General features: G+C 49.5%; 1 protein-coding gene across 2 annotated transcripts; it reads right to left on the reverse strand.

The window, feature by feature from the left end:
* Positions 1-586: 586 nt before the first annotated feature.
* EMP2 (epithelial membrane protein 2) lies at positions 587-40243 on the reverse strand. 2 transcript variants are annotated; one of them, XM_060031735.1, is made up of 5 exons: positions 40122-40243; positions 11972-12106; positions 9686-9776; positions 5343-5489; positions 587-4128 (listed from the first exon to the last, which is right to left on the reverse strand). In XM_060031735.1, the coding sequence occupies exons 2-5, from the start codon at positions 12047-12049 to the stop codon at positions 3941-3943; spliced, it is 504 nt and encodes a 167-aa protein (XP_059887718.1). In that variant the 5' UTR covers positions 12050-12106; positions 40122-40243; the 3' UTR covers positions 587-3940. The 2 variants fall into 2 exon arrangements, with proteins under 2 accessions (XP_059887718.1, XP_059887717.1); XM_060031734.1 differs by lacking the exon at positions 40122-40243 and adding an exon at positions 38218-38326.
* Between the last annotated feature and the right edge of the window lie 22361 nt (positions 40244-62604).

The following is a 62604-nucleotide window of genomic DNA, read 5'->3' on the forward strand; positions in this document are numbered from 1 at the left end:
CCCCTGTGTGGAGACAAGGAAATGTGTGAGTTCCCGAGACAGAGAGCTGTTACTACTTTGGGCATTCCTTAGGTTAAAATGAAAGCTCTCTCTCTCTCTGGTTGAATTTTCCTTCCTTCCTTCCTTCCTCTCTTTTTTTTTTCTGGAGAGTGCGCTATTACAATAGTCTCATTTTCATCATCACCAAACTCTTTAAAGCCAAAGTCTTATTAGATACAAACTGGAGAACAGAACCGGCTACACAACTTGCAGAGACCATCACAAAATGCAAATGTGGGGCTGTTTGTCCAAATATCATGAAGAGTTTTAAGACAGCGCTAGCAGATCATTAACCAAGCATGGGGCCCTTCAAGGTGTTGGCTCCTGTGCCACTGCCAGTCATCGGTCCAGGAAGCTGGCCCGGGAAAGCAGCAGAGGGAGTGGGAAATCGTCCTATGGCCAATTGTCAGATATCCCTGGCTCACTGTAAAAGCCACATGTTATGATCTTGATGAGAAATCAAATGACCCCTTGCCACTCCAGACAGCAGCTTCTTCCTCTAGATACTGGCACCGCTGGGAACATTAGAGTCTGTTGCTCCGGGCAATTGGTTTTAAACTTTATTTTTCAATGTACAGTTTCAGATTATACAAAACATAGAAAATGGACTACTTTAAAGGCACATTAAGTAGAAAGTATCTAACTACCCTAAAATCACATTTGTCCCCCGACCAAGATTCAAACTTAACCTCTACGCCTTTCCCTAGCATCTCCCCATCACCACTGCCCCCCAATAGACAAAACTATCCAACTTGCTGTATTGTGAGTAACCTTTCAACTATTAGCAAGTTTAGTAATTCCCACCCAGGCAGATTTTAAATGATGCTACAGCTTCTATTCAAGCTACCGTGTTTAGTGTGCTTACGTACGGGCTTGGGGGTCTCGGTTTCTTCATCACCAGTGAATATAGAGCATCTTATGAATCCAGCCTGATTAGGGATGCGCACAGGCACACAACCCATGGCAGAGAGTGTGTGGCAGGGTGGGGGGATGTCTCCAATTTCCCTGTATTCGGGTATGAACAACATTCACGCAGAGCAACATATCAAGCATTCTCCAAACTCATTTGAACAGAGACCCAAAGTAATTTTAATGCAAGTAACAAAAATGAGTTAGTCTGTCTCCATCCATAGCCCCTCAAATGAACGAATTACAGTACTTTATAAAAATGTCCTAAAATATGCAAACTACAGTTCCCTCCAATGCAGTTGTTACCAGTAATATATTTGGTCCTGATACTTGCTTCTTGGATGTCTTAGCTAATCGTCTTTGTTGTTGTCTGTGAATAACTGATCATAAGCACCAAGTGAGGGCTGAACCTACTGACGGGTAAGAAGGCTGGGTATTCTCTCGCTCGTGCCATCCCCTTTCCCACCTCCCCAGGGCACGTCACACCACAGGGGGAAAGGCAGCACTCCTGTTTCGCAAAAAGCCCCGGCATCACAGATGGATGTGGGCACTGAATGCTAAACAGTAGTGGAGACCAGCCAGGAAAATCCATGGGTCATTTCAGATACCCACTCCTGAAGTTTTTGGGGGATGGAAATTCATGCATTGCTTGGGGATAAGGCTTTCCAGATTTCTGGTTCTAAGGGGTTTTGTTTGTTTCCATTGTGACTACCAGGGAATTATAGAAAAGCCGCCTGAGCAGAAAGCTTGGGGCACTTAGAACCACCTTCCTCCACGAGGTATACATAGCATCCTGCCAACTCCAGGGGTGTGACCCGCACTCCTACCCAAAACAGGAGTAATGACAGTTTTCCACTGAGGCAAGAAGTGACCATTTGTCCTGCCTCTGGCCCCACGTCCCCCTGTACTGTGCTGGTGGCCTCTCTGTGGGAGGGGCCCTGTCTCAGGCAAGATGTCTGGATTCGCTTGCCCCTGTGTTTTCAGAGCCTTGCACAGTGCTTGGAACACAGTAAGCATTTAATATTCTGTTGAAGCCGAATGAATGAATGAGTGAATGGGTAGATGGAGAGAAAACCCAATCCTGCACTAAAGAGGTATCCACGGTGGCCCTAAACGACTCAAACCAGGCATTTCCCCAGCTCCACTGGAATTGCACTGAGGGCAAACCATTGCCCCACGTAGCAGAAGGTCATTTACATGGTGCCAGTGCTGACATGCGCAGACGGGTCCCAGGCGCACCTCCCGGCAGCAGGCTCACGACACACAAGGGAAAAGACAGTGAGGTGCCAAGAGCTTCTCCCGTAGGCACTTCCCGAGGTCCCCGCGTTGCCACAAACCTCACAGCACTGAGGACCAGCTCCCCAGAGCCCTACCCCTCAGTACAGTCTCTGAATCCCTGGCGGCACTTACCCAGACCCTAGCAGGCAGCATCCCCCGAGAGATGCTGTACCCACTGAAGTTTGAGAACCACGGCAATCTGGGACCCTCCCAGGGCTTCGTTTGCTGTCAGGACCCTGGGCCCCTCCAGGCAAGGAAGTGTTTTCCGGGTGTAACGCACACAGCACCGCCCCATCAGTGCCACCTTGTTCGGGCTGAGTGGAGTGAGATATTTAGGCTGATCTAAATCCTAAATGCTTTTAACAGGCAGGCATAGGGTAGGTTCCCTCCTGCCCACCCACGGGCCTCTCTTCTGAATCCTTGGTTGTGTTCTCTGCAGCCTTCACTGCTCTTTGTAATTCATTTTTCTAATTGGTTTTTAATCTGTCTCCTCTGCTAGACAATGAGCCCCACAAGGAGAGAGACTGTCTCGACATGGTTTCCCCTGTGCCTGGCATAAGCATCCCATCATTTATGTTGACGGATGAACGAAGGAATGGTGAACGGTCCTCTGAGGCTCCAGAAATGGGGGTTAGTAGAGGCCAGGCAGTCTTGAAGGCAGGCCAGGAAGAGAAGGAAAAGGCCTTCTGAATTCGGGTAGGGAGGAGGCTGCACCCCCATCCCAGGGTGTCTGGCTATCGGGATCAAGGCCTGGGACTGGAGTTTGGATGGTCCAGATGTGAGCAGCTGTGCAAGAGACAGTGAAGAATGAATAGCTGATGGAGGCCAAGGTTTGGGCCTCCAGTGGCGTCTAGACCCACCTCCCCATCTCGACATGATGAGATCGTTAACATTTGTGAGGCAGCTCTGCTCACCTGGCCCTGGGACCGTGGTCCTCAATCTTAAGGCACCTGAGCATCACCAAGGAGCTTGTTAGAAATGCATGTTCCCCGGCCCCATCCCTGAAGACTGATTCTGTAGGTCTAGGGAGGGACCCTGATAGCCTGCATTTTACTAGGGGTCACATGCTGAGATTAGGGTGAGCCGAAATCTGAAACCCAGGTTAAAGCTCACCTTCCCTAAGGCAAGCAGGTGACTTTGTCAGCAAATCTGGGTGGCACTTTCTGGACCCAGCCCATTACAGGAGGGTCGGGGCTCTGGTCTGGATGTAGACAGAACACCAGGGGCTATACCTGTTTCTCATGTGGAACTTGGCTAAACATCTGAGGAGGTTTCCTCCCTTACCTGGACCCCCCTCACTCCACCTTCTACCACTAACACAGAGAGATTCAGGAAGAAGAGCTGAGGTGAGGGAGGCTCAGCGTAGCCCAAACCTAGGGGAAGATGTCCCCCGAGACCTGGCTTTCTTGGCCTCTTGTCACATCACATTACATCCCCATGGTTAAGAAAGATCCTGCTGAACACTTTTGGATTTGAGCATTGCTGGATTTTTGGCTTTGTTGTGTTGAGTCTTTCGGATGGGCAGGAGTTCTGAATTCCAGCCTTCATAGTCTATTCTCTGATCTCAAGAATGCAAAAATTCTTCTCTCCTTTTGGCTTTTAAAGGAAACAATGTGTTTGCTAGAAAAACCACAAAAAAAAAATTGATTATATACAAAACGGTTATCTGAACGTGGATTCTGTACTGCAGCGAAAGCGACCCAGCTCCTGGGCTCTATTTGCGCTTCCTCAGTATCAGGTACATGAGGCCGCTGATGAAGGTGAAAGCAAATGCCACCCAGGCCAGGATGAAGGAGTAGCCGTAGCTGCCGTCCGAGGTCAGGGCGTACAGTGTTGGGTTGTTCTTGTGAATGTCTTCGCGCCGGTCTGTATAAATGGAAGCTGCAATCATGACACACAGGCCTGTCGGAAGAAAGCCAAGGTCCAAATAAATCACAGACCACAGCACGCACCAGGGACCTGAGGGGACTATGGTCAGAGCTGAAGACAAACTTCAGTTTTTGTTATTAGTAGGTATTTACTTTAGTCTCTTGGAAAGATTACAACTAATATTTTGTAGCAGAATATTGCTGACTACCCTGTAGCCATTTTGCTTCCCATTCTTGCTAGCTGAACTCAATGTTGTTTGGGCAGCCAGCTACCCGGCCCAAAGGGTCATAATTGGTCCAAGCCATCGGTCAGCCAGGCAGGAAGTAGTCTGCTTCGCAGGCCACATACGGTCTCTGTTGCAACTACTCGACTCTGCTGTCGCAACATGAAAGCAGCTATGGATGATACACAAATGAGTAGGCGGGGCTGTGTTCCAATAACATTTTATTTGCAAAAACAGGCAGTGGGCCAGATTTGGCCCATGGGCCCTAGTCTGCCAACCCCTCTTGGCAATCCTGTTCCTGTTTACTTGCTATAGTTTATGGTTCCATGTGTCCCAGTTCTGGCCACAGAAAATCCTTCCGTGAAAAATATAATACCCCGAAAAGAGGGAGATGTGGGAGGAGAAAGCATTTTTTTTGTTGCTGTGTTTTCCCTTGCTTACTGTTTTAGAAACTGTTAGGCCAGGATGAATGTCTGGAGCTGCAGCAGCCTTTTGGGGGCCATGAGGTCATCACTGACACTCTGAAGATGACAGCATGGAAGGATGGAAGGAGTGGGGCTTCTTGATGCTGCTGCTGAGCTGCCAAACCAACTCTGACACCTTCCACCTTTAAGCGATTTGTTATAGAAAAAAAGTAAAGGTTTTTGTAGCCCCAGTCATTGCTAATTGGATTTTTCTCTTACTTGCAGCCAAAAGCATCCTCACTGAATCACCAACACTCACAGATATTAGTGGTAGGATGAGGTTAAGTACCCAGATTTTCCTTGGGGGACCTATGCTTCTCTCCTCTGTACCAAGACAGCAACTCCTACTTACCCTAGAGATCCCAGCTCAGGCTTCGTGTCTTCAGGACGCCTTTCTTGACCCCCTAACTAAATCTGAAGTCTGAAGTATAAAACATCCCATCATGGCACAGCTGCCAACCTCTCCTTTCCAAGTCCTCACCTGCCACACTCTTCCCAGCTTCTACTCATGATTGGCTGGGAAGAGAGTGTTTACTCCAGAAGTCCATCCTTTTACTTACATGACATGAGCTGGATGATGGAGGTTAAAACAAATCTCTCTCCCTGCTTGAGGCGGAAGAGCTGGAGCACGAAGATCAGAAAGGCAATGCAGCAGAGAATGGTGGACAGGATCATGGTGGCCTGGACCGCCTGCACCGTGGAGAATTCTGTTGGGAAAGGGCAAGAGCTCATGACTGAGGACCACAGACCACCCGGGCCCCTGGGGTGCACAGTGCCAGCTCCAGAGCAGGGATGATGGGAAGCAAAAGGGCACCAGGCTTTCATCTGCACAGAATGAGCACAAGGGCAGCCAAGGAGTCTTCCTGACACCCCCTCCCTCCAATGTCCATTTGTGCAATTGACCAGATGATCTCCAACATCCTTATCTGGAAAATGGAGCAAGAACCACCCACTCTGCAGTCTTCCTGGTTTGGGTATTGCCCCCAAGTGCCTGGCTCATGGTCATGTTTTTTATTTAAAGTACAAATCCTCAGGTTCCAACCTGGCAGATTCTGGATCAAGAGGCTGGAATGGGATGGGTTGCGTCAGGATTGGGGTCTGCACCGTACAAAGACCTCCAAAGGGATTCTTGGCGATACAGGCCTCACAGGGCTGAGGGACCTTCTGGAAGTGTTCTGTGGACACAAAATACCCTCTAAGAGGGTGAGCCTTGTGACTGTTATTTAGGAAAAGGGAAAGTGAGGGTTTTTGCAGATTAGACTTAGTGAGTGGGGCATGAGAGCTTGGGGCTCAGCACCGGGAATTTTCAGCGAATAAAGGAGCTGGTCTTGGGTGGAGGGCACTGCGTGTGGGAAGGACACAGGTGAGGCTATGAAGGGGTCAAGCGCAGGGACTGGAGCCACCTGTGTGGGTCTCAGTTTCCTCACCTGTAAAATGGGGATAGCAATAGCTCCCACCTCATCAGTGGGGGAACATGGAATGAACTCAACTATGTAAGGATTTCGGGCGGTGCTAGCAAAAAGGGAGTCCTGCGTAAGGGCTGGATGTTATGACCAGGATGCAGCTAAGACAGGTGAGGGAACAGTGCCCAAAGCCGCAGAGGAAAACCTAAGGACAAATCCTCTTTTTTGTTGTTGTTTTTCAATTTTACCTGAAACTGACTGGAGGGAAGCATGATTTGTAAGTACTTAATCCAACATTTACAGCAATGGATCCTGGTCCACTGGATCTCTCAGAGAGCATCTAGCCCCCTCCCCATTCCCTACGGTGAGAACAGAAACCAGAGCCCCACCCCCACACCCCCACACATACACACCATATGATTTCATATGAAGCCCAAGAGTAGGAGAGAGAGAACCATGGTGACAGAAGTCAGAAACCCTGCTCCTTGGGGCAGGGGGTGGTGGGAAGTGAGTGGAAAAGGGCTCAAGGAAACTTTCTGAGGTGATGGGAATGTTCTCTATCTTGCTTTGGATAATAGTTACATGGGTATATATATATATAATTGTCAAAACTTTGAACTGAGCCCTTAAGAAGTGTGCATTTCCTTGTTTGTAAATTATAGCTCCATTAAAAATAAAAATCCTGCAGGCTACCCTGAGGTAAAATAAATCAGAATCTCTGGTGTTGGGATCAGACAAGAAGTGGGGCAGGGCGTGTAAAGTCCCCCAGGGAATTCCAGCGTGGGGCCAAGGTTGTGACCCTCTGGCTTAGAGCAGAGCTTCCCAACTTTGCCCGATCCGGGAATCACCTAGGGGCTTCTTAAAATAGATTCCTGGGCCTCTTCCCCTGAGATTATGGTACAGTCGTTCTGGGATGGGCACCAGGAATCTGTATTTTTAGCAAGTAACCCAGGTGATGGGGCAAATATGGAAAACATGGCTGCTGCTGTAGACTGAATGTTTGTATCCCCCCCAAAATTCATATGTTGAAATCCTAACCCCCAGTGGGATGGTATTAGGAGATGGGGGCCTTTGGGAGGTGATTAGGTCATGAGGGTGGAGCCTTCATTAATGGGATGAGTGCCCTTATAAGAGACACAATAACTTGTCTTGCTCTCTGCTCTCTGCATGGAGAGGACACAACAAGAAGGTGGCTGTGTGCAAACCAGGAAGGGAGGCCTCACCAGACACTGGATCTGCTGGCACCTTGTGAGAAATACGTATCTGCTGTTCAAGCCACCCCATCTATGGTATTGTCTTAGCAGCCCGAATGGACTAAGACAAAGGCTTTAATGAAAAAGATGGATTCATTTTTTTTAGAGCAGAGTTTCTCAAAGCTGGGGGGTGGGTGCAGCATGTACCACTGTCGGCTGATGAGATGAACGTAGGTGGAACCCAACCAGGTCACTGAACAACCAAACCTCACCTAAAGAGAGGAATGTTCCCTCTGCTCGTGTTTAAATTCATCCAAGGACCCCCAAGGAGGAAGAGGAGCTCTGCACCTGGTGCTTTTGCACTTTTGTAACACCTGCCAGTATCTGGGTGCTGGTGGTGGTTTTGGTTTTTAACCAGGAAAGAACCAGAAACAGATTCAAAGCCATCAAAAGGCAAGTGCATCTGTTCAGAATTCAATAACATCATTTGGTTTTCAATGTAGTTTTTTTTTTAATGTTTTCTTTCTTTTATGGTAAGTCATACCAGTGTATCACTTACAATAGGCAGATAAAGTTCCCTTTAAAATAAATTTATGTAGGGAAAAAGTGAACTGTTTTAAAGCAGGTGTTGGCATGGTTTTTCTGTAAAGGCCAGACAGTAAATATTCTAGGCTTTGTGGCCATACAGTTCCTTGTTCGTTGTCTTATTTTTGGGGTTTTTTGCTTGTTTTTTCTTACAATGCTTTAAAAATATAAAAACCATTCTTAGCTCATTGGACTGAATCTGGCTGGTAGTTTGCCAGCTAGTTATTTTAAAGGAAAATAAGGGAATCCCCTGGTGGTCCAGTGGTTAGGACTCCGCGCTTCCACTGCAGGGGGCCCAGGTTCGACCCCTGGTCAGGGAACTAAGATTCTGCAAGCTGCGTGGCACAGCCAAAAAAAATTTTTTTTTCAATTTAAAAAAATAAAGAAAAATAAGCGGTAAGAAATGCACACAGGGGATATTGTATGCAAATGACAGAAGCTTGGAGACATTGCCTCAGAGCACAGCCAGTGCTCCCAGCTGACCAGGCACCCTGGCAACGGTGGGGCTCCAACAGGGAAGAATTGCTGTTTCCAGGGTCAAGGGTTAGCACAGCAGAGAAACAGACCCAGAGGGGAGGTGGCGTGGATTGCATTATGTGTTTTAGAATGCAGGCTTCAGAGTTGGTCATGTCTAGACTGGAATCCTAACTCCGTCATTTACTCCTGACTTTGTGAACTTGGGTTTCTTCTCTGTGTCTCAGTTTCCCCATCTTAAAACAGGGCCAACAGTCCCTGCAGACAGGGACAGGAGATCACTTACGTAAAGGACTTAGCCCAATGCCTCCCAGTAAACCTTCAATAAATGATGCCTTCTATTGGTATTTTTGCTTTTATTATGAATGTTGACATTGTTATTGCTGGAATAGCAAGACTTTAGGACCCAGTGATCAAGGTCCTTTGCTCTCTAAATAGGATTCCAGGAAAAAAACCCATAAAAACAGGATGCTCATTAAATCTGAAGATCAGGTAAACAAAAACAATTTTTTTAGTATAAGTATGTTCCATGTAATATTTGGAACATACTTATACTAAATTATTAGTTGTTTATGTGAGATATAAAATTTAACTGGGCATCCAGTATTTTATCAGGCACTGGGAGCCAAAATGCCTCTTCTATCAGTTCTACAACAGAAAACCAACCCATTCACTCCACAGTGGAGAGGGGTTGGCATGTTTTTAGGTGCGATTCTCTGTTTCTGCAAAGCCCTTTTGTCTACTGTGGCTCCTGTACAGGGGCAGGCACTGCTGTCACCTGCATGTACAGCTGACGCTACTGAGAGTCTGAGCACTCACGTGACCTGCCCAAGGTAAGGTCACACAGCTCTTAAAGGAGCCGGCTCTCAGGTTTCTGCCCATTAGGCTGCTCAGATGCAGGGAAGTAACACAGATGTCTCTGATCCTATTTAGAGGGGTGGGGAGAAGATTCTAGATGAGGGCGGAAGCTGAGAAGGGGTGAGGGAGGGAAGCTCTGCTTGGCCAAGAAAGAGCGAAGAGAAGGGTGGGGCCCAGCATTCCTGGAGTTGGTGCCCTCTGGCCTCTGGCTTCCCCACCCGCTCCCGTCCCCAGCTTATGCTGACCCCTGCTCAGCATGCCCTGAGCAGCAGCCAGGCCCCTCTCTGCACAGGCTGTGATGAAGGAGGGGTGAGGAGTCATACAACAGGGAAGCCTTTCTCCCGAGGGATCTTTTGTCACTCAGTGCTTTCCCAGCAGCTTCACACCCACCTTGAATGGAGTCATCGATTTCTGTACAATTTGTGTTGTTGACGCATACTCTCCAGATATCTGCAAAAAACTCCTCTCCTACCCACCAGGCCTGTAACACGAAACGGAAACACAGGGAAAGGCTGTTCGTTCATTATGAAAACACGGGCCCCTAATCAGGTGAGGCACAGGAGTAGATGAAAATTCGGGACCGGTGCTTCTCAACCTGCGGTGTGCACGCAGGTCACCCGGGGATCTGGTTAGAATGCGGATTCTGGTTCAAGGGGTCTGGGGTGGGGCCTGAGAGTCTGCATTTCTAACAGGCTCCCAGGTGATGCCCACTCCACTAGTCTGCTGAAAGGGAAGGTCCAGGCCCTCCCAGGACGTGGGTGAGGAGGTGAGGCTCTGCTGGTGGTGATAAGAGCAGCCGGTGGTGAATTCCAACAGAACTGCAGGGGCGATGCCGGAGGGGAGGAGGGAAAGGATGAGATCTAGCGGGGAGAGCCTGTTTCGGATGAAATAATCAGACAAAAGGCTCTCCTGCTTTCCATCCAAATGCTTCTGTTTCTCTCTGTGCTCCTGCTGCTCTTTGCCCCCAGATGGGCCTCCTTCTGCCTTCCGTCCACCCGAAGACTGGAATCTCCCCCCCCACCCCCATCCAGGCAACAGTCGGTCACTGAGCTCCCACTACGCGCCTAAGGGTAGTGCCAAGCGCGATTCCTAACTCACTGCATGACTCACTGACTGGCAAAAATGCCCACCTGTGTCTTCTCAGTAAGGGCCATGGTAACAGAAACACCCACAGGATTAGCTGTTGCTGTGGCTGATGGCTTTTCTGCCCTTAATGTTAATCTATCCCTTTCACTATGTCTGGGACCTTTTCAGGATCCCAAGGGACTAGATGAAAGCAATAGAAGAAGATTCTAAAAGAACATTCAAAACCACTTAGTTCACAGAGAGTGGATCCTTTGGATAATGGTAGGTTCCCAGGACTTTAACTCACAGCATCAATGTGGTCCCTGCCCTGGCCACTCATGACAGCTCTTCCAGAACCTCCAGGAACCCAGACCCAATCACTGCACTCCTTACAGGATCCTTACAGGAGTACAGCCAGGAGCCTCTGGAATGCTTCAAATCCCAGCTCTGCCACTTTCCTGCCATGTCAATTCCAGCAGGCTCCCTAAATGCCCTGAGGCCCAGTCTCCTCATCATAAAATAGTGCCAGGAGAGGACCTATCCTGTAGACCTGAGGGGAGGATTAGATGAGATGATGCACATAAAAGGGCCGAGCACAGGTGCTGCCAGAGTTAGTACTCCCTAAGTGACAGGTGTTGTCCTGGTCCGTGTTGCTGTTATTTTGATGATTAATTGACAGGAGTCTATATGCAGCCAGACTGGATGGTTGCTTGTAGGTGCACTTTTTGGATTTCTGAGCAGACTTTCTGACTCTAAATGTCTCCACAGTCTGAAACCATCAGGATTGAAGCCAGGCCTTTGGATCAGGATGTGGGCCATGGGGCATCTCTGGTAAAAAGCTTCATTTCCTGCCAGGAGGGATGTTAATCTATGCCCATAGGTTATTTATCAAATGCTATACGGCTCTGAGCTGGACGCTCAAGGAAAGAACGAAATTTGTCATGGGCTCATGGGCAGAATGGGGAAAGTTCCAAGCATGAGCTCTGCCGGGAAGGGCATGGCCAGGTGGGCTGGCAACAAGGGATCCTGTCAGTAAGGAGATGTCAGAGACAGGAGGGGGCAAAGATCACCTGGGATGGGTCATCTGGGAGATCTAGGGCAATGGTCCTCAACCAAGGGTGATTTTGCCTCCCACGGGACACCTGGCAATATCTGAAGATGTTTTTGGGCATTACAGCTAGGGGCTAGAGTGCTGCTGGCATCACGCGGGTAGAGACCAGGGATGCTGCTAAACATCCTACGATGTGCTAAACGTCCACAGAAAGAGTGATCCAGCCCGAAGTGACAACCGTGCCACGGTTAAGAAAATGACCTGCAGAGAGCTGAAGTTAAGCCACATCCTCAAAGGGCTTCCTACGGCCAAGGCATCTTGCCAGGCTCTGTGGGGGACTCAGGGATGAGAGGACCCAGGTCCCTGCCCGTCCAGACACATGCGATGCTTCGAACCACCACACTTAGGCCGAGAGTCCTCGGGCCCAGGCTGAGGAGACGGGTGTGCTTCGTAGGGAGGATGACTCCAAATTATAATCACCTTGGGGGAGTTCTCAATCCTACTTTTACTGACTCTAGGATCCAGAGGTTCTGGGACGGTCAAAAGGAAAGGGAACTTACATTGTCGATGGTGGCAATGAAGAGCAACGCCGCAGACGTGATGTGGAAGATGATGATGAAAGCCAGAAGCACCAACATTTTCACGGGGCACGGTGGCGCACGGAGTAGTAGTGTTTAAAGCCCAGAGGAGATGCGCTAAAACAAATTTGAAAGAAATTCAAATTTGTTAGTGACAAAGCACTAGGAAAATGAAAAATAAGCAACTTTTCATGGGGTTTTAGAAAATCTTAAACAGCTCTTCCCATCTTTCATTTGCCTAGAGACTTTACTGGACAAAGTCTGGCAGGAGAAGCTCTTCTCTGTTGCATCCGGACGCCAGATATTCTTGTGGAGGAGGAGGGGTGAGGACCAATTAAAATCCCTAATTTAGAAAAGCACTGCAATTCTTCGAAGCAGCACACCGCGGGCACCAGGGCAGGAAAGAGTAGCTCTGTGTGTGCTAAAATGCTGTTCCAGATCCCCCACCCACCAGGCAATGCCATGGGGATTTCACAGCACCAGAGTAAGCTCACTGTCTGAGTATTCGTTATCACAGTCCCTGCTGCCCTGCTGCGTAACAAAGCAAAAGTGATCAAATAGGAAAATATTTCCTAATGATCTGACCATTTATAAAATTAATCCCAATGTAAGTTGGTGCAGCCACTATGGAAAACAGTACGGAGGTTCCTGAAAAAACTAAAAATAGAATGGCCATATGACCCAGCAATCCCAGCCCTGGGCATATATCCACAGAAAAGTATAATTTGAAAAGATACATGCACCCCAATGTTCATAGCAGCACTATTCACAATAGCCAAGACATAGAATCAACCTAAACGTCCACTGACAGATGAACGGATAAAGAAGTTGTGGTATATATGTATACATAATGGAATACTACTCAGCCATAAAAAAGAATGAAATAATGCCATTTGCAGCAACATGGATGGACCCAGAGAGTATCATACTGAGTGAAGTAAGTCAAAGACAAATATCATATGATATCACTTAATGTGGAATCTAAAATATGATACAAATGAATTTATTTACAAAACAGAAAGACTCACAGACACAGAAAACAAACTTATGGTTACCAAAGGGGAAAGAGGGTGGGAGAGGGATAAATTAGGAGTTTGAGATTAGCAGATACAAGCTGCTATATATAAAATAGATAAACAACAAGGTATAGCACAGGGAACTACATTCATTATCCTGTAATAAACCATAGTGGAAAAGAATATGAAAAAGAAAATATATGTATATGTGTGTATATATATATATATATAACTGAATCACTTTGCTGTACACTAGAAACTAGCGCAACACTGTAAATCAACTATACTTCAATTAAAAATTAAAAAATTCATCCCCACTCAAACACCCCTCAATATCTAACCCCATCTGAATAACATCCAACCACAAAAGGCAAACACAACGTGTGGCCGACAGCCGCAGTTTCATTTTCCTCTCTCTGCACATGAAAAGACTGCATTTCTCAGCCTCGCCTGCAGTTAGGTCAGAGCCTTGTGACTAATTCTGGCCAATGGGCTGTAAGCAACATTGGCTTATGTCATTTCCAGGCTGAAGCAGTTCCGGGCTGAAGAGCAGGCGTGAGTTCTCCATGCTCCGTCTCCTTGATGAAGTAGTTGGGATGGTGGAGCCGTGATATGTTGAAGCCTCACACTTTGGACAGATATTGTGATTGGGAAATAAGCCTTTGGATGTTAAACCACTGAGATTCCAGGGTAAAGTTTTTTTACTATGGTTGGACAGTCTTAATCATAGAAAACAGAAAGCGATAACAAAGTGACATTGGAAATCTTGCAAAAGAACTAGGGTTATATCAGGTTGATGAAAGTGACACTGAAGAACCGGTCAAAAGGCACCGAAGGGGTTAACACATGAAGACTTGTCCAAGCTGAACTAGTTAACAATAAAAGAGGAAAAAAATAAACTTGAATGATGTAGAAGAAGAAGAAAAAGGAGAAGGAGGAGTGGAAGAAGAAGGAGGAGGAGAAGAAGAAGAGGAAGAAAGCAAAGAAAGCAAGCATTCAAAAGAATGCTTTGAATATCGAAGGATAAACAGCGACACTTGGGAAAACTGATGAAGTCTTTGAACATTTTTGCAAAAATGACCATCGTCTTGGTCAAACGACACGCAAACGTCAAGCAAAAATGTCACATCAGGGGCTTCATTGGTGGCGCAGTGGTTGAGAGTCCACCTGCCAATGCAGGGGACACGGGTTCGTGCCCCGGTCCGGGAAGATCCCACATGCCGCAGAGCGGCTGGGCCCGTGAGCCATGGCCGCTGAGCCTGCGCGTCCGGAGCCTGTGCTCCGCAACGGGAGAGGCCACAGCAGTGAGAGGCCCGCGTACCAAAAAAAAAAAAAAAAAGTCACATCAACAAATCCTGTTGGACGAGTGAATGCTACTAACTCCCCAAATCAACACTTGATTCATTCTTCTTTCATTCCAATAATTTGTGACCAGTTACTATTACTAAAATTTTGTGTAACATAAAATTAAGTTTTAGTTTCACTTTTAAAAACCAAATCAGACCTTGTTTTCACTATTTATGATAACATTATAGCACCAGTTTTAAGTGGATTGATTTTATTTGTTAACAGTCTCTTTCTCTCCCTCCAAATACTCCACCCCCCCACACACATTTTTTCTGAACCATTTGAGAGTAAGTTGCCTCAGCCATAATTTACGTCTAGATATTTCTGTGTGCGTCTCTGAACAACAAGGACACTCCCGTACATAACCACAGCATGATAATCACAAAAATTTCACATTTTACAATATTTTGTCTCACCTACAGTCCATATTCAAATTTCTCCAATAATCTCAGTAACGGCCTTAGCTATGTTTTTGGTCCAGGACAAATCCAAGATAACGCACTGCATTTTGTTATCACAACATATTAGATTCTAATCTAATCTAATCTAATCTAGAATGGTTCCTTAGCCTTTCTTGGCCTTTCCTGGCATTGATATTATGTAAGAGTACTGACCATTTATTTTGTAGAAAGTCCCTCCATTTGTTTAATGCTTCCTAACGATTAGATTCAGGGTATGATTTCTTGGCAAGAATACTCCATACTCATGTGTCCTTAGTGTGTCCCACCAGGGGGCATAGGATGTCAGGTTGTCCATTATTGGTGATGTTAACTTTGATTAAGGGGTTAAGGTTCACCAGATTTCTCCATTGTGCATTTTTCCTTTGTAATTAAAAAGTAATCTCTGGGGAGGTATTTTTTAGTGTGATAAAATGCACATAATTTTAAAATGTACTACTAATGACAGTTAGTACTTCCACAATGTTGTACGTCCATCCCCACTATCTAGTTCCAGAACACTTCCTCACCTTGAAAGGAAACCTTGTACTCATTAAGCAGACACTCCCCATTCCTCTCTCCACTGGCCCCTGGCAACCACTAATCTGCTTTCCTTCTATGGATTTGCGTATCCTGGACATTTCATAGAAACGGAATGACACAAGATTTGTCCTTTTGTGTCTGCCTTCTTTTATTCAGCAGTGTTTTCAAGGTTCAGCACATGTAGGGAGATATTTTGAGATGATGTAAAGATCTAATCTCTCATCAAAATGTCACCCCAATAGTTTGAGCATCCACTGGTATTTCTGAAATAGAATAATTTAAAATCGACTTTTTGGACAAATACCATATGATACCACTTACATGTGGAATCCAAAATACGACACAAATGAACATATCTACGAAAAAGAAACAGACTCACAGATATAGAGAACAGACTTGTGGTTGCCAAGGGGCGTGGTGGGGAATGGTAGGACTGGGAGTATGGGATTAGCAGATGCAAACTATTATGTATAGACTGGATAAACAACAAGGTCCTGCTGTATAGCACAGGGAAATATATTCAATATCCTGTGATGAACCATAATGGAAAAGAAAATGAAAAAGAATATATATATATGTACATATAACTGAATCACTTTGCTGTAACAGCAGAAATTCACACAGCATTGTAAATCAACTATACTTCAATAATTTTTTTTTAAAAAGAATAAAATAGCCTTTTTCTGATACCAACTCTCCCACTTAGAGAGCTGCACTGCACAAAACCCTCCAAACCCTCCACCCTTTCTCTGACCAGGCTCACTCCCACTCGTGGGACGCATTATTCCCTCGTGAGACTGAACAAGGCTCGTGAGCTCACACAGGGGCCCCTCTTTGAGACCCAGGGCTCATTAACCATGAGCCAGGAGCCATGTGGCTTCAGAGTGACTCAGCCTGGGCGGTCCCAGCCGCAATTCTGCGCATCATTTGGAAGAACCCAGTGAATCAGCTCAGATTCTCCCAATTCTTTTAAAAAGGACAAATTCCCCTTTGTTTAGGTCTGCGTCATTCTTAGCTGCCATGCCATGCTGCCTCCAAATAGATGCGTTTCTGACCCTCACAAAAAAAGGTGCATTACCACACTGAATGCCACGTTACTTTAATATCAGCTGGAATGCCAAAGCGCGAGCATCACAGGCAGTGCCAATAACTACAGGGTGATAATAGCTTCACATATTGTCCAGCTCGGATGACACAGATACGTAAGGACACATAACTAAAACTTTCTAGAAAAGGAAAGAAAGGCTTTAACTCTTTCCTAAAGTGTGGAATTCAAATGTTATAAGGCATGATTTTGGATGGTGCATTGATGGTATTAAATAACAGTGAACCACTGAACAGTGAACCACGTAGTAAGAAAGTCCCCATTCTAATCCTTCCAAGTCCATCAAGGAAAAAGACCCTGGGGTGCTAGACTGTCTCTAACACTTAGCAATTTTCTTTCAAACCAAAAGAAAAAGCAGAACTCTGGATGGGTCACAGTGCGTAGCCAGAATTTAACAAGGCTGTTTAGATTTTATTATATTTCTTTTTGAGGTTCTTTCTTTTTATAAGAAGTAATAACATTTATAGTAGTGATAGAAAGTCGCCTTTTAAAACAACTTTATTGAAGTTTTAAAAGTCATTTAAGACAAATATTATGTAAATAAAAGGGCAGGTGGTCTTCAATGTCAGCAAAAATCCTGACGGTGGTTCTCAAATGCCTAGTGTCTGTGATTCCAGCTGGAATTCTGCTGGAATTCTGCTGGAATGAAACACTGCTTTCACACCTGGGAGTGATTCCAGTTGGAATTCCAGACATTAGAAATAAACCCCTGGAGAGAAAAGAGTAAGTTTTTACGAGAGGTCAAGTAAGGTCTTGAGCTCAGTGTAAGAGAAAAGTCTAGAGGCATACAAGGGTGGCTTGATTTGAACCATTAGGAGTCCAGGAAAATTAGGGAAAACAGACATGTCACCTACTTAGTACTCTCCCATGTTGGTGTCTGGAATTCAGATCCCCAGTGAAAAACAAAATGAGGTAAATCAGCGACGGAACTTTCAGACCTAAGGCATTGCTCGTAACCTCACCAGTGGGTTTGGAGTCAATTATTCACAAGCACAGAAGACCCCATGAACTTTTTTTGTTTTTTTTTGCGGTACGCGGGCCTCTCACTGTTGTGGCCTCTCCCATTGCGGAGCACAGGCTCCAGACGCGCAGGCTCAGCGGCCATGGCTCACGGGCCCAGCCGCTCCGCGGCATGTGGGATCTTCCCGGACCAGGGCACGAACCCGTGTCCCCTGCATCAGCAGGCAGACTCTCAACCACTGCGCCACCAGGGAAGCCCCCCCCCATGAACTTTTAAGAGACTAAAAATGATCCTCTACCCTTGCATCTCTATACCGAAAGAAGTTCCCCTTCATCGCTATCCCTGACTCACTCTTCAAGTTCCTTTCCTTTAGTGACTCACTCTTCCCAGTTTCCTGTGCGTTTTTCCAGAAATATTTCTTAGGTGGGAACACTTACTCCACACTCTCCAGGTTTCCACGTGGAGGGAGCTGCCCCACGGTAACACTCCTGGCCTCAGGTCCCGCCCCTCACTCACTCCTTTGATCCTGACTGGAGGGTGCATCAGTGTCCACTTTCTGGATTGGTGGAGCTCAACCACTGAGAGGCCACCTTGCAGCGCTTTTTCTTTGTCCTTCCCCACACCTCCTCCCTAGACAGCGAGTGGGTGTGTCTGTCCGCCAGAGCCCCAATTTCCCTTGGCTTAGGGGTCCAGGGGCTCCTGGCGGGCAGGGGTGTGGAGCTAAGAGCCGATCCTCCAACCCAGCTTTTCTCACTTGATAATCTCTCTAGAGATCATTCTTTTCCAGCATCTCTAGAGATCATTCTTTTCCAGCATCTGGATCCACCTCATTCTCGCGATGGTTGCCTGGTGTTCGGTTGGGTGGCTATGCCACGATCTACTCCACTAGTTCCCCACTGATGGCCATTTAGGGCGCTTCCAGACTTTTTGCTACTCCAAACTACACTGCAGTGAACATCCTTGCACTTATTTCTTTGCATGCTTGTGTTAGTATTTCTGAGGGGCAGATTCCAAGAAGTAGAGGTGCTGGGTCAAAGGATAAGTACATTTAATTTATTTTACTTTTAATTTTTCAATTCAATTCAAACTTAATTTACTGCAAAGCATAAACTGGACACTTAGTGCTGTGGCAGCCTTGATCTTCAGAGGGTTTGCAAAGGGTATAAAGCACTGGACCAACTGTTATGTATGGACTGGCTAGGTAGACAAGCCTTGATGTCATGTTTTCTGAGTTAATAACATCCCTTAGTTCCCCCAGAAGTATAATTCTGGCCTATACAGACTAGCCTCTGTCATCCCCGTGGCTCTTCCCAGCGGTGCTCTCTCCTTCCCATGTTTTCTCCCGCACTGGGACTCTGTGGACCCTCTCTGGAGATACTGAAGAACAGACAGCTCCCTAGGCTATAGATGTTGGATGAAGGCCAGCCCAAAATACCCAGGGTGGCATCAAATTCCTCTTTGCCATTCACAGAAATTTCTTTTCCCTTCCAAAAATGTCATACTGAATGCTGATCCCTTTCGTCTCCCCTTTTCCTTGTGGGCTTCAGTGCTCTGCCAGCCAGGTCTGGTCTCAGTTCCTTGGAGCTGAGCTTCCGGGAGCACCCTGTCCCTTCCACCCTCAGCTGGCTCTCTCGCGCTGTCCAGGTCTCAACTCAAGCATCCCCTCCTCAGAGAAGCGGCCCTGATCACCCAGTAGCCACGCCCCTCCGGTACTGTGTATCCCATCAGTATCTGTCCCATCCCCCTGGCTTATTTTCTTTGGAAGATTTTCACTGTCAGAAAGCATCTTATTTGTTCACTTGATTGTTATCCATTCCCCCTCTTTCTCTGCTGTGCTGGGTGCACAGAAAGCTATTTGCTGTCATTTCTAGTTCTAGGAATGTAGAACTATAAAGGCTCTGGGAAAACTCAAAGCCCTGATTGTCCAGAGGCAGGAACTGAGGCCAGAAAGGGCCATGACACGCTCAGATCCCACAGCAAAGCAGGAGCAAGAGAAGGACTAGGGGGTCTCCCGGCCCCCACTCCAATTGCCCTTTTGACCTCAGTGGGAGACCCCTCACAGGGTGCACAGCAATCTTTCAATACTCAACAACCATTTCCCAAAAGCCTCTGTCACTTTCCAGCACAACTTTCACCGAGCAGTCCGAATCGCGTTGTTTTTCCTTTGCTGATTTCTTCAGGGGCTGAGCGGGACATTCTGAGAGGCCACCTGGGTTGGGGTGTTGCCCTGTCTGAAGGTGGGGGACTGCACTAGATGAGCTTTAAAGTTCCTGTCTAGAAATCAAAGTCTTATGATTTGCAGAACTTCTCTTTTAAAAATGTGATTTGATCTACATAATACATGCGATGATTAAGAAAAAAGAAGGTTGGGCTTCCCTGGTGGTGCAGTGGTTGAGAGTCCGCCTGCCGATGCAGGGGACAAGGGTTCGTGCCCCGGTCCGGGAAGATCCCACATGCCGCGGAGCGGCTGGGCCCGTGAGCCATGGCCGCTGAGCCTGCGCGTCCGGAGCCTGTGCTCCGCAACGGGAGAGGCCACAACAGTGAGAGGCCCGCGTACCGCAAAAAAAAAAAAAAAAAAAAGGAAAGAAAACCACAGCCTCTGCCCTACAGTCCTGATCCCCGGAAGCGATCTCTTTTAACACTTTCAGTTGTTTATTTTCCCCATAGTTCCATATGTCCAAACAATATTCATATATTTCTCTTTCCTGATTCATCTATTATAAACATTACTGACTTCCTGCCTAAGGAAGAGTTTCTTTCACCATCATCACTGTCCGTCTTCCTACTCCCACCGCCCCAATATAGGCTTATCACACATCGATAATTCTCATTTACGCTATGACCATCCAAATGTTGCACACTGCAGGGCCCAATAGTGTACTATGACTGCACTTTTTTCTTAAAAACTCTTCTCTTCCCTAGCATTACTAATTGTCTTTTCTCTGCTCTCTCTGTGGCTCTGTCTATTTTCCCCATTTCTTCAGTTCTTTCCAAACTTCTTATCACTCCAGGACTTCTACTGCAGAACCCCAGATGCAAAGCAATGCACAGTTGCAGTCGCAAGCCTGTAATTAGACTCCTCCTTTGCAGTGTACTGTCTCAAGCCAGTCCCTCTCTTCTAACTCTGCCCTCCCCTGCTCTCTGCCAGGCGCAGCCTCAGCAACTGCTGCTGTCACAGGACAAGCAAGACAAATATTCTTCAGGCAAGACCAGCAAATCTGCCCCTAACTGTGACCAGGGCACAGGATGCCAGCATAACCTCGAGACAGGGAGGAGACAAAGCAGATCCCTGGGGGGGGGGGGTGCTCAGAGGGGGTCATCCCACAAGAAAGGAGACTCCTCGTGATTAAAGGTCGAGTTGCAGTTTACACAGCGCATCTTGTGTTGGATCTTCACGTCAACCCTGTGAAGCTGGCAGGGCAAGGTATCATTATCCCCATTTTACAGATGAAAAACTGAGGCTCACAGAGACATCACATGATTCGCCAAAGTTCACAGAGTTGGGACTCTAACCTCTGGTTTTCCAACTCCAAATCCAGGACATTTTTATACTACCCACTTTCCTGCTCCCATGCTTAGAGCCTAATGAAAATCAGGCGAGAGGGCACAGGCAGCATCAAGTCATGCTTCACCTTTGGCTGGATTTCCCTCAAGCTTTGCACCAGGCAGGGGGGATTTGGGAAGGCAGCGTCTCTCTGCCCTGGCCATTAGCTAAAGTTGAGATATGACTGGGCTAATTAAGAGAGGACTTCATTAAAATCTATGCTTTAGTCATCATTTGTACTAAAAATAGAATTTCTTGCATTTTTAATCCTATTAGCTCACCGGCCCAGCTGAAGCATATGTTGTCTTTACTGATCTACTCTGAGATTGGTTTGGACTTTGGGTAGAGTTTTTCTTTGATCACTAAAAGGATTTATTCAGACACAATAGAATGCACTCAGTTCTGTTTTCTAAATTTATCACAATGCACCCCCTTTCCACCCAGAAACTCAGGTGGATCTCGCCACCCTAATTTAGGTGCATTGTAGGAATCGTGGTAAAGCATTTTCAGACCGAAGGCCTAAATACTCCCTATTCTATAAAATACCCATAAAAATAATCACGTAAAATAATAGAGAACACAGAATATTAGAACTTAAGATTTCTTTTTAAGGAAGAAGAATCAGTAGCTGGAGTAGAAGGAGCAGCAAATGGGTTTCCTTGAGCAGAAGCAAGAACCCTCTGGGTATCAGACCTGGAGCGAGTAGGGGAGCGGGGAGGAGGGGGCGAGGCACTGGGAGGTGTAGGTGGGGCTATGGAAATTCTGCACACAGAAGGCAGTTTTCGTGGTTCAGTGAACTTCAAGTTCTAAAGGCTGATGGTTAAAAAAAAAACGGCTGATGGTTTGGGATAAGGGATGGTACTCCCAGAAATGTTCACCCAGACCTCCGGTGACAAATAGGATATACCAAGAACTGGCATCTCCTCGCTGCCTCCTAAGTAGCAGTGCTGTCCTAATACACCTTGGTCCAATGTTTGCTTGAAATGTGTGTGTGTGCGCGCGCGCGTGTGTGCGTGTGTGCGTGTGTGTGTGTGTATGTATGCTGCACATCTAGCACTGGGTGTGGAGAAAGTCCTGCTGGCGACTCACTGGCCCTCCCTCCCCCAGAAGCAACTTTTGATCTGTCGTTGATGGTGGGACATCACCAGTAGGGTCTTACACATGAAGAGAAGGCCAAGGGACCTTCCCACGGGTGATGTGAGTGTCCCCTCCTCTCCTTCCCTTCAGAAAAACACAAATCCCCACCACAGGGAGCCCCGGCCCCTGCCTGCTGTTGCTGAAAGGAAGCTGCTTTGGCCACGTTCCATTACGTGCAGGGGAGTGAGAGTGAGCCAGCTGCTTCCCGCGGCTGTTAGGATGACCACCCGACCACCTGATTCTAACCCCACCCTCGGGAGTTCTCTCTGCAATCTAAACCACGGCCCATTCTCAGCTGAGTCGGAGCCTTTTCCCGGAATTGTAAGCAAACGGACAATCCTGAGGTCTAGAACCTTTCAAAACAGAGCTGAGATGTTTGGTGTCTGAGGTTTCCCCAGCCCAGAAGGGCTCCACCCACAGGTCCCCCGCTCAGAAGGCCAGGGAGGCTCTGGGCGCTGAGCCTGGGGAAGGCCAGCTGGTAAGCAGTCTCCCAGGCCCCACGGCTAGAGGGACTCCAAGGCCCGCTCTAGAGCTGGCGGTTCTGCCCCAGGCTGGCTGAGACCCCGCACCTCCACCACATACCACCCACAGCACTCAGAAGGGACAGTGGCTTTGGCCTGTTTTCAGGAAGGCAGAGGTCAGCTCAGCCTCCTTCCTGCCCTGGTATCTGGACACCAATCAGCCCGAATGGCCAGGCGTCCAAGATGCCCTGGGGATGATGGAAGCCCTTCGCCCTGGGTGGCCCAGCTTTGTGCTCACCGCGTCTGGGGCTTCTAGGCACAGAGCCAATGCTTGCCTCTGTCCGGAAATGGACACTGGGATTTGGCAGTGCTCCAGGGCAGAAGCCACTGAGGACGATTCTGTCTGAGTCTTTCAATCCACTGTAATAATAATAACTACTATATCAGCAATAATGATAGCCAACATTTATTGCCTAGTATGTGCCAGGCACATGTACTAACTTATGCATTCCTCACAAAAACACTATGCTGTAGGTGCTATAGTTAGCCTCATTTTATAGGTAAAGAAAATAAGGCTCAGAGAGGTTAAGCAACTCCTCTAAGACCACACAGCTAGTAAAGGCTGGAGCTGGGATTTGAAGTTAGACAATCTGCCATCCGAGAAGCCACCATGTTGCCCACCTTAAATCCGAATTTCTCTTCCCTTTTGGGATCCTGTCATCCTCCGGCCTGATCAGGAGATGGGTCCAAAGTCCTGGGGCCACATGTGGCTTTGGATCTGGCCATCACTACATGTCAGGCAACAAGCACTCACTGAGCGCCCACCGCTTACCAGTCCCTGGTGACACGCGGGTGAGTAAGGCAGCCTCCACGTCCCATGGGAGCTGCCAGGTACATAAAGAACAAGGGCGTATAAATAAATAAACATGATGTGATGACATGCGTGCTGTGAGAACGTAAAGGAAAGTGTGATTAGCCCCATGCTGGGGTCAGGGCAGCATCAGAGGCTCCATGGAGGAAGCAACATCTGGACTAGGTCTCAAACGATGGGCGGGTTGCCAGGCAGAGCCATGGGGACAGGGTGTTGCAGGCAAAGGGAACGGGATGCTCCGAAGCACAGAAGCATTACCAGTTGTGAGCAGGGGGTGAGCTGGGCAGGGCCCGGGGCTGAGCCAGAACTCTAGGCCAGGTGAAAAGCTCGATGGGCCTTGGACGTTTGAGTGTTATCCTGGGGGCAGTGGGGAGAGGGGGAAGGCTTTGAAGCAGGAAAGGAATAAGATCTGCCTGTAGAAGAGAAACAGGCCACAATCAGGAGGATGGATTAGAAGGAGACGAACTGGGGGAAGCTGTCAGAGAAGCCCTGGTGAGAAAAGGAGAGGGTTCAGATGAAGGTGAAAACTGGGAGGTGAGCAGAAGGGCAGGACGGAGACTCTTCAGAAGGAGAATCAGCAGGACCCGGGGATGGGTGGGGCGTCGGGCAAAGGATTCTGGGGGCTCACAGTGGCCGCTGGTTCCATTAACGTGCTTGGAAGAGCACATTTGAAGGGTGAGGGAAACAGTTCACCGGCGTTAGACATGTCTGGTTACCAACGGTGAAGATGCTCCCGGGCAACTGGAAATATGGGCGGCACTGTCACCCAGGAGGAGACAGGAGCTGGGCACAGAAATCCCTGTGTCGTGGGTGTGTGGATGTGAGATACAGCCGCTAGTAACTATGAAACAGCACCAGGGAGAAAGGGCTGGGAGAGAGGGGCGGTCGGGGGAAAACCAAAAGCGGATGGTGGGACCCCAAAGCCGAGAGAGAGAGAGAGAGAGAGAGAGAGAGAGAGAGACAGAGACAGAGACAGAGACAGAGACAGAGAGACAGAGACAGAGAGACAGAGTAGGAAAAAGGAATCGGGATGGAAAATTAGCTCACTGGCCAACTTGGTAATAACAATTTTAGTGAAGTAAACTAAAGCCCTTCTTTATTTTTCTCCTCTTAGCACCTCTCATGGCCCGATGTTACGTTGTAGTTGTCATTTGGGGGTTAACTTTCCCCCCCGGCCACAGTGTCAGGGACCTGGCAGGTTCTGCAGGTCGGTATTCTCAGCACTTACAACAGTGTCTAGTTTATAGGTGGTGCTCAACAAATGTGCTGAATGAATGAAGCAAAGGAGGGAGGGAGGGAGGGAGGGAGGGAGGGAGGAGCCAGATTTCAAGGGGCTAAAGTGCTAAAGAAGTCAAGAAATGTTAACGAACATTGTAAATCAACTACACTTCATTTTTTTTTAATGTTGAAAAATAAATTAAAAAGGAGTCAAGAAATGGAGCCAGACTTTTCCTTCCAGTTTGGCAATACAAGAAGAAAGAAATATTTATCAAAGCTCTGGAGTCCCTTCCCGGAGAGAGAACTCCAGGCCCAGATGGCCTCACTGGTGAAGCCTGCCAAACATTTAAGGAAGAATAATACCAACTCTACACACACTCTTCCAGAAACTCGAAGAGGAGGGAACGGCTCCCAACCCATCCTGTGAGGCCTGCATCACCCTGATCCCCAAACCAGGCACGGCGTTCCAAAGACAGGAAAAACACAGACCAGGATTTCTTATATTCATACCTGCAAAAGGTTTTAACAAAGTGTCATCAGCAAATTGAATCCTCCTATTAAGAAGTGGAATCTATTTCCCCACCCACTGAACCTGGCTGCCCTTGTGATTTCTTTTATCGATAGAAGGCAGCAAAAGTTCCAATTCTGAGCCCAGGCCTCAGGAAGCCTCACACACTTCCTGTCTGCTCAGCTACCACGCCAACGAGCCCAGCCTGGCCTGCTGGATGGTAGGAGATTACATGGAGCACAGATGAGCTTTTCTCCAGCAAGGGCCACCTAAGACCAGCCAGCCCCCAGCTGACCCACCTGCTGGCCACAGAGACATGAGAGAGACCAGCTAAGCCCAGCCCATATTGCCCACCTACAGAATGAACTAAATGTTTTCTCTTTTAAGCCATTACAGCCTCGGAGATACTGCAGGTTCAGTTCCAGACCACCGCAGTAAAGCGAATATCACAATAAGGTGAGTCATGTGACTTTTTTGGTTTCCCAGTGCATATAAAAGTTACGTTTACACTACACTGTAGTCTATGAAGTGTGCAATAGCGTTATGTCTAAATAAACAATGTACATACCTTAATTTTTAAATACTTTACTATAAAAATTGCTAACCATCATCTGAGCCTTCAGCGAATTGTAGTAGTAACATCAAAGACCACAGATCACATAAAAAATAATAATGAAAAAGTTTGAAATGTTGTGAGAATTACCAAAATGTGACAGACATAAAGTGAGCAAATGCTGTCAGAAAAATGGTGCCAGTAGCCCTGCTCAAAGCAGAGTGGCCACAAACCTTTAATTTATAAAAAACGCAGTATCTGCAAAGTGCAGTCAAGAGAAGGGGCAATAAAACGAAATGTGCCTGTGCATTTCAGGATGGTTTGTTACACAGCAAGAGCCAACTGACACAGGGGAAACTCTGCGTTGTTAGATTCAGAGTTCCTCAAAGACAGAAACCATGTCTTACTCATCCCCAGTGCCCAAGGTTACTCAGCAAACACTTGGTGAATGCCTGCTAGTTTGCACGGCTTTAGCGGAAGAGCTAACAACCGCCATTCTGCCAATGACTGCTGTCTGACCCCATCAATTAAAGAGCTCCCTGCTGGCTGCTGTCATCCAAGGAGCTCCCTATAATTATGCCACCCACTAAACCCACACCCCAGGCCCAGAGAAGGCTGGGACCTGCAGGCACTCAACATGTCATTCAGATTAGGTGGCTGAGGTGAGGCAGGTGTCAGACTCGGGGTGTTTGCCGTCCTCACAGCCATTTGGTTAGGAATGCTCTTCCCTTCACAGAGCATCTCGTATTAGTGACTTTCAAGTAACCCTCAGGAGATCAGAGGCACTCACTTTAGCAGCCTTTTCATCTTTCCTAAACTGTCATTTCTGTGGGTGAACTTTGCCAGCAAGTTAGGGACTGGGAATCACTGCCTACAACTCAGCCAGACCCAAGGGGCCCCAGGACCAGGAACCCAGGCCTCCACCTCCAGGTAAGTTAACCCATGAAGGGGACAAAGGCGAGAAGACCAGCAGGAAGTAATACATGCAAAACACAGAAGAGCACAGACAGAGCCAGACTGGACCGCAGTCTAGCAGCCTAACAGCTCAGTGCCTCAGTTTCCTCATCTGTACAATGGGGATGACAATGGTATGCCCACCTCCTAGGACCATTGGGAGATAACAGAGTGACAGTGCTTAGAACAGCATCTGGCACAAAGCAAGTGCTTTGTACATGCACCGATCATGACCAGCATCACGGTCAAGGCGTTTCTTAGAACTGCCACGTCCAGACCTTTCCCCTCCCCACAGAGTTCTCTCCTTGTCCACTGCCACTTTCAGGTGGCAGTCATCAAGCGGAAATAAATCACCCAGCTGTCTCCAGAGGGGAAGAAGTGCAAACAGACAACAGGCAGCTCAAGGCATGTGGACAGTTAGGGGATATTTCAGGCACCGTCCTCACTGTGCTTGCGTCAATGTTCCCCCAGTCAGCCATTCCTGCACCACCTGCAGAATCTCAGGTATATCCACGTACCACCTGTGTTACTAGTAGCCTACTCACTTTTTAAACTTACATTTTTATAAAAAGAAACCTTATATCACAACCGAAATGGAAAGTTAGCAGTTGCCTGCCATAAATAGAGGGTGCTGGGAAGAAAGAAATACAAGGAAAACAGAACAATGTTATTCAATTCGAGCTAGAAACTGCTGCTGCTCAAGACTCTGAGTCCAAGGCCAGCTTCCTTTCCCTTTGCTGAAGCAGGATGTCACGTGTGTTTGGGAAGTTTTATTAAAGACATGTTAGCACAAAACTGAGATTTTCTCCTTGGCGGGTTGGGAGGGAATTTAAAAGAGAATGATTTAAAAGGGATTCTATCTTATTTAATGCTGTGTATCTAGTCCACCTGAAGTATCTGTGGTCATTAATTTTCTGTGTCAACGTGGCTGGGTCACAGAGTTTCTGTGAGGGTGTCTTTGGATGAGATGACGATTTAAATCAGTGGGCTTTGAGTAAAGCAGATTGTCCTCCATAATGTGGGTGGGCCTCATCTGATCAGGTGAAGGTCCAAATAGAACAAAACACTGACATCCCCCTCACCCCCGAGCAGCCTTTGGACTTGAATTGCAACATCAGCTCTTCCCTGGGTCCCCAGCCTACCAGCCTACCCTGCTGATTTTGGACTTGCTAGCCTTCATAACTGCGTGAGCCAATTCCTTAAAATAAACCCCTCTCTCTCTCTCTCTAAACACACACACACACACACACACACACACACACACACACACACACACCCTATTGGTTCTATTTCTGGGAGAACCCTGCTTAAACACAGCGTCTCTCCATTGGGGTACCCAGCCCATACAGACTCACTAACCTGAGAGCTGGCAGGTCATGTCCTTTAACTAGGGGTTTGGGGGCAATAACAGGAAGGGATGCCCTCTATTAAACACCCAAGATCAGGCAGATGCTGAGCCAGCTAGGGAGCCATCCCCATGAACTTGAAATGACACTCTAACATTTCCCCACCAGCATGACCCGGGGGACGGTGAGGTTGCCCTGCTGGAAAGAAAGGCAGGCTCCCAAACCTCTTGCCCTTCCGACTGGGGAACCTCTGATGACGTGTGTCTGCAGCTATGACACAGTCCAGCCATGGAATTGGGAAACAGACCCCACACAATGAGAACTGCAGACTCATGCAGTCTTAGCTGAAAGGCGCTGTGTGATCATGCAGAACCACCCCTGCCCCAGCCTCTGCCTGGATTAATTTTATAGCAACCAGTTTCCATTTGTATGGGCCCCAGGAATGGAGACCTCACCACTTCCTGACACGGCACCTGATAATCGGGCCCTAAACATTAGAAGAAGGTTTTCCAAACTTCAGTCACTGGCTTACCTCCTTCCTGAGTACCACCGTGAGATTTCACTTCATCTCTGTCATTAAATAAACCCACTCTCTAACAGAAATACATGTATTTCAGGAAGAAATATTTTGCTCCTGGGAATGGAGAATCAGCATGACCTGCCACAGAGACTGATCGTGAAAATTAATAGCCACCCCCTGCAAAAAAGTTCACAAGTTCTGGTTCAATGCTGTTGTCCACCAAAGGGCTGAGCGAAGACCTGCTCTGTCTGGTTAAAGAAGGAAAAGTAAGGTCGAAGAGACGTCTTCTTGATGGAATCCCTGGCGGCCAGTGGTTAGGACTCAGTGCTTTCACTGCCATGGACCTGGGTTCGATCCCTGGTCAGGGAACTAAGATCCCACAAGCCATGTGGCGTGCCCCCGCCCCACCCCCCAAAAAAGGAACAAAAACAACAGAGTGTGACAGCCATAAAATGGAATATTACTCAGCAATGAAAAGGAACAAAAGGAACAACACACTACATGTACAACACCATGGATGACTCACAAAACCTTATGCTGAGTGAAAGACGCCAGACTCAAAGAGTGCATACTGCCTGTGACATTGCGACTTATAAAAAATATAGCTTTAAAAAAAAAGAAAAAGGAAAACTAGAGTCGAAGAGGTATCTTCCCCTTGATGGAATCACAAGAGCTGAGAGAACATTGAAAAGGGAACCACTTTGTCATTGAGTGATTTAATGTCGTATCCAGCAGCACCTAAAATCACTCTAGCATCGTGCAGAAAACAGCCTTACGGAGGCTCTGCCTTCCGCGGATTCCAATTCTCTCTCAGGTGGTCCCCATGTGCCCTTCAGTCCTTCCCACCATCCCCCAGCCTACTCAGGTGGGCCCAACCTGTCCCAGACCTAGGAGCCTCGCTTAGCCCCAGGGGCCCTGGCCCCCAGCAACCTGCTCTAGATCTACAGGAATTTCACCAGTGGAAGTTTCTTAGGAGCCAGAAACTAGGACAGGACTGGACAGTGAATTAAAACCTGGGGAAGCAGAGAAACTGGAGGCCTCATCCACTGCTGCTGGGAGTGTAAAACGGCGCATCCACTTTGTGAAACAGTCTGGCCGGTCCTCAAACGATTAAACATAGAGTTATCGTAGGAGTCAGCAATTCCACTCCTGGGTAAATACCCAAGAGAAATGAAAACACTAGCACAGAGAACTATACTCACGATCTTGTAATAACCTACAATGGAAAAGAATCTAAAAAATAATATATATATGTACATATATATATATATATATACACACAATAACTGAATCACTTTGCTATACACCTGAAACTAACACAACATTGTAAATCAACTATATTTCAATAAAAAATTTTTAAAAAGGAAACGAAAACACATGAGCAACAGAAACGTACAGGAATGTTTACAGCAGCGTTATTCACAATAGCCAAAGGGTGGAAACCACCCAAATGTCCATCAACTCATGAATGGATAAACCAAACGGGTTATATCCACACAACAGAGTATTATTAGGCCATAAAAAGAAATGAAGTACTGATAGACTCCACAACACGGATGAACCTTGAAGACATTATGCGAAGTCGAAGAAACCAGACCCAAAAGATCACACAGAGTACGATTCCATTTACACAAAATGTCCAGAATAGCAAATCAAGAGGGACAGAAGGCAGATCTGTGGTTAATTAGGGCTCAGGGGGATGGGAAAATAGGAGGGTGATCTCTAAAGGGTACGGGGGTGTTCTTCTGGCCGTGGTGAAATGTTCCAAAATTGACCGTGGGGATGGTTGCACATATCTGTGGATATACTAATATACACTGAACTGTACTTTTAAAAACTCATTAAGAAAGAGATTTTAAGAAGTACAATGAGAGAGCTCTGAGTCCACTGGAGGCTGGTATTTCAACACCCCCAACCCCCTGGGTCTGACACAAGGACACCTAAGAGCCCTCTGTGGCCCCTGAGGTGGGACGGAGGGTAGAAACCATGGGTCAGGACCCCAGGCCTCGAGTTAGTCTGAGCGAGAAGTCCCACCCCACCCACCATGGCGCCCAAAGGTGACCATCCCACACCTACAACTGACCACCCACCCCCTAGCTGAGACTGATCCAGCCCCTCACTTTCCAGGACACCCCAAGAGTTGGGGAGCATGTGACCCCATTTCCCAGCCGTCCCGAGCATACAGTAGGTGCCACTCGAGGACATGAGCACATGGACCACTCACTCAGTCCTGACCCTCACAGAGCGCCCCAAAGAGCCAGCGGGATGAGTCAGGACTCCAAGCTGTGCCCTTCCTTCCCCAAGGTCGGGGGGAAGAAGACTGAGCTTGCTTTCCCCCCCGCACCCAGGGCACCAGGATGTTTGCACGAGCTGTTCCCTGTCTAGAAAGTTCTTAGATCTGGGGGTGAATGGCTCCTTCCCTTCATCCAGCCTCAACTCCAAAGCCCCCTCCTCAGAGAAGCCTTCCCAGACCATCCAAGATAAGTGACCCTGTTTTATTTTCCTTAAACCACTGCACATCACCTGCTGTTTCCTTCTTGATCCCTTCTTTTGTTCTGTCTCGTCCCTCTTGACTGCAGGCAGGGGCTTACGTCTGTTTTGTCCCTGCTGTGACAGTGCCTGGCACACGGTGGCTCGAGGGATGGTGACCTGTCAGGTGCTCTCCTCCCGACTCAGGCCTCACCCGGAAGGCCCAGAGCAGCGAGGAGGTGATGACCGGGAGAGTGTCCAGTGAGGGGCCCTCACTGGTGATGAAGGCTCGGCACCCTCCTGTCCCTCGGGATTCTCACGGCCTCCGGCTCATCTCTGAGGGCAGGAGCGTGAATATTCTGAGGTCCCTCATCCCCTGCCTGCAAACTGCAGAAAAAGCACCTGGGACAACACAGGTGAGGTTGGGGGGGGCTCAGGCCAGGCTCTGGGGCACACCTGGGGCCGTGAGCCCAGGGAATGGGGAGCATAACTTCCCAGGCATCTCCAGACTTCTCGAAATTCCTGGGGAGAAGGGGAAGCTGCAAGTCCTTAGCAGCCAATACTCACCGCAGCTGGGGGTGGGCACATCATCCAGTAAAGGGGACCTGGATGGGTCACCAATGGTGTCAACACTACCACCATCATTCTGCCCTGTGTCCCACCTGTACTATTCATGACCCACACTGTCTTTAAAACACGAGTCTCGGACTTTCCTGGTGGCGCAGTGGTTAAGAATCTGCCTGCCAATGCGGGGGACATGGGTTCGATCCCTGGTCTGGGAAGATCCCATGCGTGGAGCAGCTGAGCCCATGTGCCACAACTACTGAAGCCCGTGCGCCCTAGAGCCTGCGTGCTGCAACTACTGAAGCCCGAATGTCTAGAGCCCGTGCTCCGCAACAAGAGAAGCCACCGCAATGAGAAGCCCACGCACCGCAACGAGGAGTAGCCCCCGCTCGCTGCAACTAGAGAAAGCTCACACGCAGCAACGGAGACCCAACCCAGCCAAAAAAAACCAAACCAACCACGAGACTCACTTGATTAATTTTTCAATGTGTATTATACCATAAATGGAAAATCGGTGTCACTTGCCAAGAGACTGACATTTTACTAATACACTTTAAAAAAAACATGAGCGTATTACAGTTTGTAACCTTGCCTGTATGCTACAGAAATCATCTCCAAATGCCTGTGGGCGTGCAGACCACACTCTGGGCGGGAGGATGATTAAGTCTCTTCTGGGCTCCGGCCTAGAAGAATGTGACCCCGTGTCACGCTCACATAAAGGGACGCTGACCGTGCCACTTGGGCCTGATGCCCTCCAGGCAGGACCAACTACAGGAGGGGGAGGGAGCCGCTGCCCAAGCCCCTCCCCCACCCCTCCCCCACCCCACCCCTGCAACCTACAGCTGGCTCCTCACCCAAGGTGTGAGGGCCCCCCTTCTGCCAGCCCTCCCTGGGGTGGGCTAAAAAGCAGGAAGCCGGGAGGACACCCTCTCTCAGCTATTCATGCAAGAGATATATTGAGCACCTACGGCACCCTTAGCTCTGGGCTGGATGCTGGTGTTACCCCAGGGAACTCAACAGATCCGGTCCCTCAAACAAAGACCATCAGAAGTAATGGAAGTGATTACCGATTAGACAGAGGGTTCCTGTCCAAAGCAGAGTTCCCAGAACACCCTTCTCCACTCCACACACATGTGAAATACAGGAATCAAGATGGTTTTGCCCAGGGGAGGGGTGGGCATGAGTTCTGTTCTCTGTGACCAGGCTGTTAAGGGCAAAAGACCCTCATGTGGTCCAGCACCCTTAGGACTGAGAAAGCTGACTTTGGAGGAAGAACACCGGCCTCCAAGACACCCACTGGCACATCTGCAGCAAAGGTACTTTCTTGGCCCAAAGGGGCAGGATTGTTTCAAGAGGACGCATATATCTGTATTGAAAAAGAGGGATGTTGATGGGATATATCCATCCAATAGAGCAGGGTCTGTGGGGTCCATGAGACTTGGGTTCAATCCTAACCCCCAATTTTTAAGACCCCATTTCTTCATCTATAGGGCAGGGGTAGTCATTACCTCATATGGTTGTTGTTCATTTTAAATGAGATGGAGGATGTAATGCACATGGCCCAAGCTGCTCTGCACCTATAAATGCTATACTAAGAGCAATGGTAAATTATTGCTATTAAGACTGGCAAAATGTAAGTCATTTTCTCCTATTCTCAAACACCAACCTAAAGCACAGTTCCTGGGCTTCCCTGGTGGCGCAGTGGTTGGGAGTCTGCCTGCCGATGCAGGCGACACGGGTTCGTGCCCCGGTCCGGGAAAATCCCACATGCCGCGGAGCGGCTGGGCCTGTGAGCCATGGCCGCTGAGCCTGCACGTCCGGAGCCTGTGCTCCGCAGCGGGAGAGGCCACAACAGTGAGAGGCCCGCGTACCGCAAAAAAAAACAAAAAAATTAAAGCACAGTTCCTGACCCAGGTCTTTATGTGTTTCTCTGAATTTTCTTCAAAGGCCCAGACTCCCATTCTCAATGGTCTCCTTGATACCTTTCCAGAGATCTCATAATGGCCCTATTAACACACCTTAAATGTACCACGTTGCCCCCTCCCCAAACCACCCTTTGTCTGTTAACAGCACCCAGACAGGAAACCCATCACGCCCGTGAGGGGTCCACAAAGGGATGTTTCAAGAGGCATGTTCCATGGGGGCTGGATGGTACACGTCCCGGTTACCTTGCCCCTGAATTACTGCACTGCTGCCACCTAGTCTGTCTACCATGCCCTCCCACTCCTAAAGTTCCCCGCCCCAAAACCTACAAAACTCGCACTGCTTACTGAATTCAGGGAAGACTATTTCATTATTATTGAACTTCATGTACACACGTAACCCGTGAATATATTCTCTCTGTTACAAACAAGACTGGAGTCCCGTGGCCCATTCCTTCCTCTCCCCTCTCCCCACGGCAGCCACACTGATCGATTCTGATGTATCCTTCCAGCCACTTTTCTTGCACACATGTAATAGGTACGAGGCCACAGGAATGCGGCGACATTTATAAATAGCCTATTTCTTCATATGTTGTTTCGCTACTTGCGCTTTCTTTTTTAGTTCAATAGTGTCTTATAGCTTTTTCTATATTGGTACACAGAGACGAACCTCGAGGTTTTTTTCTCTGCGATCCAAATTTTTTCAAAAATTTTTATTGAAAATACAGTTGACATACGATATGTTAGTTTCAGGTGTGCTACCTAGTGATTTGACCTTTGCACACATTTCGAAATCATCTCCCCAAGTCTAGTGGTTCAATATATTACATCCCATGGCTTAGTCACTGGAGGTTTGTACCTCTGAATCCCCTTCACCTATTTTGCCCCTCCCACCCACCCTGCACCTTGTTCTTTCTAACTTCTGTAACATGACTGATGGATTAGCTGCTTCTAGGTTATTTCCACTTTTTTCCTTTTTCTCTCTCTTTTTCATCCCAACATTGCTGTGTGAACATCATCATGCCTGCCTCCCTAGCCAGGTTCATTGGGATGTGGAGGGAAGCCCCCTTCGCCTTCGCCCTCCCAGCTCTGCCCCCCAGCCCTGCGCTCCCTTCCCGCACCTTGCACTGCAGGCTAACTGGACGCTCAAGGCTTCTCAGGCAGGGCTCCCCCCTGCAACCTCGGCCTTTTCTTTCCCTCCCTTCTGCAAACCCGGAAACATCACTGCCCAGGGAAATTCTAGGGACTCTTCCGAGTCCATCTCCAGTCCTACAGCCTTAAGGAAACTCTTGAACACCACGACATGGGCTTCCCTGAAACCCCATCTCGTGACCCCGGTCCTGGCGCCTACATCCTTGGACCCACCATCCTCTTCGCTGGACTGTAACCTGCTTTGAATAGAGGGAAATCCCCCTTTGCCTACACAGCTCACTGCCCAGTCACTTAATAGCAGCCCTCAAGATGAGAGTGGGCAAGCCAGCCCCTCCCTCGGCTTTCCTTTGGTTCAAGCAAACCACAAATATCTCAAGCCACTTCCATGTATAATACATCAATACACCGACTCCTCCGAATCCTGGAACAACCGTCCAAGGTCATCCAGGCAGCACGATGACCCTCATCAAAGATGGGGAGGACTCCCTTGGAAACTGAGTGGCGGGTTTGGTCTGAAGCTGAACCTCGGGGCCTCTTTGCAGAAGACGAGCTTGGGTGGGGAGCTTACAGACATTTCAGGTTTAGTCATGTTGTCAAAAGGATGAACATCTCAGCCCCAGTTATGCGAACTCCCAAAAGGCAGTCAGTTACTCCTGCACTAAGGTTTGTGCCAAATCCAAGGATCACCTGTGCTTATTAATTATACCCTCCCATTACTTAAAAAAATTTTTAAAGTTTAAAATATCAACTTAAGTTTCACCCTACACAGTAGTGAAACTATGGGTCTGTGTGCTGTTTGTGTTTTTTTCCCAACTACCAACTGAGAAAAAGACATAATTATTCTTTTTCGTTTCATGTTCAGCTGTGAACTTTTTAAAACGATCTTGGTTACCACCAGTGATAACACGCTTTGGGAAACGTTCATTAGAATAAGATGAATGAGACTTTGGGTCATATTTATTCTCTGCAAAATTTTTAAACTAATTTCATTTTAAGGAAAGCGAGCCCTCCAGAGAAGTTTGTGATCAGAAGCGCCAGAAAGAGAAACCTTCAAAGCGACTTCTCTATCAGGCAAACTTACTTGCTCTTAGGCTACAAGCAATTTTCACTGAGGGACTTAACTTGTCCATCTCTGCATCCTGCAGGGTGATAGATGTTTCATATCCACATTTCTCAGAACAATCTTGACGCCAAATATCACACCGGCGACCGCTCCCTCAGCTCTAGACCCAGGAGTGCTAGGAAGCTTCTAGAAGCTGATGTCATCCAACCTGTCTGAGGAGGGCAGGAAGCTGGGCAATCTCTTCACCCTCTGTTCCCTTTTGGATCAACAGAAACCCAGCCTCCCCAGGAAAGTGAGAGCCCTGGAAATTCAACTATTCAGGTCAACAACTCCTTGTTAAACCCTTGAGATACCACGTGAACAAACCACGTGTCTTCGGATGGGAAGACGGTCCTCCTCCAGCCTCCGTCTTCCTACTCACCCCCGCCCCCAGGATGGACGACATCGTCAGAGCCCGACAGCTGTGGCCGGGAGCGACCCAATGCCAGTGGGAAGTGACCCACTGCCTGAGCATGGCTCCCGGCCCACCTTTCCCCGATCAGCATACCAGATGGATGACACATGCCATAAGGGTCCCTGACCCTGGGGACCTGGCCTGGAAACCCACTGACCACTCCCAGCCATCAAGCTCCTCAGCAGTGAGTCCCCAGACCCAGATCTCGTCCAGGTACTGCCACCAACTTGCTGAGTGACCTCGGGTGAGTCACTCCACCTCTCTGAGCATCCTTAGCTGGCAAACTGGGACTTTCTAAGGCCCTTTTGTCCCTGAAAATCTTAGTCCATGGCTGCCCTGAATGCAGAGTGCTCTCACCCCTCCCACCCTCTGCCCAAGGCTTGGCTGCCTGGAAGAGCCCCAGTGGCTGGAGCAGAGCAGAGTTAGTGCTGCCACGGGTGTTGGGTTACCAGGCCGGCACTCTCCCTGGGTAGCAGCTCTGTCTCGGATATTTTTAGACTCCCCCCTCGGCCTGTCCCTAACAAGAGCCAGATACATCTGACAATTCGCCCCATGGGTCAGTCCTGCCAAAACTGCACTTTTGGGTCACTCCTGCAGGGAGCAGACTCCATCGCTCCTGGGGTGAGAAAGGGAGCCTCCTCTTCCCACCACCCCTATTCCTACCCCCATCCTTCCCTGGACAAGATGAAGCCAACATCCAAGCGTCAGGCTCCAGTTCTGTCTAAGGTGCCAGCTGCCCTCGCTCCCTGTTCCAGCTGCTGCTGCCAATTGCCTAAGCCCAGTAAGACGTCCCCGGAGCCCATCCTCCTGCACTGGAGTCCTGTCGCCGACCTTTAACTGCCTCTCTGGAAGGACTCTGCTCCGCAGTCCCAATGCCTGGGACCGCACCCCACCTTTGGGGGATGGCTGCCACCACCCCGTAGCTGGGGAGCCCACCCCCATCCCGCCTTAGGCCCCGAAGCCCATGTCAGAGGCCTCACTTGTCCACAGAGCTGGGCAGCGGCCGCATGTTGCAACACACACACACACACACAACTATGTGCACCTCCCCAGGACAGCGGCTGCACTCCTGCCCTCCAGACGAATCCCGCCAAGCAGCCAGCAATCTACCGCCACCCCATCTGGCCTGGAAAGGCATTCATGTATTTTTGTCTCGACAGACTTCCCTTCCTGGTCATGTCTGGCAGAGTTTACTATGACACAGAGGCGGCCTCAGCTGTGCCCCCTTCAACCAGGAAGGCCGCAGAGGGCAGGAGAGTCAGCACGCGCCTGGGGTGAGAAATTGGCCTGTTGAGCCTCCTGTGAATCACCTGTTGCTGGAAAATGGCGAGTCCGTGCGCACACACGCGTGGTTTCAGCTCCTGCCCTGCAGATATCATGCGCACGGCAGAGAAAGGAAATCCAGGTGAAACACTCACCTCCATTCCAGAAACAAAGGGCCTTAGACACTACTTGTGTGTGCAGGGGAGTGGCGGGGAGGGCTGGATGGTTGTGCCCTGTATTTACAGTTAGTGGCCGCAGACCCCTCAGCCCCTCAAGAGCTGTGCCCTAAACTGGGGCCGGGAAGCCAGAAGAGGGCTCGGGCCCTCCCCTCTGGGTGGGGCAGTGCAGTGTCAGCCCCACCCGGCTGGCCCTGCCCTCACCGCCCCCCCCACCGTGGGACACCTCTGCGGCTTCCAACACGAACACCTGTCCCCAGATTTTGGGTGAATCTCAGTTTCCCCACTGGAGGGACAGAGGCGGCTACAGGCTATGCGGCCCACGCCTGGCCTCCCCTCCCCAATTCCCGGCGGGGCTGGAGGCAGCTGATCCAAAAACCGTCAGTGGGAAAACAGGTTCCGCACCCTCCTGCCACCCCCACGCCCCTCCCTCTGCTGTGGCCTTGGTATCTGCCAAGGGCCCCGTGGGTGTCTGGGCCCTGATTTCCCCAGGAGGGTCTCCCCCCGACTCTTCAAAACCCACCAGGGCATCTCCGGGTGGAAAAATGGGGAGGGCTTGTGGGGAAGCGCATGGAGGTTCAAAGCCTGGCTCTTGGCACGTCACTCGCTCAGGGACCTTGAGAAACTGACTTAAGGTCTCTGACCTGGCTTTCCCCACCTGCAGCCCAGGAGTGGGGATGGGCCGACGCAGGGGGAGGCTTCCAGGAACGCTGGAGGGCATGGGGCAGCGCGCTCCTCAGAGGTTGATGGAGCATCATCATGGGCCTGGGAAGAGAAAGGCCAGCTGAGCTTCCCTGTGAATCACCTGTTGCTGGAAAATGGAGAGTCCGTGCGCACACACTTGTGGTTTCAGTTCCTGCCCTGAAGATATCATGCGCACGGCAGAGAAAGGAAATCTAGGTGAAACACTCACTTCCATTCCAGAAACAAAGGGCCTTAGACACTACTTGTGTGTGCAGGGGAGTGGCGGGGAGGGCTGGATGGTTGTGCCCTGTATTTACAGTTAGTGGCCACAGACCCCTGTGGCAGCTCCATCAGCTGTAGCGGCTCCATCAGAGGCTCCATCCGCTTCTGTCCCCTTCCTTGTCCCTTCCAGCCTCCTGGGGAAACCTGGCTCGTGTCCCTTCCTCACCCGCCATCCACTTCCTTACTGAGGCCAAATTCTGGGGAGAGGTGGCCAGCAACCGTGAGCGGATTCTGGAATTTCTAACTGAATCAAACTGAAGCACAGGTGGCTGCACACTCTGTTTAATTGTGGTAAAATATACATCACAGAATATTGAGCACTTTAACCACTTTTAAGTGTAGAATCCAGTGGTATTAAATACACTTACAGTGTCGTGGAACCATCACCACTCCCTATACCCCAAATGTTTTCATCCCTCCAGCTCTGTACCCACTAGCAATAACTCCCCATCCCTCTCTGCCAGCCCCAGGTACCTCTGCTCCACTTTCTGACGCTCTGAATTTGCCTATTCTAAGTGCTTCCTGTCAGTGAAATCATACAATATTGGGGCTACCAGCTGCTTAAGACCCTCTCCAAGCCCATTACCTTACTCCTCACTCTGCCTGTCACTTTTTAGACTGGCCTCTGCATTTTAGACACAACTAAGTTAAAAGATCACCCCACCTCACCCCACATACACATCTTTGCAGCTCGGGAGGGGGCACTGCCCCTTTTCCCAAACCTGAAACTGGGCTGTCATTCTTGTTCCAAAGTAAGAGGTGGGTCCTGTAGTCCGGAGGGAGGGCTTTGCTCTCTGTAGTCTCCCTCAGGCACAGGTGCCCCCAACTAACCCCCATTTATGAGGTTCCCATGTCAGTCTCAAATTAGGGCCTCCCTGAGGTATATTTAGGACCCTGGATTTGGGGAGAGTGTGTAGTCCTCCTGTATACGAGCTCTAGGCTCCCCCTTCTCCGGACCCATGGGTGGGGCCCTCGTAGCCCCCCAAGCCCAACCGGAGTGGAGAGGGGACAGGCGTCATCCAAGCAGTGCCTCCAGCTCCTCCGCTCGTCCAACCTAAGGCAGTTGCTCCCTGCCGCTGGGGGGCGCAACGGAGCCGCCGCCGGGGCCGAGAGGGGACCCAATGACCCAGCCAGGGCGCAGCGGGTCCGGCGCGCTCCGTGAGGCGGGGGACCGTGCGCCAAGGCGCCGGGGGACTTCACACGACGAGAGGGGGGCTACCCGGGACTCCGAGAACCCTGGGAGTGGAGTTGGCGGGGGCGAGGGGAGTCGCCCTGACTCCTCCCCAAACTTTTCCCGCCCGCCTCGACGCAAAAGGCGAAGGAAGCAGTCCGGGGGTGGGGAGGTGGAATTCGGGGTCCCGAGCGAGCTCGGCGCAGGCGGGAAGTCCGCGCCCTCGCAATCTGGCAGAGGAACAGTGGATTTTCGGCAGGGAGGGGCCTCGGCCCCTCCCTGTCCGCCACCAATTGCAGGGACCTCTCTCGGTCCGGTAAGTGCAGTGGCTGGCGACCCCGCTGCCCCGTCGCTCGCAGCCCGGAGCCCCCCGCTACCTGCGCGCGGCTCCCGGGCGAGACCCCGACTCACCGGACTCCGGCGGCTGGACAGACAGTCGGGCTGGGGCGCGAGGCGAGGCCGCCGGACTGTTTTGAAGCTCTGGGCTGGGACTGCGCGCCCTCCCTCCTCCCTCTCCGTGGCGCCGAGCCGCCTCCCCACGTCCCCACTCCTTCCTCGACCCCGCCTCCCGGGTCGTGATGTCAGGAGCCCGGAGAGCAGAGTGGGAGGGACCGCGGGAAGCGGGTGGGGGACACTGGAGAGAAAGGCCGGAGCCTGGGGAGCGCCCCCAGCCCCAGCCCGCCTCCCTGCGCTACTTGGGCCAAGTTTAGGGCAGAGCTGGTAGCGCAGTTCTGGGGAAAGAGGGAGAAATCCGAGCTTCCTCGCAGCTGGAAGGCATTCCGCGCTGCGCTCGCCCTTACGGGTTTCCAGCTGCCCCTCCTCTCCTGCCCTTCTTCTCCCCCGTTCTTCTCTTCCCTTCCGGTAAGGGTTAAGGACGAGTATTCTGGAATCCGACTCCCTACTTTAGAACCCCTTCCCTGGCACTTTTCTTAACTTAGTGATCTCCTTAATTTTGCCTGCCTCAGTATCCCCTTCTGGAAATGGAAGTCACAATAGGACCTCTTTCCTTGGGTTGTTGTAAGGCCTGAAAGTGTCATACCTGCGCGGTGCCTGGTACATAGTAAGTGCTCAGTTAATCTTAGCTATGGTTATTTTTATTTGCCGACATAGAGTCTCTGGCCTTGGTGGGAGGTGTCAGGGCAACCAGGGACGCAGTCTTAGGACTCCTCCAGGGTCTCACTCACACAAACCATCTTTTGACCCCGCAGTTCTGGAATCTACTGTCCCTGGCAATGACATCAAAAGACAAGGAAATATCTTTCTCTCCAGCCTCAGTTTCCCCATCTGGGAACTGAGAGGGCTGATCTGCCCTGGAGGTTCTTATGGGATGGGGGAAAAGACCAGAGGGGCCTGAGCCCCATCTGTGGGGCTGTGGAGTAGGGAGGGAGGAGTTACTGTATTGAAACACTGAAGCAATTCCAAAACAGGACCACAGCATATTACAGTATATTTTAAGCTTTTAACTGAACACAGTGATGTTATTTGCACACACCCCAAAATATAAGGCAATGGACTTGTGCTACTAACAAAAGAATTAGAAACCCTTTTAAGAAATGCTAACTTATTATGCAGTAGCTGGTCTGGCTGGGACGCCATGCTTAAACTTTCTGATGCGTCTTTTTTCAATCCTGTTGGGGAAGTCTGCAAGGCGAGAGCCTCCTTGGGTCTAAATTAGAAATCCTTAGGCGATTTGAGGCCCCTTCCAAAGGGCCACCCCACACCCCATCTTGAGGTTCCGCAGCTGGCCTAGTGTCTGACCTGCCACATCTCTTTTAATTTTGAAATTCTATGGCTAATCAAGACTTTCATCTCCCAAGCAAGAGATTCTTTGTACGGCTGGAGAGGGGGTAGGAAGGTGTTCATTTGAACTGAGACCCCACATAAAAGGGGAGGAGAGTGGGGTCTGGCTGCTGCAGAGGAGGGCCATGCAGGGCCCACCCACCAGCAGGGACAGTGATGCCTGCCTGTCCCATGGCCACCTGGAGGACAGAGAAAACCCAAAAGTCTCTCCCAGAATGGACAGTCCAGGTAGAGGCTGCAGCAGGTGGATTTCTGCCGTTTGCTGAGCCCTCACTCTGTGCCAGTTACTTTACAAATACTGTCATCAATATAACACGACAGTCCATGAAGGAACTAAGGTTCAGAGAGGCTACCTAAGTAACGCGCCCAAAGGCCCTATTCAAGGGATCGAGTGTGGATTCGAAGTCAGACTGACTGTGGCAAACCCCGCTCTCCTCCTCCCACTATATCCCTATTTACAAAATGCTCACCAGGGTCAAGCCATAATTTCTACCATACCCACTAGCCACCTGAACAAGTATTCACTTAATATTTTTCTTTAAGTCAACTCTATTTATTTAACTCTATTTATTTTTAAAAAGGAAGCCCTATATCATCACGGTAAACAGGAAACCAATTCCAACCACCAAAAATAGAAGACAAACTTACAAATATAAACACTACCCAGAGAAAACAGTGTGAGTACATTCTAACCAGATACTGTTGCTTGAGAGAGTCCACGAACCTGAGGTTTAGGATCTATTAAAAAGGGAGATCAGCAAGAGTAAGATGGGTGTTAGACTCACGCTAGGCACAGAAGGAGACTTTCTCCTTCTAATCAGAACTATTGCAAGATCACTGGAAAAGGGAATTACGTTCCCACTCCATGATTCAAGGCTGGGCAATGCCTCCTCCTCCAAAAATCACCTCCCATTTGCCTTCTGGTGGGGCATGCCCCACACGAGGAAGAACCTGGCCAGACACCAAGATGCCTCTCTAGGACCCAGAGAAAGGAATGATTGATTGCATCTCTCATTTGTTTCCAAATCTTCTCCGGAGCCCCACCTACCTGTGCAATTCACCTGCTCCTTGCACCTCTTAGTTTTCTCTCTTCAAATCTACACCTGTCTCTCCCGGAAGACTGGAGGCAGAAACCTTCCTTATACCCACTGTATCCCCACTCCTGGTGTTTCAGTAATAAGTTTGAATCCTCAACATGGTGTGGGGGAAAAGTAAGAGTGTGTTCAACTGAGTTCTGGGTCCCAGTTCTTCGCCCCGCTATATAGTAGTGTATATCCACACTGCAACTATAATCTCCTGGCTAGGAGAGCATACTCACCCCCTTGGCCTTGAGTTAAACCACGTGACTGGTTTTGGCCAATGAGATATTAGCAGATGTGACACATGCAAAGGCTGGGATTGTGCTTGAGCGGTAGGGCTTGCCCTCTTGTGCTTTTGCCATTTGTATAAGCAGAATAAACCTCCAGTAGTCCATTGGCCCCAGAAAAATGAGACATGGGAGCAGAGCTTCCCTACATGACCCACGGAACTTCCATATGGGGCTCAGGCTGCTCCAGCCAAGCTGCAGACACATGAATGAGAAATGATGTCTATTCTTGCACGTCATTGAGGCACCACGGTTGTCTGTTTCACAGCTGTAGCTGGTTGGTAAAAGGATCATCTCATATGGGGAGAGAGAACTGTAAGGAAGGCATGGGAGGTCATGGAGAAGACTGGGGCGTTCGTTCAGGGTTGGAAAGAGAAGTTGGTTGAGAACTCAGTGGTCTCCTGTGTGTCCTTTCTGGCTTGAATGTTTTAAGGTTCTGCCAGTTTCTTGTGACCTATTCCTGTTGACTCTTTTCTGTTCTCAGAAAGAATGACTTGGGATGTCCATGCCTGCGGGCAAATCTGATCCCCAACCTCAAGGCAGCCCAGTAGGACTTGGAGTTGTAGCAGAAGAGCTGATGGAGAAGAATATGTGGGCTCTGGTCAAAAAGGATGGAGATCTAAAAGAAAATGTGACCTAAATTCATAGAGTCATGATGGGAATGGATCAAATATGAATGTGATTCAACCAGCGAAAACTGCTTTTGGTTGGTGGGTCAGTTTCACAGATGATAAGGGTTTTACTAACTTCCATTTAATAACCATTTCCTTTGCAAACAAACTGGTAGATAAGATGGCCCCGTGTGATCTGCCACCTGGTGTTCACAGTCTTGTGTACTCTCGTCCCCTTAAGAGTGGGTGGGGCGTAATGACTTTTCATGACTAGAATAAAATGAAAAAACGATGGGATGTCACTTCCATGGTTAGGTTATAAAAACTATGACTTCTGTGTCACCAGCACATTCTGTGGCCCTCTAGGCTTGCATGCTTTCATGAAGTACACTACCATGTTAGAGAGACCCACAAGGCAAAGGACCAAGGGAAATTCTGGCCAACAGCTGTCCAGGTACAGAGACCTTCAGTCCAACAGCCCCCAAGGACCAGAATGCTGCCAATAACCATGTGATCTTGGAAGCAGATCCTTCCCCAGTTGATCCTTCCCCAGCTGTGGCCAACACCTTGATGACACTGAAGCAGAGGGCCCAGTTAAGCCCTGCCCAGCTTCCTGACCCACAAAATCTGTGTTAAATGTGTGTTGCTTTAAGCTGCTAAATTTGAGGGGGTGGGGTTGGGTTCTATTGTAGACTTTGTATCAGTCAGGATAGGCTAGGTTATGGCATGATAACAAATGATCCCACGATCTTTGTGGCTTGCAACACAAGTATTGATATATCTTGCTCACAATATAGGTCCATTATGGGTTGATTTTGACCGTGGGTCCATATCATCTTTACTTCTGGAGGCAGGCTAGTGGAGCAGCCTCTATATGGACCATTGCTGGTCTCAGGGAATTAGGAAGATAAGATGATGAACCACTCACTGGCTATAAAAAGCTTCTGCATGCTCACATTTCATTGGCAAAGCAAGTCATGTAGCCAAGCAGCAAAAAAATCTCCCACTAGCCATGTTATCCTGGCAAGTCACTTCACCTCTCAGGGTCCAACACTATCTTTGCATTTTGCTTACAGTGCTAAGTGCTTCTAGGTGTAGGAATGTAGCAAGCACATCTAAAGACCTGCAAGCAACATTTTCTCTTGGCTACTCTTCCAGATATGGAGCAGGATCCTCCAAACCAAAGGCCCTGCCACCTGCACTTCTAGACAGGGCTTAGCTGGTTTCTCATCTTGCCGTCAAGAGACATCTGGGAAAGCCCTTAGCGCCTGCTGTATGGAGAGTCAAGAAATCTGAATTCCCAGAGTGGGATCTGAGAAATATGCTCTCTTGAGACCATTTCCTCCCTGTCGCCCACCTCCACAGATGGGGTCGGGGGCAGGATGGAGACAATGCTTTCCAGCAGAGAAACAAGCCCTCGTGTCCTCCCACTTAATGCTTGGAGCTCTGGGTCTCACCGCTTCCCTTTGTCATAAAATTTCCTGCCCAGTGCAAGAAGAACTCACAACACAAATATTGTCCATTTGACTTATGACTGATCACCAAAGACAACAGCCACAGAATTTCCAAACCTCTGGAGATTCCAGCCATGCCCATGCTGTTTGGGGCTTTCACTTCTCCCCCGCCCCAGCCAGGGAATGAACACAAGTGTACTGCGAGCAGAACCTGAGGGGTGAGTCTGGGTTTTGCCCATTATAGAAATGTTTGACCTTGAGACCCAAAACATCTGGCTGCCTGACTGCAGTTCTCAGTTTGCATCAGGAGTTTTGGCACCATAGGGACAGAGCTTCAGAGCACTCCCAGATTTGAATCTCCCTGAAATACAGTCAGAAAGAGTAACAGGAAGTGGGCAAGTTCGCTCCTACCACCAATGTCATTACCACCCAAACGTCTGGCGCCCAGGATGGCCCATGGGATGTTCTTGGCAAGTCACAGAAGAAAGTCCCCAGGTGTCTCCCAGCACGCAAGGTGGGTAGAGGCCAGTTCTCTTGGCCCATCTTCTGAAAAGATGGAGTACAATTTGGCATCGAGGAGCAGAAGGAGAAGAAAAAATTCCTGTTGTTAATAGTGCCCCAGGGTATGCTCTTGTTTTCCTGGGATCTTAAGTACAATCATAAATATTATTCCTTCAGTCTATGAGAGCATCCTTTGTACTTTTCTAAATATTTTAAATTTTTCAAAGAAATATCCTTTCCTTCCTTCCTTTCTGCCAAACAATTGCTCAGGGAAATAATAATTTTCCAATCTTTCACTTAGAGTGTACTTACTGTGACTCTTCTGGTTGCAAGGCACTGGGAAAAGAGCAGTGAACGAACTCGTTCAAAAAACCTTTGCTCTCTGGAACATACCAACCACCACTGGTCAGTTCTACTCATTATCCTGCTTGATACTGATACAGGTTTTGTTTTGCTTTGCTTTCTAAGATTCCCGGATATGTTTGTGTATGTGGGTTGTCTCTTAGGCTATAAAACCATGGAAGCAACCCCCTAAGCTGAGTAAACTCTCAGGCCAGGCAACCCCAGCCTCAGGACTCAGGCCAGACTCACACACCCTTAGAATCTTTGGGTATAGGGAAATACGGATGTCTTCTATTTCCAATGAAAGACACACACACACACACACACACACACACACACACACACACACACACACTACACTCATGGTCTCGCAGTTTAAAATTCAAACAGTGATAGGGTAGGAGGAGACCCAGAAATTCCTGTCTGTTCTGTGCTTCCGGGCAAGAAGGTATTTAAACCATTCTGGGCATTTCTTGAACTTAAAGTCCTTGTACCTGAACAGTCTGGAACTCCCTCCTTATATGGGATTAGAATCCTTTTGGACAGAGCCCATTTCTGTTTGCTCCCCTGCACCACAGCCCCTGAGAGGTGGTAGCCCTGCATAAGGCAGCCTCAGCCTCCAGCGACCAGCACAGAGGAGGTGCTCAGAGGCAGGCCTTCTCTCCCATCATGTTATTTATAATCTGTAATTATATTTGTTAAGTTTTTATGTGTGTGCTTTCTCACTCATTGTCTTCACTCCCCACTAGAACACAAGGTCCCCAAGAGCTGAGGCCGGCTCTGTCTTGCCGGGGCTTTTTCATCCATGTCTGAGCCATAGCAGGTGATCAGTCAGGGTTTCTGTTAGTCTTTAGGGCGCCTTTATGAAAATTAGAAAAAAATACCCCTTCCGAACTTGTCATTCAGAAAAAAAGCATCCTTTTAGTGCACACAGCTTGGTATAAAGATGGCATCTTCCTGCAAAGGAAAAAAAATGCCCCTTCCTCCAAGCAGACACAACCCCAAGCCAGGCGTATGGCTGGATGTCACCCCTTACCTCTCAGCTAGGAACTCTTGTGCCGAAACTGTGTGACAAGAGGCAGGAGCACAGGAATCAATAAATGTTTGATGAATGAATTAACGAATGAAATTCAAGTCTTTGAGGATATGTGGTGTTTTTAAGACATGTCTGCAGATTCTTCGATACTCAGCCCACTGAGAGCTTGCACTCATCAACGGGTGTCCAGTTGACCAGCAGAAAATGGTGGAAGTGATGCTATGTCACTTTCAAGGGTAGGTCGTCAATAGCCATGCAGGATCAGCCTCATTCCTGGAGCCAGCTGCTGGGAATGCAGAGATGAGCAGTGTCCTCGTGGAGTTTATAGTCTGGTGGGGTGGGTTATCATGTGGGTGGCCATATAATTTATCACCCAAAGTAAGACATTTTTAAGAGTGAAAGGGGTGCTATTAAAAATTGCAGTGGGAAAATAATCATAAATAGGAACCGTCCCAGGGAAACTGGGGTGCACAAGCACCCTAACAATAGTGAATTAATGAATTAAGTAATCATTCAGCCAAATGTGACAAGCGTGCTATGAAGGACAAGGAAGCCGGTGCTCTTTGAGCCTGCAGTAACGGGATTTGACCCAGGCAGAGACATCAGGGAGGGCTTCCCTGAGGAGGTGGTGCTGAAGGATAGCTAAGAGTTGGCTTGGCAAAAGGGGAGGGTGGAAGCAGCACGTTCAAAGGCCCTGTGGGTGGGAACGTGGTGGGTAAGAAGGTCTGAAAGAAGCCAGTGTGGCTGGGAAGGGGAGCGTGAGGATGAAGTTGGGGAAGGCAGGTGGGCTAAGTTAGGTTGCGGACTTCATTCCAAGAGTGATGGAGCACAGTTGAAGTTCTAAGGCAGTAGTGGCATGGTCTGATAGACTGTCATGTGGGAAGGTTGGGGAGGGTGAGAGTGGGCTCAGGCAGAGAAATTAGCAGGTGAGAAATAATAGTAACTTGGAATCCAAGGTTCTACTCACACTTTAGAATGATGCTGGGTCTGGGAGAAGAATAACCCAAAGGAGACTCAGAAGTCCCTTCAGAGAGACATGTAAAGGAAGTAACCTTATACAGCGGTCTGAGGGCTCTGGGGCTCACTTGTAATGGACACTTCTCTTGACCCAGTGTGAAGGGCTTGATTTGGTCCATTGGAGTGTCCGAGGGTGCCAATGTTTCCTGAAGAGCTGGGGATGTTTCCTAAAGATGCAAGGACCAGTTGGCTCAATTCAGGTATTAAGGAAGGGTCATTGGGCAGCTTCTGTGTGAGCTGTGCTTTGATGGTGGGTTCATTGACAAGAAGAGCATCAAAGGGGCAGTGTGGTTCCCTAGGACACCCAGTAACATTTGAAGCCTCATGTATTTACTTTACTATCTGACTTCCAAAGGGATTTAAGGCAGCTGACCATCAAAGACATGCACACAATAGAGCTGACACAAAAGGAAGCAAAAACTACACAGACTGACAAGGAAGCAAATATATGAGCCCAGAGATTTGGAAAGTGATTCCCATATGAATCACCTGGGAGAACCCATGAGCGATGCAAATTCCTGGGCCGCCCCTTCTAGAAGTGCTAGAAAAGTAGGTCTGGGGTGGAACCCAAGAATCTGCATGTTTTTTCAAGTATTTTATTTATTTTTATTTTTTTAATTAATTTTTATTGGAGTATAGTCGCTTTACAATGTTGTGTTAGTTTCCGCTGTGCAGCAAAGTGAATCAATTATACATATATCCTCTCTTTTTTAGATTTCCCTCCCATTTAGGTCACCACAGAACACTGAATGGAGTTCCCTGTGCTGTACAGTAGGTTCTCGTTAGTTATCTGTTTTATACATAGCAGCGTATATATGTCAATCCCAATCTCCCAGCACATCCTACCCCCCTTCCCCCCTTGGTAACCATAAGTTTGTTCTCTACATGTGTGACTCTATTTCTGCTTTGTGAATAAGTTCATCTGTACCATTTTTCTAGGAATCTGCATGGTTAACAAGCTCTTTCCCCAGCCCCCAACTGCCAAGTGTTTCTGATGCTGGTGGTGTGTGGACCACATTTTGAGAAACACTGCATTAGTCCTTTAACCAAACGCGATCATAGTCATTGAACACCTAATTTCACATTGGATTTCCTGACACCCTAGGCACGTGTGAGTTGACATCCAGATCCCAGATTTGGAGGCCAGAAAACCGGCAAATGAGCCTTTGGCTGAAGATTAAGTAGGGAGATATTTTGTTTTTTCCTGAAATGGGCTCTGAACATCCCTGCTGTCGGGAAAACTAACCACCTCTCCAGCCACTGGCTTCCTATGCATGGTGGGGACCACAGCGTCTGTCGAAGTCTTCCCCTGAGCCCAGCTCCTGAGTCACCCTCCCTCCCTGCCAACAGCGTCAGCATCACCTGGGAGCTCGTTAGAAATACAGCATCTTAGGCCCAGCCCAGACCTACTGAATCAGAATCTGCATTTTAACAGGATCCCCAGAAGGTGCACATGAACATTCAACTGAGAAGCCTTGCCCTACACCATGAGGTCACATGGGGTCTGTCCACATGTTGGGCTCCCAGAAGACGAATTAACGGTGGTCAAGTCCACATAGAGCAGTAGAGCTAATTGCTGGCCTGGAGAAGCTTAAGATGCTCAGCTATACTGCAAAGGTCTGGGAGAGCTGACCGTGGGGCAGCTAGGGCCTACGGGTTGTCAGGGACCCAGGCTGGTCCTAACTGGTCCAGTTTATACTTCCCAAAGTGAGGGACATACACCCTGGCGGTCCTGGAGGTGGTTTCAGCGGATACATGGGCATGTAATTAGTAACACTAAATCATGGATTAAGAATGCTCTTCTCTTTCCAAGTCCCATTCAGTCTTTATGATGAGCACAGGGAGAAAGGCTCGTGTGGGTGCTAGGATGCCTTCAGCACCTCTGGATGGAACTTGGTGATAGATAGGCATTCCAGGCTGCCTGGAACCACATCCAGGCTCTGCACCTCTGTGTTAGTCTGCTCAGGCTGCCATAACAAAGGAACACAGACGGGCAGCTTACACAACAGAAATTGACTGTCCACAATTCTGGAAGCTGGACTTCCAGGATCAAGGTGTCGGCAGTGTTAGTCTCTTGTGAGGCTTTTCTCCTTGGCTTTTAGATGGACATCTTCTCCCTGGGTCCTCATACCATCTTCCCTCTGTATGTGTGTCCTAATCTTCTCTTCTTCTAAGAAACCCGAAAGACCTCATTTTTACTTTAATTACCCCTCTTAAGACCCCATCTCCAAATAGTCACATTCTGAGGTACTGGGGGTTAAGGCTTCAACCTAACCTATATGAATTTGGGGGGAATACAATTTAGCTAGTTGTGGAATTTTCACAAATTTCTCAACCTCTCCGTACCTCAGTTTGCCTATAAAAGAGGATGATGGTACCCACCTTATAGGCTATAGAGAAAGTTGAACAAATTAGTGCACATGAAATGCTTAGAACAATAGTTGGCACCACGTAGGCCCCACAAGGAAAGATTCAACAATTATCTGTTGCATGAATGCGTCAGGGAAGAGGAAATTTTGCTCTGTCCTTCTACATTCTTTTTGCTGGTCTAAGAATTAAACTGACACGAGACAGATGGACAGGAAAAAAATCAAACAAATGCTTAATAACATGTATACATGGGAGAGACCCAGAAAAACCGTGTTACTCCCCAAAATGGCCAAAGCCCTCACTTTAAATACTGTTTTCAGCTAAAGACAAAAGAAGATGTTTAAGGTGGGGAGAGTCAGTGCTGGGAGGTGACCAGGAAAAGCACAGCAGAAAAGAGTACGGTTGTTATGCAAATTCAAGTCCTTGCTTTCTCCACTGATAAGAGTTTCTAGAGACTTGGTCATCCTCTTCAAGATGCAGAGAGGAGACACCCTTACAAGCGAAAATTCCCCTTACAAATATAAACATTTCTTGCAAAAGGGTAACACTTATTTTTCAGTTTCCCCCATGTTTGCGTTTTCACAGAAAATAACCAGCTTAAAATAATTAATATGCCAAAGAGACGTATTTTATGGGGGCAAATTCTGGTACCCTACGGAGGACAGTGTAATAGCCCTTGGCCCAGCACCTCCCTGGCTCCTGGAAGGATGCCAAGGAACTTGAGGCTTCTTGAGTTGAGAGTCCCAAACTCAGTCAGTGCTGACCTGGTGCTGGAGAGACTGGGAGACGAGCTGTCCCCCTAGAGTGCCTGCCAATCTCCAGTTTACTGGCTGGCACCCTCACCAGCCCACACGCTACCCTCGCCCAACCAGTCAGACCACACGGTCCACATGCCAGCCGATGAGTTAGGACGGGCACAGGGCAGGACCCAGCCTGTCCGCCTCCTGCCCTCCCATCCTCCCACCTCCCAGGTGCCTCCAGTCCAGGTGTTCAAATGTTCCTCGGGCCACACGGGGATTCCCTGCCCTCGGGTGACTCTGCTTGTAATTGTGGGAAGTGACCTCAAAGCCCAAGGATGGAGGTGGAGAAATTCTGCTCCCACAGAGAAGTAAGAACAAGTTGAGTGAGTTCTGATGTGGCCACCTCCTCTCCTACTGTGCCCCAGTTTTCCCCTTTGAAAAGAGGACAAAGAATTCCCTCACTGTCTCTTCCCTTGAAGTGTTATTCCCTGTGAGTATTCCCTGGGGTTAGACTTAATCCACTGTCCCATTCATTCATTTAAATGTTATTTATTGAGCACCAACCAAGTGCCTGGGGCTCTGCCAGGGGGGAGGCAGTGGGAGATGAGACACTCAGAGAAGGGCTCTCCAAGTGAGGGGAGGCAGAGAGAAATAAGCCAACAAGTAAATCAGCAAAATAACCTGAGCTATGATGATGTGCGTCAAGAAGAAAACACAACAGGAGGATGTGGTAGACACTGACCAGCTGTGTGGGTCAGGGTTCAGCCAGGTGTTCTTGGAAGGCCTCTCTGAGGACACTTCTGATGGAGGCTGAAATGATGAAAAGAAGCCAATTGTGCAAAGGAAGGTCTGGAGCTGAATGTTCCAAGCAGAGGGAACAGCAAGTGCAAATGTCCTGGGGTGAGAAGGAGTTTGCCTTGTCTGGGGAATAGAAAAGTGATGGTGTCGCAGGAGTGTGGCAAGTGTTGAGGAAGTGGTAGGAAATGAGGTCAGACGGACAGGCAGGGGTTTCCGAGGAATATGAGTGTGGCAGGGGCTCCCCAGCCACAGTGGATGTGCACGCTTTGGGCAGAGTCTGGAATGGGCATCGCCTTCCTCCTTCCCTCCTGCTTCCCTGAGCTGGGACTCCCCAGTTTGGAGACGGGATTTGATTGGCTTCAGTTGCGTCAAGTGCCCACCCCATGGCCAGGAAAAGGCCAGGCACCTTGTTGGACAGCCCCCTCCCTCGGGCCAGGGTGGGGTTCCCAAAAGAGAATGGGTGCTGCTAGCAGAGGAAGGGGGCCTGGACACCGTGCAAGCAGAAACTGCAGGTGTGCACTGCACTCTACCTCCCAGGTTCTGACCTAGATCCTCATGCTTGTCCTTGCCTCCTGAGCCCCACTCACTGTCATCTCCCCCGCCTGTCCCATCCTCTTTGCACTTTGGAAATGGGGAAACTGAGTCTGGGGTGGCAGGAAGCAGTGGGGTTTCTGATTTATCCCACTATAGGATTCTTCTGCTTCTTTTAGGGAATCCCTCATTCCCCTGCCCCCTGCCCTCTGCAGCCTGATTACACCCACGTGGGGGTGGCCACATGTAGCGAAATGGATTTTCTCTGTCTTCTGCAACCCATCTAAGCAATTTGCGTCACACCTCATGCTACCCCGTAGATGGTAAGGCATAGAGAGCTGGCTATGTGCCTGGGTTTGACCAGCTGTGTGACCTTGGGCACATCACTTAACATCTCTGTGCCTTCATTTTCTGATCTGTAAAATGTGAATAACACTTCTACTACATACCTCACAGAGCTGTTGAAAGATAAGTGAGTTCATATACTTAAAGCATGTAGAACGATCCTTGGCGTGTATTCCACTTGGAGTGGTGATGTATTCATTTCTAAACCACTCTGTGCTTCGAAACTCTTTGTCGATTTCTTTCGTTCATTCATTCAGCCAACACTTACTGAGCATTTTCCAGGCCCAGGAACTCACAGCAAACAGGCCAGACAAGGTTCCTGTCCTTGAGGAACTTACTTTCTGGGGGCAGAGATAGACCATGAAGAAAAAAACCAACTCAATAAAGAAGACAATTTTAATAGTGATATATGTTGGGAAGAAATAAAACAGAGTGACAGAGACAGTGATGGGAGGGCTGTTTTAGGCAGGGTGATTTGGGAAGGTCTCTCTGAAGGGTAACAGGTAGAAGAGAAGAACGACCAGCCACGGGAATAAAGAGGAAGTGCAAAGGCCCCGGGGAGGAAAACGCTGAGTGTGTCTGAGTAAAGGAGAGGCTGTTGAGACCGGAATGAGCGGGGAGGGGGTGGGGAGCGGGGTCAGAGAGGCAGGGACCACACTGATCAGCTCTCACAGGACATGGTAGGAGTTTGAATTTGCTCTTCGGGGCAACAGGAAATCCATGAAAAGTTTCAGCAGGAGAGTGATGGACCCCACCCATGTTTCCCAAAGATCTTCTAGCCCCTGCGAGGAAGGTAAATTGCAGGGGCCAGGTTGGAAGGGGAGAGATAGGTTGTGAGGTTTTTGTTGAGGGAACCATCCTGAGGGCGTTGCAGAGCATTTAGACAAGTACCTGGGCAGCCACCATCGAAGAGCACAGCTCACTGGCCAGCAGCCTTGTCCTTACTTACAAGGCTGCGTTATTCCAAGACTGAAAGAGCGCTCCCTACATCCCAGGTGCCCTGAGCAGACAGCTAGACCTACAGCAGCCCTGCCTGGAACTCTGGTCCTGAATCAGCCCAGGGCCAGTCAGCCCTGCAAGGGCCGCATACTCTGGTCCTTCCCACCTCCGGGGAGTGCCCAGGGCAGAAATCCGGCCCTGCCCACCCTGGACGTGCCCTGATGACCTCTGCGAAGGGGAAGCCATTTGTTTAGAAGGAAATGGTGCAGAATGAGGCAGTGGCCACCCTGAAAATAGGGTTGGGGCCTGCTTCCAGGGCTGAGCTGAGAGCACGAGGGCTGAGATTCCAGTGGCAGAGGAATCGGGAGGCCTTCCCGGGGCGGAGGAGGTCTGATTTGGTCAGGCACCTGCTCCACCTGGCCCCACGGAGCCCCCAGGAGTTTTCATTGTTGCCATTTTTGGAGCAACTGCGCTCAGCAACCAGGGACATGATGGCTTTTTAACCCTCGATCCTGTGAAGGGGGCTCAGGAGGAAATGACGATCCCAAGGAGGGGTCTTCGGGGCTGACCCAGAATGCAGGTTTCCCCTCCCTGTCCCTCATTCCACCTTCATTCTGGCGTTTTCTCGCCTCCATCCCATCCAGTATAAAGGGAGAGAAGACAGGATGTTGGAAATTACAATCACGTGCCTGCACTTGGCAACCCCTGGGGAGATTTTAAAAGATGCAGCTGCCAGGACCCCACCTCCAACCGATTCAGTTAGGCTCTGGGTTGGGGCCTGGGCACTGGGGATCCTAATGTGTCACCAGGGTTGAGAACCTCCACTTTAGAAAGTTTCCAATTCCGTGCTTCTCAGCACTGGCTGAGTCCTGACCCTCACAACCAGGCTTCCCCCAAAGCACCAGGAACACGGGAAACTCCAAGAAGAGAGTGAGGATGAGGTTGGAGGCCTGTTGCCCAAGAGGCCAGGCAGACAGAGCAGCCAGGGAAGTGGTGCAACAGGTGGGCAGGGAGCACAGCCCTGCCGGCCCGTCCCCGGTTCAGCGCATCTCAGAACTCATGTGGGCATGCGTTCAGGAAGGCCATGATCTGCAGGTAGGAGGGGATGGCGTGGGGTTTGGGGCAGATCAATACCATTCCATAGAACCCCCCCAAGGCCTTGGAGAGATCTGGGGACCCTGGAAATGTAACCCCCTTCGGGCAGGACATCGCCTCCTCTTGCACTTCGAAGGTGGGAGCGGGTAGAGGGGATGCTTCCTTGCCCTGCCTGCAGCCCTCCTGACAGAGGCGGCTGGGCCCCTCCAGGCTGTGAGCAAGCAGAGAGGCCAGGCTGACCTTGAACTTGGGCAGGGCAAAGCCCCCAGCACTCAGCTCCTCCCTTCTGTCCTTCTCTCTTTCCTTGAGGGTTTCTAGGATGACTCCTTGTCAGGGAGGCTTGGTTAAGCTGTCTACAATCCCACCACCTGTGGGTGGTGTATTGTTCTCCCATTTAATATACTGCACCGGCCCCAAGCCCACCCCATCCACTCCCTATCACATCACCCTGTTTTATTTCCGCCTGAAATTGCCTGGTTTATCTACTGGTTTGTCCACTGTCGGTACCACCAACACCTCCTGCAGCTGTGAGGGCCGGGGCCTTATCAATCTGGCGCCTGATGCAGCTCCCGGGGCAAAGCTGTGGGACTGAACGATGGCGTTCCAGGGAGAGCCCCCATGAGGCTCCAGAGGGAGGGGAAGGGGCTACTGGTCAAGAGGAGACGCCATAGCTAACTACCTTCCTGGACGTCCCCTCTGCGTCCTGCCCCAGGCCCCCAGAGCTCAGCCTGGGTCCCCCAGACTTTAGCCGAGCCCTGCCCACTCCCTGCCCCATGGGGGAAGCTCTGACGGTCCCGATACTCTCAGGGATCTGAGCTCAGAGAGACGAAGGGAAGGAGCGCGACGCTCCTGGTCCGGCTGGCTCCCAGGGAGGCTTTCTCCTGCAGTTCCCGGAACTGGGTGCTTGTCAAATTTGCGGCGAGGGACCAGTTTGATGGCTTATTCTGGATTGCAGATTCATCACGGACCAATACTTTCATAACACGAGACAATAATCATCACGTGCCTGCGGATTGCAGCAGCGTCTGGAAAGATTTCTAAACCCTCACTCCCCGTGTTGGGCTCAGCTCTTCAAGGGCGGTGGGAACACTTTTTGGACCACACTCTGAGCTGCGTAGCTCAGAGTGGGATGGGTGGGTGGCTGGTGGCTGTTCTAAGGCCCCGGAGACCCACCAGGGACTGGGTGTTAGGGTGATGGGGGCCAGCCAGGTGAGACCCTAGCATACACAGTCTGTGTCCCCGACAGAAGACAGCCGGGGTGGGAACCAGGAGAAAATCTCAGCAGCAAGGAGGGCAGGGGTGGGGAGGGCTCCCCCGGTCCAGAATCTATCTCCTGGGCCCTCCCACAATTCAGGGGAACTTTCTACAGGGGGAGAGAACAGTTTTGCCCAGCTCTGCGCTTGTCATCACCATATCACCTTGGTCTGGGGTCCTTACACTTCTCTCGAGATATTCGTTTTATACCTTCTAGCTCAGATTCTAGCCAGAGAGGAATGCGCAGAAACGATAGGGCCGAGGGACAGCTGGCTCCGGTACGCAGGCGGCAGGCCCTGCTGCCAGGGTGGGGTGGCAGGGGGTGCAGTCCCGGCCCAGCCTCCGAGGAGATGGCATCTCCAACAGCCCCACCCTGCCCCTCTCCGAGCTCTCCAGGAGCTGGAGAGGCAGAGGAGAGGCCAGATCGAAACTCTCCACACTCCTTCAAGAGGAGGCTGACCCTGCACCAGCGGGCCGGCTGCCACGGTTTCTGGGCAGGGAGCTCAGGAATGCCGGTACCCCCAGGTCTTGCACACAGTAGGCACTTGGAGTATTTGCGAAGGCCACTGCAGCTGGGCCTGGATGGAACCCTGCCCGGTTCCTGTCACCTCCCTGCTCTCAGCCGCTGGTGACACATTGTTACGATTCCTCCAGGTTTGGAATGTCTCTGTTTACCATCAATGTCAACCTGGCTCTGAGAACATCCAGCTCTGAGAGGCCTGCTGGCTCTAGGGGAGGGGAGGGGGGCGGGGATGGGGCAGGGGACATGGGGCTGAGTGATGGGAGCAGGCCACACATGGAGCCCCAGGCCCTCTTCACAGTCCCCTGTGTTGGAGACCCCAACACAGGTATGTGGCCACTCTGGGCCCTGGAATCAAGTAACCTGATAGGTGTCAGGCAGCGGGAGTTCCATGGGTCCTCGGAGCTCTCTACCTAGACTCCCAGCCCCTCTCTCGTTGCCCTTTTCAGCAGGATATGAGGAACGACGGGTCCTCCTCCAAGGAGCAACCCTCTCCTCTGTGCCTTTGATCACACAGGTCTCTGCACCGGACCTGACCTCTCCCACCTCCCATCTTCACCTGTCCAAACCCTCCCTGTCCGTATGAGAGCTCGGCCCTGTAGTTAGACAGCTTGGATTTGAATCGGACCTCTACAATTTCTTAGCTGTGTTACCTTGGGGGAGTCACTCAACTTCTCTGTGCCTCTGTTTTCTCATCTGTAAAGTGGAGTATTGGGGGCATTTTTCACATTTGTGGCTGCCCATCATCTTCCAATTACCTTGTCTTTGGAGAAGTACGCATAATATGAGCTATACTCGTTAATGTAGGAATAGAACTCAGTTTTGCAAACAAACAAACAAAACCCCTGAAAAACTCAATTTTGCAGCCCTTTGTATCTAGGACCCAAGCCCTGGATCGTAAACCAGAGGCAGCCATGTAAGATTTCCACGTGAATGGGGGTGTTCGACGGGGGCACTGTCTGCTTTCGATGCTCATGGTGGCAATGGCAACTGGATCTTTGGAGATGCAACGGCAGGGCTTGTGTGTCTGCAGGAGTTCTGGTATCGAGACAGTTGCGTGTTTGTTAAAGCACGCCTCCCTCCATAGTTTGTGTTACCTGTAGCCATCTACCGTACAAACCCGGTTTTGTTTCCCACCCTGAATATAGAGAACAACCTAATATATATATTTTTTGTCAACACTTTATTGATTTAACCATACAGATTCTGTACATTTTATTGAAGTATAGTTGATTTACAATGTGTTAGTTTCAGGTGTACGGCACAGTGATTCCGTTATACATATATATATTCTTTTTCAAATTCTTTTTCCTTACAGGTTATTACAAAATATTGAGTATAGTTCCCTGTGCTATACAGTAGGTCCTTGTTGTTTATCTACCTAATTTTTTTTAATAAAAAGATTTTCTAGTTACGTTAGCCAGAGTAGATTCTGTTTTATGCAACCGAGACCTTTAATAAGTTCATGGGGTAATATTAACAGCTACCTCACATGGTTGCTGTGAGGTTTAAATACCCCTGCAGCCTTGATGGGAAATCCAGAGGAAGCCAGCCCAGCAACTTGAGTGTCTTCCTTGTATCTGGGGTGTCCAGCTCCATGGTTTGGGGACAGTGTTCTATGCCTGTGTCCCCAAGCACACCTCCCTCACAGGCGAGCTGGTTTCCCCAGCCCGAGCCTTCCTTTTCCCTTCAGAAACCCAAGAAACACACCAGGTTCCAGGGTCATTCTGAGTTACACTCACCTCCCAGAGATAAAACCTGGACGTCTGACCCACATGCCCCAGGGGAGGGGAGGGGAGGGGAGGGGGAGGGGAAAGGGGGAGGGGAGGGGAGAGGGGGAGGGGAGGGGAGAGGAGAGGGGGAGGGGAGGGGAGGGGGAGGGGGAGGGGAGGGGGAGGGGGAGGGGGAGGGGAGGGGGAGGGGGAGGGGAGGGGAGGGGAGGGGGAGGGGGAGGGGGAGGGGAGGGGAGGGGGAGGGGGAGGGGAGGGGAGGGGGAGGGGAGGGGAGGGGGAGGGGGAGGGGAGGGGAGGGGGAGGGGAGGGGGAGGGGAGGGGGAAGGGAGGGGGAGGGGAGGGGAAGGGGAGGGGAGGGGGAAGGGAGGGGGAAGGGGAGGAAGAGGGGGAGGGGTGGGGGAGGGGGAAGGGGGAGGGGGAGGGGGAAGGGAGTGGGGGAGGGGAAAAGGGGTGGGGTGGGAGTGGGGGTGGGGGGAGGGATGAACTGGGATATTGGGATTGACATATATACACTAATATGTATAACACAGATAACTAATAAGAACCTGCTGTATAGTACAGGGAACTGCACTTCACTGTACAGTAGAAACTAACATAACATTGTAAAACAACTATACCACAATTTAAAAAAATAAATAAAAAATAAAAAACAACCTGGTGTGTATTTTACACTTAGAGCCCATCTCAATTCGCATCAGCCACACTTCAGGTGCTCGGTGGCCACCTGTGGCCTGTAGCCCTGTATTGGACAGTGCAGCTACCATCTCGTTAAGTTCAAAGTTACTCACACCTGCTGAGACATACAGGGCGGTTTGACCACTTCTGGGTGTCCAGGAGGAGAATAAGTCTCACTGAGACATAAAAGAGTCTTCATTCCTTTCATTAAAGATCCAGCGCCACCCCCTGCGGGGCCTCTGATGAGCTCAGAGCCTCCACTTCCTCGTCATGAGATGAGGCTAGTTGCACTATCTCAGGATGTTTACGTGGGGATTAGGATTAGGTGAAACTTGGGTATTGAGCACTAAAGAGCAGAACAGATGTAGTTTATTTGTGGTGGGATTTATGTTTGATACTGCAGAGCAGCCAGAGCAAGAGAAGCGATAAGGAGAGGTGGCCCTATGACATCGTCATTCTCCTTCGCAGCTGGTGGCCAAGACACATGCCCGGGAGAGCACCTCCTCATCCACAGAGGCTTTTCTCCTGGTGACGCGTGGTGATCGCATGCCGGGACCTTGATGCCGAGGCTGATTTGCACCTTTAGGGAGCACAGTGTGTGTGAGAGCCCTCCCTGACCTCTCAGGGGGTTGGCAGTACGCGATCCCTTGGGTCACATGCCCAATTTGATTCCTTGTTGTAAACGCAGTGTGTTTTGTCCAGGGGTGAATGGGACAATTCCCTCACCCATGGGTTTTCCTCCACCCACCCACCCACCCCCGTCTGGAGACTCAGCCAGAGGAGACCCTTCTTCCTGACCCACCGCCACAGTAGCATTTGTGGGGAGCCCAGCAAGGCATGTGCAGTCCTTGTAAAGATAGAGATTACATCCAGCTTCCAGTGTGGTCAGGACACAGCCTTCCCAGACTCTGTGCCCAAAAGTTGTGTTTGCAAAGCGATTGTTCAAGACTAATGATTGGGAGGCTGAACTGTTCAGAGTGGTTTAGGCTAAACAATAGATGAGAGGGCCCCTGGCTTCCTAGAGGAAGGGAAGAAAGGACTGTGAGTGAGTTAGAGGCATGGCAAGGACCAGAGAGTGGGCTTGGCCATTGTGGTGAATATAGTAAAATCATCCTTCCACTCCCTTGCTTGACATCATTCAATAACTACTGGAGCACTCAGGTTAAGTCCACATTCCTTAGCATTCAGGACCTTCCTGGACTGCTATCTCCTTTCTCTTGCCACTTCTATCCCCTGGCTTTGAACTTGACACTTAGAGCCCCCATCACAAGACACCCCATCTCATGATGCCCACCAGCTTGCACCTCCTGTTCTCTCTGCTTGGAAAGCTCTTCCCCAACCTCTCCACCTGGCTAGGATTCTTGTCCTCCTTACCATGCCTCCTCCAGGAAGCCTTCCTGACGCTCCCCAGTGAGGTCAGCACTCTTCTATGATGAGGAGACAGTTTCTGTTCACATGGCCATTTCCCCCATCTAGGCCATCAGCACTACATGGGGTACTGTCAGGGTGGACCTGGAGGGCCCTGAGGGGCATCTTCCATCCTCTACTCCCCAGTCAGCTCCCTTTACCAAAGGTTATCTGAGGATCTCTGTTGTGAGCCAAGCCTGTGAGAGGTACGGGGGAAAGAGGGTCTTCCTGCCTTTGAGTGGTGTTATGAGCTGAATTGTGGCCCCCCAAATTCCTAACCCCCAGTACCTCAAATGTGACTGTATTTGGAGATGGGGTCTTTGAAGAGGTGATTAAGTTCAAATGAGGTCATGTGGGTGGGTCCTAATTCCAATATGACTAGTGTCTTTATGAGAAGAGGAAGTCAGGACACAGACACATACAGAGGGAAGACCATGTGAAGACACAGGGAGAAGACACCACCTGCAAGTCAAGGAGAGAGGCCTCAGAAGAAACCAACCCTGACGACCCCTTGATCTTGCACTTCCAGCCTCCAGAACTTGAGAAGATAAATTTCTCTTGTTTAAGCCTCCCAGCCTGGGATACTTTGTTGCGGCAGCTCCAACAGACTAATACAAGGGGCTTATAGTTCTGCTTCTGCCTTCATAAAATGGAGATAATAATGGTCCCTGCCTCATAAGGTAGTTGGGAGGACTGAATAAGTTAAATGCATGTGAAGCAGAAATCGACAAACGCTAGCTTGTTTATTGTTGCTATCACCATCGTCATCCAGTTGGGACAGACAGGACTTAGCAGTGAGAGACAGGAGGATGCCACAGCCAGGGAGAAGCAAAGGATCCCTGAATGTAAACATCTGGAAAGGCCACTTGGTGTCCCCCTCCCTTGTTTGATGAATAAGGAAACCCCAAAGAGAGAAGGAACTTGCCTAAGGTCTCTTGTTAATGGGAAAACATCATGACGAGAACAGAGCCTCCAGGCTATACTGTCCTGCTGGTTGTAGGTTTCAATTATTAAGCAAAATTCACGTCAGTTCTTGGTTGCCGGGCTTGCATCAGGCCAGCCCACTCTGGGGTACAGGGTTGACCCTTCCCGGATGAGACACAGGCCTTGAGGAGGAAGCTGTCTGGCCCCTGGGGCAAAGGAAATAGCTGCTCCCAGCTTTCCTATCTGCTAAGATACTTAATTCCAAGGGCCTCTCCATGCATCCAGGAACTAAGAGCTCCCACTCACATGGGAGCTTTGCCCAGGATCTGGGGCTGAGCTGAGAGCCTGAGGGGGCCTCCCTCTAGACAGTGTCTGGGAGCAGGGAGAAAAGGGGACCTCATGGGCTGACCTTGAGCTGGTCCAAGCCACAAGGATGCAGAAGGCAGGCAGGGCCCAGTCCTTCCTCCGGCCAGTGGCTGCCCCTGAGCCAACAGAGTGTCCTGCCGGCCTCCTGTTTGCAAGAGCTGAGCCCTGCAGTGTGGGAGTGACGGCTGCTTTCCAGACCACCTCTAGACAGACGGTCGGCTGCCTGCCAGCCAGGCGCCAAGCTGCAGCCCCAGAAGCCCCTCGGTTGACTAGGAGACTCAGGCTGCAGAAACCCTCAAGTCCCCAACTCTGAAGTTATGGTGTGCCGCCCCTACTTCCCCATCACCCATCCTCAGCTTGAATCCCTCTCAGGACGGGAAACTCACTACGTGACCAAGCATTGTATCCCACTGTTGCAGAGTTCTAAATCAGTGCTATCCAACAGAAATATAACATGAGCACATTCATATTATTTCAAAAAGCAAAAATAATAATAATTTTAGTCATATATTTCCTTTAACTCAATACATCCAAATATGATATCAGCATGTAATCAACATTAAACAATTTAGTGAGATTTTTATATTCTTTTTTTTTTTTTTTTTGCACTAAGTCCTGGAAATCCAGTGTGTATTTTACACTTCACCATTTCTCGGTCGGACTAGCTACTTCCATGCTCCATGGCCACATGGGGCTAGTGGCTATAGGATTAAACAGTGCAGCTCTCAACCCTGGAGTTTTTTCTTATGCTGAATTCAAATCCAACACCCTGCCATTTATTTATTTATTTATTTATTTATCTTTGTCTGCGTTGGGTCTTCGTTGTGGTGCACGGGCTTCTCATTACGGTGGCTTCTCTTTTTGCGGGGCATGGGCACTAGGCCCGTGGGCTTCAGTAGTTGTGGCTCGCGGGCTCTAGAGCGCAGGGTCGGTAGTTGTGGTACACGGGCTTAGTTGCTCCGAGACATGTGGGGACTTCCCAGACCAGGGCTCGAACCAGTGTCCCCTGCCTTGGCAGGCGGATTCTTAACCACTGCGCCACCAGGGAAGTCCCCACCCTGCCATTTTTA

This window comes from Delphinus delphis, chromosome 15 (genome assembly GCF_949987515.2).
Source record: "Delphinus delphis chromosome 15, mDelDel1.2, whole genome shotgun sequence".
NCBI classification, from domain to species: Eukaryota; Metazoa; Chordata; class Mammalia; order Artiodactyla; family Delphinidae; genus Delphinus; species Delphinus delphis.

Coding starts and splice junctions, on each gene's coding strand:
- EMP2 (XM_060031735.1), bottom strand. CDS start 12,049: ATGTTGGTGCTTCTGGCTTTCATCATCATCTTCCACATCACGTCTGCG. Junction 5,490..9,685: donor AATCGATGACTCCATTCAAG/GTGGGTGTGAAG, acceptor CTTTCCCAACAG/AATTCTCCACGGTGCAGGCG. Junction 4,129..5,342: donor CATCATCCAGCTCATGTCAT/GTAAGTAAAAGG, acceptor TTCTTCCGACAG/GCCTGTGTGTCATGATTGCA.